We start from the raw sequence: 72089 nt of genomic DNA, 5'->3' as shown, positions 1-72089 counted from the left end.
CTAGTTCATTCAGAATCCACATTTCTTGTCTAAGATCTTTTCATTTTGATCTACTCTCAAAACCAAGTCAATTTCAGATAAACTCAGTAAAATCCCTTTCATTTGCTCCCTTCATTCATATTAACCTCTAATTTTACTATATAGCTCCCCTATTTTACCCCTTCCCCTAATAATACTAACACTAAGGTGTATAAAGCCCCAAATCTTATATATACTCCCTCCCCTTGGCATTATAGCCATATGGTCTTCAAAAGGGACCAAAGTGACATCTGGTCACTTTGGTGAACCTGTCCCATCCCATTCCCCCTTGCTGCAAGTCAAACTGCTCCTCAAACCACCATTTGCATTGGGAAACCCTTACAAAACCCTATTCCGCCTTCAAATCCTTTGAAAAAATTACCAAAGTTAAAAAACCCGCCTCTGGCGCATTTCCAAAGGGTTAGCGCATAATTGGTTAAATGAAAAAATCATTCGAAAAACCAACAAAAAACCCATAAAACCTAAAGTTCCCCGCCCGCATATAACCCGAGCACCTCCATACTCCGCCCACCGTCGGATCAAGGCCCGAAGATCTGACGATCCACGTCAATATCGGAGCGGCTCCCACTGCTGTCCTTTACCGCCCGAGATGCTGACGTTGCGTCACGTCAGGGCCTCTCCACGCGTCAATCACAGAGGTATCTCGGAGCCGGGCCTGACAACTTCTGCGCCGTACCCAAACCGCCCCGAGAAACTGTAGCGGTTAGCTTTAACCGTAACCGCTACGGTCCTAACTGCCACCTATTTTCCGTTAATTCATCGCCACGTCGCGTCCGCTCGTACTCACCCCTGCCATTCGTCCACCTGTCCGCTGACGTGGTTGCCACCTCATCGCCCCTTGGACCAATAATCTACTGCCACGTCACCCGACGACGTCAGCTGACGTCACCTCACCGTGACCCACCAATGACGTCATGCTGACGTCATCACGAAAAAGCGCCAAAATGGTAAAAAACCCATATTTACCCAAAAAGCCGTGTTTTTTCCCACTTTCACTCCTGTCGCTATTGTTCTCCCTGCATGGCTGTTTACGTTCGAATTTCCGCCAACCTGTTGATTTAACCCGGGCGACCTCCTCAGCAGCAAACGTGCACACCTGCTCGACCTCTGCTCGCCAATTTACAGGTATTTACAGTTGTCTTGCCCTCCATACCACTGTTATCGAACTTTAATTTGTTCAGAAGGATAAAGGCACCTCAAAAACTATATTTACACCGCCCATTTCCCTCTGCAAGTCCACATTTGCCACTGTGAAGTCGAAAAACACCAGCCGAGCCATAATTCCGGTAAATTTACCCAAAAACAATACTCACTGTGTATTCTCGGAAAATTCCTTGTTGGTCTCAATTTACCCGCAAAAAGAGGACATAGTCAGACCTTAAGAGAAGCTCTGCTCCTAAAAAAACAAACAGTATTTCAATTGCTGTTGAGTAAATTCCCCTCTGGTGTCCAAAATACAAACTGTCTTTACAGAGAATCACCTCTATTCTGTGTTGCTTCCATTTTGACTATTCACCTACAATTGTTGCACTTTGAAGAACTATGGAGACTCCTATTGCTCTAAATATCAAGCCCCTCAATGCTCCTCACCAGGAATTAGCATGGAAACCCCTGGGAGACATGGATTACCAAATGCTGGACTGGTTCCCTATGGGAACCAAATACAATATCCAGATGATGAATGAGTTAAAAGCCCAGCACCTGAGTGGGGCAGACATCTTGGGAATTTGGGACTCAAATTTACCCATCTACAACCTTCCCCAAGTAAATCCTATGCCAGAACTCATCTACAGCTGCCAGGAATGTTATGACCCAAGCCAAAGAGCTGTCATCAGCCCCACAGGCTCAATCCTGTTCCAGATTACCCCAGAAAGTATAAATGGAATGCTGCACTTCCAAACTGCCAAGCAATTGACTCCCCTCTTTATGCAGAATTTGATAAACAAAGGGACCAAGCTGTCAAATGACCAAATCATTAAAATCAATCAGTTGTTTGTAAGACCAGGCTCTGAATCAGTCAGAACCCCTCCTATTGGGTATCACTACTTGAATGATTTGGGCAGGATGTTAGTGGATTTAATCAGTTATGTCCTAGGATTCAGGGGGATAGAGGATGTGGATGATAGCCTAATGGCAATGCTGTCTATATTCTCTCCTGGTAAACCCCCAGCTGTACATTATGACTATGCAACCTACATTGCAGATAAAATCCATGAGCAGTTTATGAACTTGAAGAGGGAAAGACTATTCAGGTATACTTCATATATATACCATCTATTCTTGTTCTATCAGCCAGCCACCTTCTCTGTTCCTTTGAAACCACTCAATGCCCAGGGAATTCCAAGGTCAGTTGTGTTCTGGACTTCTATTTTTCATCATATCTCTGTATCACCTTACACATACACTGAGTTCATTGACTTATTCATCTATCCAGTCATGACAGTATTGCATGGTACTCCTCCTCCTAGACTAACTGATGACATGAGGAGAATTCTCCATTTGAATAAGTCCTACAGCATTGGTAATTGGTACTTCTACCAAAACCACACAGTCATCAGGATATATGGCTGTGAGTTGAACCCATTTAGGTTGCCAAGGTATGTCCCCATGAGGCTTTTTGCCTTGGAATATTTCAGACAGTTTGGGAACTCAGACTATCTTCATTTTCAGAGCAACAACAAGAAGTCACAGTTGAAGGTAAGGAACCAGCTGGGTCCTTTCCTATATAACAAGAAAGAAGAGGGATGGAAAGAGGCAAACACTATCCTGGAAGGCCTCAGACTGCAAACCAGCTTTGAATGGATACCCTATGACCCCAATCATGCTATCTCCCTCAGGAGGATTAGATACAAATTGGGTAGCTATGCACACAAGAGACAACCCGAGATTGAACAGTATGCCAATGCATCAAATTGGGAGGAGGGTACCCTAGAGGAGGAAATTACTAATGAAGAGTTACTTGAGAGAGAGGCTAGAAATATGCAAAAGGAAGCTGACTTGGAAACTTGTGGACAGGTGCCCCTCTCCTACAAAAAGCAACTTGGAGCAGCTGCTACATCATCAACAGCACAGTAGCAAACTGCCGAGAAAGCACCACAGACAGCAAGCAGAGATAAAGGGAAGCAGGTGGAACAGCCACCTCCATTGACAGAAGAACAAGTGGACACATTGCTACAGCAGCAAGAAGAGATGGAGCAGCAGGAATTCGGGCAGCAACAGGAAGAGGAACAGTGTAGTGAACAGCAGCCCTTGCAGCAAGAAAAAGTGACTGATCCTCCAAGCTCCACTGAGCAACAGGCTCAGACAGTGGTGCCACCTAGAGCAGAAACCACTGTTGATACCTCGGTCCTCCAAACCCCACAAAAGGAGGACTTCACCAGGAAAAGGGATAGAGAGACTCCCCTGACTTCATCCGTTAATCGGGGAGAGAAAAGACAAAGACTAAATGACTCCCAAGAGGATGACATAGCAGTGAGGCAAGCAATGGGCATGGGCCCACCCAGTGGAGAAGTTTCAGCCAGTTCATCTCAGCATGAACATGATAGAACTATAAGAGGAGAGGTCAGCTCCTCCAGCCAGCACAGAGAGGGACAGTCAAGCATCAAGCAGCAATTTATTGACATTAAGAGGAGGAGTGATCCTATTAAAATACGGCTGTACGATCATCTGCTGAACCTGGCTCCTACAAATCAGCAAAGACTCATGTCTGCCTTTGATGTAAGTGAAGGCAAGATGATCATGAGTCACTTCATGCCCACAACACTGCATCCTCAATCTACCTCGGATTACCTAAGAACCAACATGGAGGTGCTGGCCAAAGACATACACCCTATGGATAAGATTGAATTACATAAACAAACTGGTGAAATGCTGTATGCCTCCTTGGCAGGTGAGACATTGGAGAGCTACAAATTGAAAAGCAGCCTTGATAATACAGCCTCTCAGCTGGAATTGGAGAGAGCATCATCACAAGCCAAGGACAACCGGATCAAGTCCTTGGAAGAGGTAATTATCGAAATAGGACATGATCCTAAAGATGTTAAGGGTATCCAAGAACTCCTGAAGATAAGGGATGCAAACATGGCGGCTTTAAGAAAGAAAATCAAGCTCCCAGCTACCATCCATCCACAAACAGATGAGGTTGCCCAGCAAAGGCAGGAAAAGGATGCTACAGACCTGCTGGTATCCCTGTACAAGGAGCTGGTTCGAACTCAAGACCAGCTAGGAGAATCAGAAGCTGCAAAGGCAGCACTACAAACAGCAATAAAGCAAAGAGAAGAGGGCCAACCCTCCCAGCCTCCTCCTGTGATAATTAATCTTGAGGAAGTCCCTCCAACAACTGCTCCTCCTCCTCAGCAAACGGGAACTACAGCACCATCTACAGCAGCGACTACACCAACACCAGGACAGACTCCCAGTCTGGATATGCAGAAGCTACAAGCTGAGATCCAAATTCTTGAATCCCAAATGAAAGAGCTTGATGAAGTCAAGAAGACTTTGGCCAAGGTAAATGAAAAATTTGACAAAAGCAAGCAGAATGAAGCAACAAAGGAGAGAGAGATAAAAGCTCTAAAAAAGAGAATAGCTGAACTAGAAAAAGAGCTTGCACTAGAGAAGGTAACAGCAGAACTAAAGGCAGTCCTCTGGAGTAACATCGGTCGATCCATCACCAATCAGTGGCAGTACATTGAGACTATGGATGAGCAAATAGCACTCATCACCAAGGCAAACAAGGAAATACACAGAGCAAGAGCAAGCCTTGGCCACATGCCAGATGCTGCCAACAGAATGGTCAATGTTTTAAATAACAAAACTAGCTCTCAACTAGCTGCCATGGGAATTACTAACAGGACTGAAACAATCTCAGTAGTTAAACGAGTCCTGACACTAAGAAGCCTAGTTGGAACACTGGAGAGGAGAACACAGGACATGCAGACTGAAATCAACAAATTCCTGGACAGATTCCTGGCATTACAGAACAGAGGCCTCCCCAGCATTTTAAGCAGTGTAGGAAGACTGCTCACCCTAGAAAATTACAACAAAAGGATTGATGCCTATGCGGTAGCACAAATTGCAAAACAGCCCAGTACCTCAGCAGATACAGGGCCAGCGTCGGGGCAGAATCTGTATGATAGGGTGGATAGTCTGTTTTTTATTATGAATGAAATTGATCATCTGTTTGATACACCACCGAATTTCTTTAAGTATACTGAGGCAGATGAGACTATGGGGGCAATCATAAGACACCAATTGCCCACACAGGAAGAGTGGAGGAATCTGACACAGGTAATCTTATCAGGTCCGAACCCGTGAGGTTGGTTTTTCTCCAGCACATGAGCAGTCATACGCAGGCACAATTTTGATGAATAAAATCTACAAGGAAGAGGCAGAAGCTGAGCCAACTCAGCAGAGCTATTCTCTCACCACTGCAGCAGTCACAATCACAGGTGACAAACACAGCATACAGCGCACAAGCCATAAAGTCGGGTTCTCCAACATTTAATCAAAATATCTCAACCGACTCAGCAGATCCCAAAGGCCAAAATATCTTCTGACAGAACATTAAAGCGCCTTTATTTTGTATTCAATGCTGTAATAAATTTTTGATAATAATATCTCAAAGTTGGTAAGAACATTAAGTCTGAGATAACTAAGGACTCAGATATTTTTGTAAACAATCGCAAGTATATATTGGCCCCTCACAGAAGCTTAAGGGGTTGTTGTAATTTTCCTTTGAAGAGCTCTCGCTTGCTGTAAGATTCTCAGAAAATAATACAAAGGGAGAATGGAATTTCCAAAGCTTGGTGTATTTGGTGCGTTGTGATGAATGGTGAATGTTGCAGGATTCCAGAGTGTTTCATAAAACAATAAGTTTTCTCAAATCTCTGTATTACATGTTTTCGAGTCTTTTGTTCTCTTTTATTGTTCAGATGTTTTACACTTAATAGCAAAGTAGAAGAATGGTTCCAGGACTTAATCCATGATTACCCTGAACTCAAACTGAGCTATTATCCATGTTTTCCTCAGATACAGTAACAGAAGTGTAATTCTTAGTTGCTGCACTTTGAAACTATATCTTTCGCTGTGATAGACATTCCCAGGGATTCAAGTTTGCCCCTGTGACATCTGTCTTTTTCTCATAACCAGTTTGGTGGAAACAGTTAACAACGAGTGAAAATTCTTGAATGCTTTCATTGTTTGTCTTACCTGTTTCCTGTTATTAATCAAAATTTGTTCTATGAAGCATCCAAATGGCCCTGTAAGTTTCACCGGTTCATCTCAAAGTTTCTAGACACCTACTGCTACAGACTCCATTGCCCAATGATACTTGACTCTCTGAATATCACATCACAAGAGATCTGAAGGAAATTCTTCAACCAAAACATAAACAAAACCTGTGCATAATAGCTAGCCTAAAACCCTATCATAAACAGTTACAAATCACAAAGAGAGAGCCCTCTCTGATCACAGTTTGGCTAGAAACAGTGATCCAAAGATTGGTTAGTGGTTACCCCGGCCGTATTCCCTTGGGAGTCATAGGGAACAACCTGGGTGTTAACATAATTGGCGACTCCACTGGGGATTCTTAAAAGTTTTTCAGATACTATCTACCTTCCAAAGCTACCATCAAGCCTGAAACTAGCCAAGAGGCCTTAGGACTGTTTCTGTAAACACAGGAACAGCTTTAGGGAAGAGCTAACTAGGGAATCTTCATCCTAGCTTTGAAACATATATAGTCATTCCAGAATTCTTACCTAGTCCTTGTACATATAAACCCTCCTGTATAAAGTTCTAAAAGAATACGTAGAAGCTGGCTCCCAAAAGAAACCCAAGGCACACTAGGGCAAACCCTGACCCTAATCAACCCATCATTGTTGATAACCCAAATATCATTCCAAAGAACATAAGGAGACAGCAAAAGCAGGAGAAGCCTGCTGATTCAGATATAAGTTCAGACCAACCTATCCTCATTCCTACTCCTTGCAAAGTCCTTTTTCGGTCCACCCCTAGTTCCCCTAGTTCATCATCAACACCTCAAAGCCCTCCTCTCCCATCTTCACCATCTGCACATACTCTTTCAACCAGTTTCCCGCTTGTTACCCATCCTATTAACCCTGTTACACCTGTAATCCCAGCTGTCCCAGTTGTTCCTATTAACCCTATAAACCCCATAAACATGGCTAACAGATATGCACCTCTGCAGATACCAGCCAATGCACCGGCTCTACCTCAAGACTACCAAACCAAAATCTCATTTTTTGACTCCCATGGCCCTTTGACAGCTGCCCAGCATGCTAAGAAGATGCAAGACCACTTTGAGACCTATGAAATAGATGATGACAGTGTCAGGATGAGAATTTTTGTTCAAAGCTTAACCGGGATGTCAGAACTTGGTTTAGATCCCTGAACGCAAATTCCATTGCAACCCCTGAGGTCCTGTACCAAGAGTTTACCAACAGATGGGAGAAGAAGAAAGATCCTCTACACATACTCGGTGAATATAACACTATCAAAAGAGGTCCCCAAGAAACAGTCTTGGAATATTGTGCTAGGTTTAACAATGTATATAATGCTATCCCCCAGAACTTAAGGCCCCTCCTGATTTGGCCCTGTATAACTTCCCTGACGGTTTTGACTCTGATATGGCCTATCAGCTGAAAGAAAGAGATCCTCCAACCCTTGCAGAAGCTCAAAGAGTTGCAGTCACTGTAGAGGCCAACCTAATTGCCAAGAGAAACAGGGCAAAGCTGGAAAAGAAGGCTGGTTTGAGAGAAGAGCCCTCAGGCTTTGATCAAAAGTTGGATGCAATACTAAACAGCATGAAGAGACTGGGTGAAAGAGTGGAATCAGTTGAAAGAAAGTCATCATGGGAGGCATCACAAAGCAATCCTCCTAGAAACCCAAATTTTAGGAGAACGCAGAACCCAAACATAGGAAAAACAAGTGCTGACCAAGACATCAGACCCCCTTTTCAAGAAAACTATGCTGAAACTTCCTCGGCCAATCAGCTCAATGAAGATCCTGAAATCAACTTAATGGGTCTGGATGGTAAAAGCCATGTTTTCTTAACACAAGAAGACCATGAGGAGGATGAAAGCAAAACATTCCAAACAAAATCAGGAGAATCCTTTGACTTTAAACAAGGGTATGACACTGCTGTCTATGAAGTCCATAAACAATACAAACTAAGGAGTCGGACTGTAAATGTAAATCAGCCTGAAAAGGTAAAGGAGAAACAGCAATCTAAAGAAACCTTAGTCCCTGAACCTAATGACAAAACAAACTTGCCTACAAAAGAAGTAGTGGTTGAGGAAGTCACTGAATTACTGTCCCCACTACAACAGCCCACGGCAACCTCATCCTCCCACCCAAATCCGAACATTACCCCTCAAGACATGGGTATGAGGGGCAGGTTCCAAAATCAAGATGAAATCCAACAAGAAGATTTAATCAACAGAGAAAGGACTGCTATCCGTGACTCTAAAATCCAAGTTGACAAACCCTTTGACCTAGGAGCAGAGATTGGCAAGTTAAAGATAGCAATTCCCCTTTCAGAGCTAGCCAAGCATGACATATATAAGCAACAGATCAAAAAATCCCTTCAGCTCACCAACAGCAAAGATGATGTAAATGTGCTAGATGACACTCCAGAATTATTGTTTGGCCCAGAGGTAGATGGAAAAACAGTAGTCACAGGGGTTTTACCTTTTTATGTCAGCCTGCATGTTCATGATAAAATACTGCATAATGCAATGTTTGACTCAGGTGCCTCTCACAACCTTATGCCAAAAGCTGTCATGGAAAGATTAAACTTGGATATAACAAGACCATACAAAGACCTGTTTTCTTTTGATTCTAGTCAAGTCAAATGTTTGGGCCTAATAAAAGATTTATGTGTGTCCCTGGTTCAATTTCCCAACAAAACCATACTAATGGATGTTGTAGTTGCTGATATCCCACCCAAATACGGGATGCTCTTATCAAGATCATGGGGAGCCAAACTCCAAGGCTCCCTGCAATTAGATATGTCATATGCAACCATCTCTGTATTTGGGCAACCAAAAAGACTTTATAGGGAAACACTCATGAAGTATATGGTCAGCAGTGAAGAAAAGCCTCAAAATTTTCCAATATATGCTGTCCATTCGGACATAGACTCCTTCATCCTCTTCAATGACAGCGCAAGCCTCTCAAACAATGACATTAAGACCGAAACACTCATACAAGAACAAAACATTGATCAAACAAGTAGCACCTGCCAAACTTCAATCAGCCCAACAATACACATAAACCCTCCTCTAGTTGTCAAAGATTGTCAAACAAGTGATGAAATTATCCCAGAAAACAAATGGGAAAAGAAACCCCAACTCATGCTCACATTGCCATCCCATGAACAGAATGCTAAATCTCCTATTCAGCAAGACATTCTGTGGGCCCTAGAATTTGATGGCTCAGTTAACAAGTTAGGGGCAGGAGCTGGAGTATGGATACATAACAAAGAGAAAGGCTATGTAGAAGGCAGGGCTTACAGATTGAAGTTTAGATGCACTAACAACATAGCAGAATATGAAGCTCTGCTGTTGGGCTTAAAGCTAGCAAAATCACTACAGGCTCCTAAACTCTCCATCATGGGAGACTCTGATCTAGTGATTCAACAAGTGAAAGGAAATTTTGTTACCAATGACAAAAGATTGAGGTCCTATAGGTCGGCTGTAATTGAAATACTAGAGACCTTCTCCGAGTTTGTTATCACAAAAATTCCAAGGGGCCACAATCTCCATGCACACAGCTTGGCAACATTTGCCAGCACCTTCAAATTCCCATTAGAACCCAACAATTGTTTCACGGCAGAGGTCAAATATAGGCCTTCTATTCCAAACAATGTCAAAGAGTGGCAAGTATTTGAGAATGACATGCAAATAAACAACTTTTTAACCTTGCAACAAGAGTTTACAGGATTAAATATTGACCTTGAGACAGCAAGTCAATCACAAATGCTTGATGGAGCAAGTCCATCACAATTACAGTTTCAACAGTCTGCCCACCCAATGTCACCTAGAACAGCCAAACAATTACTCAGTCCAACCATTTTCAACAAAGAAAACATTCATCAAATTCACCAAATTGACTGTGAAGAGGTGAGCAACGCTGAAGATGAAATCATACAACTCAAAGACAATCTCCTTCCAGCAGGCCTTACCCCACTAGAGGACATTTTTGACTCAAATGATGTCCCCAGGAAACCAAAGATGCAGCCATTAGATGCAACAATTGAAGAATGTAACATTGGTACCACTGACAAGCCTAAAATAATAAAGCTATCTGCTGCTTTGCCCCCTGATCAAAAACCCAAATATATTGATCTCTTTAAAGAGTTCCAAGATGTCTTTGCTTGGGGTTATTAGGATCTAAAGTCATACGATACCTCTGTTATCCAGCATACCATTCCCCTCAAGCCTAATCAAAAACCATTCAAACAGAAATTGAGAAGAATCAATCCTGTGCTCCTTCCTTCCATTGAAAAAGAATTACAGAAAATGTTCAAAGCTGGTATCATAGCACCAATCAGGTTTTCTGAGTGGATTTCAAATTTGGTCCCTACAAGAAAGAAAACTGGTGAGATTAGACTTTGTGTAGACTTAAGGAATTTGAACCAAGTGTCACTTAAAGACAACTACCCCTTACCCAAAATGGATCACATTCTTCAAAGAGTAGTAGGAGCTTCAAGGATATCATTGCTGGATGGTTTCTCAGGTTTCAATCAAATCCTGGTACACCCTGATGATCAAGACAAAACTGCATTTACTACCCCATGGGGCACTTTCAAGTATGTGAAAATGCCCTTTGGATTGAAAAATGCAGGGGCAACATTTCAGAGAGCAATGGACATTGCTTTTGCAAAAGAGATTCATGACTTCTTGGTCATTTACTTAGATGATCTAACACCATTTTCAAAATCTGACCAAGAACACTTGAAACATTTAAAACAGATCTTCATAACATGCAGGAAATATGGTATTTCCTTAAACCCCAAGAAGTCATTATTTGGCTTGGAAGAAGGGAAACTTCTAGGGCATATTATTTCAAAAAATGGCATAAGAATTGATCCAGATAGGATACAAGCTATCCTACAAATGCCTCACCCAAGGAATGTCAAGGAGCTGCAAGGATTCTTAGGAAAAATCAACTTTTTAAGAAGGTTTATCCCAAATTTAGCAGAATTAATCAGATTACTAAACAATATGCTAAAGAAAGATTCAAAGGTCAAATGGACTGTTGAAGCAAAACAAGCTTTCGAAAGTATAAAATTGGCCTTGACTCAAACCCCAGTGTTAACTAATCCTCAGTTTGACAGAGACTATTATTTTCTCATTTGCCTCCCAGCATACTATTGCTGCTGTATTATTGCAGAAAGATGACCAAGGGAATGAAAAGCCCATCGCCTTTTTCAGCAGAGCTCTTAGAGATGCCCCCCTAAAGTATCAAATAATGGAAAAACAAGCCTATGCTTTGATCAAGGCTATTAAAGACTTTAGGATTTACATCCTTTACTCCCATGTTGTGGCTTATGTACCAAGTCCTATTGTCAAAGACATTCTCACCCAAGAAAACTTAGAGGGCAGGAGAGGAAAATGGATTGCCAATATACTAGAATTTGACATTGAAATAAAGCCTACAAAGCTGATAAAAGGACAAGGTTTGGCCAAGTTAATGACAGAAGCAAATTTCCAAGCCTTAGACATTAACCAACTGGACAGTGAAACAGAGCTGGCGACTCCAAAGATCAATGTAGCCTTTGAACAATCTCCTTGGTACTCTGATATCTGTTATGTGTTACAAAACCTGTGTGCTCCCCCAGGACTGTCCAGAACTAAGTGTAGGTTCCTAAAAATGAAAACATCTAGATTTTGTGTGATGGATGAAAATCTACTCTGGAAAAACCATGAAGGTATTTTGCTCCACTGTCTAATAGAGAATGAAACTAACAATATCATGCAAGACTTCCATGCTGGAGACTGTGGTGGACATTTGTACTGGAAGTCCACTGTGGACAAGATATTGAGGGCTGGTTATTACTGGCCTACTATGTTCTCTGATGTTAAGAAATTTACAGCCTCATGCCACAAATGCCAACTGTTTGAAGGCAAAAGACAGTTGCTGCCACTTCCTTTGAAGCCTATTGCAACAGAGAGACCTTTCCAACAATGGGGCTTGGATTTCATTGGGGAAATTCATCCCTCATCTTCAGGGCAACACAGATGGATTCTAACAGCAACAGACTACTTCACCAAGTGGATTGAAGCTGCCCCATGCAGACAAGCAAATGATTCAGTAATCATTCAGTTTTTGGAAAACAATATACTGGCTAGATTTGGCTGCCCAGACAAGATAATAACAGACAATGCTGCTGCCTTCAGATCCAAGAAGATGGTGAACTTCTGCCATAAATTTCACATTACTTTGGGCCATTCTACAGCTTACTATCCTCAAGGAAATGGCCTTGCTGAATCATCAAACAAAAGTTTGATAAATATCATAAAGAAAGTGCTGGAAGAGAACAAAAAGAACTGGCATAAGAAACTAGTAAATGCCTTATGGGCAGACAGACTAACAACTAAAAGATCAATTGGGACCAGCCCATATGAGTTAGTCTATGGATTAGAGGCCAGATTTCCTTCATCACTAGGAGTGCCGGTTATGAAACTTTTGCAAGAAAGCCAAGCAGAGCCAAATGACATGCAAAGAAGGATTAACCAGATAATTTGTTTACAGCAGACCAGAGAACAAGTTTTCAGCAGAGTGCAGATACTACAAGAGAAACTGAAAAGGGCTTTTGATAGAAGAACCAAAGCAGAAGATTTCAATGTGGGGGACAAAGTTTTAAAGTGGGATGCAAGAAGAGAAGAGAAAGGGAAACATGGAAAGTTTGACTCTTTATGGAAAGGACCATTTGCCGTCCAAGCAGTACAAGGTAACAACACTTATTTCCTCAAAAGTCTTACTGAAACTGACTTGGATGAAGGTCCTGTTAATGGCAGGATGCTCAAGCACTACTTTGACTATTCCCCATGAGTAGAACCTAAGGATTCTTTGTATATATGCAGATGTACATATTGTTTTCTGTTCTAGATTGTAAAAAGCAGTTTTCCCAAGTGATTTACCAAGCAGTAAAAGGCAAATAGAATCAGAGGTCTTCCAAAAGAGAAACACACTATTTTGACACATTCGTGCAGCAGATTTCAAAGACAAAGATGGGCAGTCAAGCAACAAGGCAATCTGACCTGCTGTTCTTGGTCTTTCAAAAGAAAAACCATCCCCATGTGGAGCCACTGTTGGATACCTATACCAATAGGTTTCATATTTCATGATTGGCAAGAGAAAGGCCAAATATGCTCTGCTTTGGTATCCCAAAGATCCCATATTTCCTAGAAAGCAAGAGGTGGGTAAAGTGTTTCAAGTATTGAGGACCTTATTTCAATTTTGTGGATGATTCAACAGTCTAATCTGGATCATGCCATGTGTTCAATTTTGAGTTGTAGAATAGAGAAAGAAGTCTGTCCAAACTGTTTAATCTTGGCAGACAAGTAGTTTAGGTAGAGAAGCAAAGATTCCCAACAGCTTAATCTGGGACCTTGGAAGAGATAAGGGTAGAAGTAGATAGAAAAGAAAAAAGAAAAAGCCAAAGAAAAGAAAAGGCAAGTAAGGGTTTGCAAGTCCAAATGCACCCTCTATGGAGAAACAAAAAATGCTAGGGAAATAGCTGGGTAGGCAGTTGTGGTTGCAGAAAGGGTATTTTCACCATTACACATATGTCAACAGGTGTTTTGCCAAGGCAAAATCTATCAATAGAAAAAGTGGTTAATTCCATCATATTATAGCAAGGAGCATGACTAACTTCCCTCTTCCCCTTTATTCCATTACTAACACTCTCTTTCTTTCAGCTGAGATTTATGAAGAGAGATCATGGTTTTATGGTGGTTCTAGTTCATTCAGAATCCACATTTCTTGTCTAAGATCTTTTCATTTTGATCTACTCTCAAAACCAAGTCAATTTCAGATAAACTCAGTAAAATCCCTTTCATTTGCTCCCTTCATTCATATTAACCTCTAATTTTACTATATAGCTCCCCTATTTTACCCCTTCCCCTAATAATACTAACACTAAGGTGTATAAAGCCCCAAATCTTATATATACTCCCTCCCCTTGGCATTATAGCCATATGGTCTTCAAAAGGGACCAAAGTGACATCTGGTCACTTTGGTGAACCTGTCCCATCCCATTCCCCCTTGCTGCAAGTCAAACTGCTCCTCAAACCACCATTTGCATTGGGAAACCCTTACAAAACCCTATTCCGCCTTCAAATCCTTTGAAAAAATTACCAAATTTAAAAAACCCGCCTCTGGCGCATTTCCAAAGGGTTAGCGCATAAATTGGTTAAATGAAAAAATCATTCGAAAAACCAACAAAAAACCCATAAAACCTAAAGTTCCCCGCCCGCATATAACCCGAGCACCTCCATACTCCGCCCACCGTCGGATCAAGGCCCGAAGATCTGACGATCCACGTCAATATCGGAGCGGCTCCCACTGCTGTCCTTTACCGCCCGAGATGCTGACGTTGCGTCACGTCAGGGCCTCTCCACGCGTCAATCACTGAGGTATCTCGGAGCCGGGCCTGACAACTTCTGCGCCGTACCCAAACCGCCCCGAGAAACTGTAGCGGTTAGCTTTAACCGTAACCGCTACGGTCCTAACTGCCACCTATTTTCCGTTAATTCATCGCCACGTCGCGTCCGCTCGTACTCACCCCTGCCATTCGTCCACCTGTCCGCTGACGTGGTTGCCACCTCATCGCCCCTTGGACCAATAATCTACTGCCACGTCACCCGACGACGTCAGCTGACGTCACCTCACCGTGACCCACCAATGACGTCATGCTGACGTCATCACGAAAAAGCGCCAAAATGGTAAAAAACCCATATTTACCCAAAAAGCCGTGTTTTTTCCCACTTTCACTCCTGTCGCTATTGTTCTCCCTGCATGGCTGTTTACGTTCGAATTTCCGCCAACCTGTTGATTTAACCCGGGCGACCTCCTCAGCAGCAAACGTGCACACCTGCTCGACCTCTGCTCGCCAATTTACAGGTATTTACAGTTGTCTTGCCCTCCATACCACTGTTATCGAACTTTAATTTGTTCAGAAGGATAAAGGCACCTCAAAAACTATATTTACACCGCCCATTTCCCTCTGCAAGTCCACATTTGCCACTGTGAAGTCGAAAAACACCAGCCGAGCCATAATTCCGGTAAATTTACCCAAAAACAATACTCACTGTGTATTCTCGGAAAATTCCTTGTTGGTCTCAATTTACCCGCAAAAAGAGGACATAGTCAGACCTTAAGAGAAGCTCTGCTCCTAAAAAAACAAACAGTATTTCAATTGCTGTTGAGTAAATTCCCCTCTGGTGTCCAAAATACAAACTGTCTTTACAGAGAATCACCTCTATTCTGTGTTGCTTCCATTTTGACTATTCACCTACAATTGTTGCACTTTGAAGAACTATGGAGACTCCTATTGCTCTAAATATAAAGCCCCTCAATGCTCCTCACCAGGAATTAGCATGGAAACCCCTGGGAGACATGGATTACCAAATGCTGGACTGGTTCCCTATGGGAACCAAATACAATATCCAGATGATGAATGAGTTAAAAGCCCAGCACCTGAGTGGGGCAGACATCTTGGGAATTTGGGACTCAAATTTACCCATCTACAACCTTCCCCAAGTAAATCCTATGCCAGAACTCATCTACAGCTGCCAGGAATGTTATGACCCAAGCCAAAGAGCTGTCATCAGCCCCACAGGCTCAATCCTGTTCCAGATTACCCCAGAAAGTATAAATGGAATGCTGCACTTCCAAACTGCCAAGCAATTGACTCCCCTCTTTATGCAGAATTTGATAAACAAAGGGACCAAGCTGTCAAATGACCAAATCATTAAAATCAATCAGTTGTTTGTAAGACCAGGCTCTGAATCAGTCAGAACCCCTCCTATTGGGTATCACTACTTGAATGATTTGGGCAGGATGTTAGTGGATTTAATCAGTTATGTCCTAGGATTCAGGGGGATAGAGGATGTGGATGATAGCCTAATGGCAATGCTGTCTATATTCTCTCCTGGTAAACCCCCAGCTGTACATTATGACTATGCAACCTACATTGCAGATAAAATCCATGAGCAGTTTATGAACTTGAAGAGGGAAAGACTATTCAGGTATACTTCATATATATACCATCTATTCTTGTTCTATCAGCCAGCCACCTTCTCTGTTCCTTTGAAACCACTCAATGCCCAGGGAATTCCAATGTCAGTTGTGTTCTGGACTTCTATTTTTCATCATATCTCTGTATCACCTTACACATACACTGAGTTCATTGACTTATTCATCTATCCAGTCATGACAGTATTGCATGGTACTCCTCCTCCTAGACTAACTGATGACATGAGGAGAATTCTCCATTTGAATAAGTCCTACAGCATTGGTAATTGGTACTTCTACCAAAACCACACAGTCATCAGGATATATGGCTGTGAGTTGAACCCATTTAGGTTGCCAAGGTATGTCCCCATGAGGCTTTTTGCCTTGGAATATTTCAGACAGTTTGGGAACTCAGACTATCTTCATTTTCAGAGCAACAACAAGAAGTCACAGTTGAAGGTAAGGAACCAGCTGGGTCCTTTCCTATATAACAAGAAAGAAGAGGGATGGAAAGAGGCAAACACTATCCTGGAAGGCCTCAGACTGCAAACCAGCTTTGAATGGATACCCTATGACCCCAATCATGCTATCTCCCTCAGGAGGATTAGATACAAATTGGGTAGCTATGCACACAAGAGACAACCCGAGATTGAACAGTATGCCAATGCATCAAATTGGGAGGAGGGTACCCTAGAGGAGGAAATTACTAATGAAGAGTTACTTGAGAGAGAGGCTAGAAATATGCAAAAGGAAGCTGACTTGGAAACTTGTGGACAGGTGCCCCTCTCCTACAAAAAGCAACTTGGAGCAGTTGCTACATCATCAACAGCACAGCAGCAAACTGCCGAGAAAGCACCACAGACAGCAAGCAGAGATAAAGGGAAGCAGGTGGAACAGCCACCTCCATTGACAGAAGAACAAGTGGACACATTGCTACAGCAGCAAGAAGAGATGGAGCAGCAGGAATTCGGGCAGCAACAGGAAGAGGAACAGTGTAGTGAACAGCAGCCCTTGCAGCAAGAAAAAGTGACTGATCCTCCAAGCTCCACTGAGCAACAGGCTCAGACAGTGGTGCCACCTAGAGCAGAAACCACTGTTGATACCTCGGTCCTCCAAACCCCACAAAAGGAGGACTTCACCAGGAAAAGGGATAGAGAGACTCCCCTGACTTCATCCGTTAATCGGGGAGAGAAAAGACAAAGACTAAATGACTCCCAAGAGGATGACATAGCAGTGAGGCAAGCAATGGGCATGGGCCCACCCAGTGGAGAAGTTTCAGCCAGTTCATCTCAGCATGAACATGATAGAACTATAAGAGGAGAGGTCAGCTCCTCCAGCCAGCACAGAGAGGGACAGTCAAGCATCAAGCAGCAATTTATTGACATTAAGAGGAGGAGTGATCCTATTAAAATACGGCTGTACGATCATCTGCTGAACCTGGCTCCTACAAATCAGCAAAGACTCATGTCTGCCTTTGATGTAAGTGAAGGCAAGATGATCATGAGTCACTTCATGCCCACAACACTGCATCCTCAATCTACCTCGGATTACCTAAGAACCAACATGGAGGTGCTGGCCAAAGACATACACCCTATGGATAAGATTGAATTACATAAACAAACTGGTGAAATGGTGTATGCCTCCTTGGCAGGTGAGACATTGGAGAACTACAAATTGAAAAGCAGCCTTGATAATACAGCCTCTCAGCTGGAATTGGAGAGAGCATCATCACAAGCCAAGGACAACCGGATCAAGTCCTTGGAAGAGGTAATTATCGAAATAGGACATGATCCTAAAGATGTTAAGGGTATCCAAGAACTCCTGAAGATAAGGGATGCAGACATGGCGGCTTTAAGAAAGAAAATCAAGCTCCCAGCTACCATCCATCCACAAACAGATGAGGTTGCCCAGCAAAGGCAGGAAAAGGATGCTACAGACCTGCTGGTATCCCTGTACAAGGAGTTGGTTCGAACTCAAGACCAGCTAGGACAATCAGAAGCTGCAAAGGCAGCACTACAAACAGCAATAAAGCAAAGAGAAGAGGGCCAACCCTCCCAGCCTCCTCCTGTGATAATTAATCTTGAGGAAGTCCCTCCAATAACTGCTCCTCCTCCTCAGCAAACGGGAACTACAGCACCATCTACAGCAGCGACTACACCAACACCAGGACAGACTCCCAGTCTGGATATGCAGAAGCTACAAGCTGAGATCCAAATTCTTGAATCCCAAATGAAAGAGCTTGATGAAGTCAAGAAGACTTTGGCCAAGGTAAATGAAAAATTCGACAAAAGCAAGCAGAATGAAGCAACAAAGGAGAGAGAGATAAAAGCTCTAAAAAAGAGAATAGCTGAACTAGAAAAAGAGCTTGCACTAGAGAAGGTAACAGCAGAACTAAAGGCAGTCCTCTGGAGTAACATCGGTCGATCCATCACCAATCAGTGGCAGTACATTGAGACTATGGATGAGCAAATAGCACTCATCACCAAGGCAAACAAGGAAATACACAGAGCAAGAGCAAGCCTTGGCCACATGCCAGATGCTGCCAACAGAATGGTCAATGTTTTAAATAACAAAACTAGCTCTCAACTAGCTGCCATGGGAATTACTAACAGGACTGAAACAATCTCAGTAGTTAAACGAGTCCTGACACTAAGAAGCCTAGTTGGAACACTGGAGAGGAGAACACAGGACATGCAGACTGAAATCAACAAATTCCTGGACAGATTCCTGGCATTACAGAACAGAGGCCTCCCCAGCATTTTAAGCAGTGTAGGAAGACTGCTCACCCTAGAAAATTACAACAAAAGGATTGATGCCTATGCGGTAGCACAAATTGCAAAACAGCCCAGTACCTCAGCAGATACAGGGCCAGCGTCGGGGCAGAATCTGTATGATAGGGTGGATAGTCTGTTTTTTATTATGAATGAAATTGATCATCTGTTTGATACACCACCGAATTTCTTTAAGTATACTGAGGCAGATGAGACTATGGGGGCAATCATAAGACACCAATTGCCCACACAGGAAGAGTGGAGGAATCTGACACAGGTAATCTTATCAGGTCCGAACCCGTGAGGTTGGTTTTTCTCCAGCACATGAGCAGTCATATGCAGGCACAATTTTGATGAATAAAATCTACAAGGAAGAGGCAGAAGCTGAGCCAACTCAGCAGAGCTATTCTCTCACCACTGCAGTAGTCACAATCACAGGTGACAAACACAGCATACAGCGCACAAGCCATAAAGTCGGGTTCTCCAGCATTTAATCAAAATATCTCAACCGACTCAGCAGATCCCAAAGGCCAAAATATCTTCTGACAGAACATTAAAGCGCCTTTATTTTGTATTCAATGCTGTAATAAATTTTTGATAATAATATCTCAAAGTTGGTAAGAACATTAAGTCTGAGATAACTAAGGACTCAGATATTTTTGTAAACAATCGCAAGTATATATTGGCCCCTCACAGAAGCTTAAGGGGTTGTTGTAATTTTCCTTTGAAGAGCTCTCGCTTGCTGTAAGATTCTCAGAAAATAATACAAAGGGAGAATGGAATTTCCAAAGCTTGGTGTATTTGGTGCGTTGTGATGAATGGTGAATGTTGCAGGATTCCAGAGTGTTTCATAAAACAATAAGTTTTCTCAAATCTCTGTATTACATGTTTTCGAGTCTTTTGTTCTCTTTTATTGTTCAGATGTTTTACACTTAATAGCAAAGTAGAAGAATGGTTCCAGGACTTAATCCATGATTACCCTGAACTCAAACTGAGCTATTATCCATGTTTTCCTCAGATACAGTAACAGAAGTGTAATTCTTAGTTGCTGCACTTTGAAACTATATCTTTCGCTGTGATAGACATTCCCAGGGATTCAAGTTTGCCCCTGTGACATCTGTCTTTTTCTCATAACCAGTTTGGTGGAAACAGTTAACAACGAGTGAAAATTCTTGAATGCTTTCATTGTTTGTCTTACCTGTTTCCTGTTATTAATCAAAATTTGTTCTATGAAGCATCCAAATGGCCCTGTAAGTTTCACCGGTTCATCTCAAAGTTTCTAGACACCTACTGCTACAGACTCCATTGCCCAATGATACTTGACTCTCTGAATATCACATCACAAGAGATCTGAAGGAAATTCTTCAACCAAAACATAAACAAAACCTGTGCATAATAGCTAGCCTAAAACCCTATCATAAACAGTTACAAATCACAAAGAGAGAGCCCTCTCTGATCACAGTTTGGCTAGAAACAGTGATCCAAAGATTGGTTAGTGGTTACCCCGGCCGTATTCCCTTGGGAGTCATAGGGAACAACCTGGGTGTTAACAGAGCTGTATTTTTATGGGCTCATTTCTTTTTTTTATGTCTATGAACTGTTGTTTAATACTCAGTTCACCCTCTCTCTGCTGGCTGGAGGAGCTGACTTCTCCTCCCATAGTTCGATTATGTTCCTCTTGGAAGGAACTCGCAGATGCTTCCCTGCTAGGTGGGCCCATGCCCAGAGACTGCCCTGTTGGCATTTCCTCATCAGAGAAAGGGTTCAATCTCTGTCTTTTCTCACCATGACTTTTTGATGTGGTCAAAGGAGTCTCTCTGTCCCTTTTTCTGCTAGTATCCTCCTTTTGTGGAGTTTGGAGGATTGATGCATCAACTGATGTTTCTTGCCTAGGAGGCACCGTATTTTGTGCCTGCTGTTCTGTGGAAATTGGGGCCTCAACTGCCCCTTCTTGCTGTGGGGGCTGCTCTTTATTATGATGCCCTTCTTCTTGCTGCAATTCCTGTTGTTGTTGTTGTTGTACCTGTTGCTGCTGTTGCTGTACCTTCTCATGAGGTGGTTGTTCAGTCTCCATTTCCTTTTCCTTGCCCTTGCTAGATATATCTTCAGTGGCTTTGGGTGCTTGCTGATTTGTAGTTGAGGAGGATGCAACTGCGCCCACTTGTGTGCTTGGAAGGGAGAACACCTGTGAACAAAGTTCAAGGTCAGCCATCTTTTTTAGATTCCTCACCGCTCTTTGATTCAGCTCTTCTTGTGTAACCGGCTCTTCTAGGGTTCCTCTCCTCCATTTTGCTTGGTTTGCATGTTTTTCAATGTGAGGGATCTTTACATGATCATAGCCAGAGAGCTTATATTTGAGCCTTCTCAAAGTGATGAAGTGGTTGGGGTCATAAGGTTTCCAGAGGAAACTGGTTTGAAGGCCAAGGGACTCAAGCATCTTGTCCGCTTCTCTCCAACCTTCCTCCCTCTGGTTATAGACAAAGTGGCCAAGTTGGTTCCTGACTTTCAACTGTGCTTTCTTGCCTTTGCCTGAAAAGTGAAGCACATCAACATTGCCAAACTGCTTGAAGTATTCTAGGGAAAATAGCCTCATAGGCACATATTTGGGTAGTCTGTAGGGAGGCAATTCACACCCATATATCCTAATGACGGTGTGGTTCTGGTAAAAGTACCAGTCCCCAATGCTGCATGTTTTGGATAACTGTAGGATCCTTTGCATTTCATCAGTGAGCCTTGGAGGAGGTGAGCCCATCATCATTGACATAGCTGGGTGGATGAACTGATCTATGAACTCACAATAAGTATAAGGAGATTCAAATCTACAGTGGAAAACAGAAGACCAATAGACCACTGATCTTGGATTGCCTTGGGCATCCTCTCTTTTGATTGGAAAAGAGAATTTCTGATGTTGATGATATAAGATCAAGTGGTAAATGTAAGAGGTATATCTGAACACTCTTTCTCTTGCCAGGTTCATTAGTTTCTCATGTATTTTGTCTGCTATATAGGTGGCATAGTCATAGCAGATAGGAGACCTGCCAGGAGCAAACATGAGCATGATTACCAGCACAGCTTGATCAACAAACTCAATTGAGTTGTAGCCCAAAATGGGACTAATCATGTCTGTCAGATCTCTGCCCAGTTGGTTGAGGTATACTTGATTGATAGGAGGATACTTCACAGAGTCAGAGCCAATGTATAGCTGGTTTAGTTTGGTGACCTGAGCATCTGTCATTCTGGCTCCTTGATTTATCAGGTCTACAAGTGATAGAGGGACCAGTTTCTTCTCAGTCCTGAAGCATAGCATATCCTTGATAGCTTCTGGGGTGACATAAAACACAGCTGATCCTGAAGGGTCAAGAACTACCCTCTGACTGGGGTCATAGTTTTCAGCACACAGATGGATCAAATCAGGGAATTGTCTAACTTGAGGGAGCTTAAAAATAGGAAGGAATGAGTCCCATATGCCCAGCACATCTGTTCCAGCCTCATGCTTGGCCTTCAATTCATTGAGCAGGTGGATGTGGAACTTAGTCTTCATCAGCATTTCCTCTGAAATCTGATAGTCCATGTCTGCCAGGGACTGCCATTCCAATTGTCTCTGAGGGGCATTCAATGGAGCAACGTTCAAGGCTATTGGAGCTACTGGTGGATCCATGATTTCTGCTAGGATTATGGATAGAGTTGCTATGCAGAGCAACACAAAGAGTTTTTTTTTTAGGGAGAAATGTGAATTGTATGGAACAGAGGGTGAGTGAAACAGCTGCAGCAATTGAAATACTATTTAAAGTGCAGATAAGACCAATGTGTGGTCTCAATCTGTCTTTTTTTAACAGGTAGGTACAGTTTGAGTAAGCTGTTTCGCGATTGCGTGAACAAAGTACAGTTTTTTGTGAAAATATGGGCAAACAAGGCTCAGCTGGTGTTTTTCGAGCTCACAGTTGTAAATGGGGGCTAGGCACCAAGATTTCGCCGGTGAATTTGCGAGTTTTTTGTCGTTTAAGCTCTTTTGAGGAAATTCACAGACAAAGTAGGCATATGAAGGATTTATAATGGAAAATACCTGGTAAATAGTGAGCAATGGTCACGAATGACTGTAGAAATAGCGCGCCGGAGGTCTCCGAGTTGATTTCAACAAAGGTGGTGCAATTTTGGACGTAAAATCATGCAGGGAAAGCAACAGCTCTTGCGGCAAAAAGTATGAAAAAATGTGAAAATTGGCCTAAATATGGATTTTTGGCATATTGGCGCATTTTTTGGATGACATCATCAGGTGGGGTCAAGGTCGGATGACGTTAGCATGACGTCATTGGGTGAGGTGGCAGGCTCTGATTGGTCCACGGGGATGATGAGGTGGTGGACATATCAGCGCGGGGGCGGACGAAGGAGCTGACACGACGGCGGGGTGGCATTGACGTGGGTATGACGTGGTGGTGACGTTGGCTGGGCGGATCGACCGAAAACTGGGAGCGGTTAGCGGTTTCGCATCGCACCGCTTATGATACGGAAGAGGGATTTGTCAGGCGTACCTCCGATAAGCTGTGGGGATGACGCGTGGCGGAGGCCTGACGTCATCCTCTGACAGATATCGGAAGGTATCTGTCGGACGTCGGGGCCGGTCCGATATGGATTGAGGCCGTCCGATCAAAAGCGCTCGATCGGACGGTTGACGGGTCGCTGAGATGATCGGTGGATATGACAACGGGCGGGATTATTTTAATATTTATTTTCGGGATCAATGCTGGGCGGAAACTCTTGGGATATGGCAGGTTTACAAAGGTTTTTCAATGCCCATTTAATATAAAAAAAATTAAAAATAACCTGCCGCCCATACTTTGGAAAAACGAGAAAAGTGGGTTTTTTGTTTATTTTTGCAAATTGAAGCGGGTATAGGTAGAACAAGGTCTTTTATAAGGTTTTCTTTAGCAAATGAAGGTTTTAAGGGGCCAAATGAATTCAGAGGAGGGGAGGGGGTTAGACTTAGGTTCATCAAAGTGACCAGATGCCATTTTGATCCCTGACAGAGAACATATGGCTATAATGCCAAGGGGAGGGATATTTGTACAAAATTTGGGGTTTATACACCATGGTGTTATAATACTAGGGGAAAGGGAATCATAGGGGAATTATATAACAGAGTTAGGGTTAATATGGATGTAAGGAGTGGATGAGGGGAGATAACACTAAGCTTATTTGAAAATAACTTAGCTTAAGGATTAGATCAAAATGAAAAGAGTTTTAGACAAGAAATGTGGCTTCTAATAGGACTAAGAACCACTAAAAACCACCAATTCATTCATGACTATCAACTGATGAGGGGATGTTAGTAATGACTGGAGAGGGGAAACTTGGGAAGTTAGACATGCTCCTCTACTTGCTGCAACCTGATGGAGAAGAACACCTTCTCACTTCATTGATTTTGCTTTGTGAACAAGGCTAACATACCTTCAATTGTAGGGAGTGAAATTTCTGCAACCCCAACTGCCTACCCATCTACTTGCCTAGCATTTTTTATTTCTTCTTGGAGGGTGCACTTAGGCTTGCAGACCCTTACCTGCCTTTTCTTTTCTTTGGCTTTTTTCTTTTGATGGTCTATCTACTTCTACCCTTATTTCTTCCAAGGTCCCAGATTAAGCTGTTGGGAACCTTTCTTCTCTACCTAAACTACTTGTCTGCCAAGATTAAACAGTTTGGACATACCTCTTTCTCTATTCTACAACTGAAAATTCAAAACATGGCATGATCCAGATTAGGCTGTTGGACCATCCATCAAAATTTGAGTCCACATCAAGCTATAAGCACAGATTGTATTCTCTTGGAAATATGTGATCTTTGCATCATCAAAGCAGAGCATATTTGGACCTTTCCTTGCCAATCATGAAATATGAAACCTATTGGTATAGGTAGCTAACAGTGGCTCCACATGGGGATGGTTTTTCATTTGAAAGACCAAGAACAGCAGGTCAGATTGCCTTGCCCCTTGACTGCTCTTGCCAATCTTGAAGTTTGCTGCTTTGAAATGCCAAAATTGTGTGCTTCCCTTCTTGGCAGACCTCTGATCCTATTTACCTTTTGCTGGTAGTTAAGAAAACTTGAGAAATTGCATTTTTACATCTTAACAGAAAGTGATATATACATCTGGATATGTACAAGGGAGAACTCAGGCTGTACTTATGGGTGGTAGTCAAAATAGTGCTTGAGCATCCTGCCATTCACAGGGCCTTCATCCAAATCAGTTTCATTAAGACTTTTAAGGAAATAAGTGTTGTTTCCTTGTACAACTTGGACAACAAATGGTCCTCTCCAAAGGGAATCAAATTTTTCATGTTTTCCCTTATCCTCTCTTCTTGCATCCCACTTGAGGACTTTGTCACCAATGTTGAAATCTTCTTCCCTTTTCCTTCTGTCAAAGGCCTTCTTTAATTTCTCTTGTAGAACTTGAACTCTGCTGAAAACTTGATCTCTAGTTTGCTGTAAACATATTATTTGATTGATCCTTCTTTGCATATTATTTGGTTCAGCTTGGCTTTCTTGAAGAAGTTTCATAACAGGCACCCCTAGTGATGAAGGGAATTTGGCTTCTAAACCATAAACCAACTCATATGGGCTGGTCCCAATTGATCTCTTGGTTGTTAGTCTGTCTGCTCATAGAGCATTCACAAGCTTCTTATGCCAGTTCTTTTTGTTCTCTTCTAGCACTTTCTTTATAATGTTTACCAAGATTTTATTTGATGACTCAGCAAGGCCATTACCTTGGGGATAGTATGTTGTAGAATGGCCTAAGGTAATGTGAAATTTATGGCCGAAATTCACCATCTTCTTGGATCTGAAAGCAGCATCATTGTCTGTTATTATTTTGTCAGGGCAGCCAAATCTAGCCAATATGTTATTCTCCAAAAACTAAATGATTGTTGAATCATTTGCTTGTCTGCATGGAGCAGCTTCAATCCACTTGGTGAAGTAGTATGTGGCTGTTAAGATCCATCTATGTTGGCCTAAAGATGAGGGATGAATTTCCCCAATGAAATCCAAGCCCCATTGTTGAAAAGGTCTCTCTGTTGCAATAGGTCTTAAGGGAAGTGGCAGTAACTGTCTCTTTCCCTCAAATACTTGACATTTATGACATGAGGTGGTGAATTTCTTGACATCAGAGAACATGGTGGGCCAGTAGTAACCAGCCCTTAGTATTTTATCCACAGTGGACTTCCAGTACAAGTGTCCACCACAGTCACCTGCATGAAATTCTTTTATGATATTGTCAGTTTCATTCTCAATTAGGCAGTTTAGCAATATCCCTTCATGGTTTTTCCAAAATAAATTCCCATCCATAACACAGAATTTAGAAGCTTTCATTTTTAAGAACCTACATTTAGTTCTGGACAATCCTGGGGGAGCACACAGGTTTTGCAATACATAACATATATCAGAGTACCAAGGGGATTGTTCAAAGGCTACATTGATCTTTGGAGTCGCCAGCTCCGGTTCACTGTCCAGCTGGTTGATGTCTAAGGCTTGGAAATTTGCTTTTGTCATTAGTTTGGCCAATCCTTGCCCTTTTATTAGTTTTGTAGGTTTTATCTCAATATCAAATTCCAAAATGTTGGCAATCCACTTTCCTCTTCTACCCTCTAAATTCTCTTGGGTGAGAATGTCTTTAACAATAGGACTTGGTACATAGGCTATAACATGTGAATAAAGGATGTAAATCCTAAAGTCTTTGATAGCTTTGACCAAAGCATAAGCTTGTTTTTCCATGATTTGATATTTTAAAGGTGCATCTCTAAGAGCTCTGCTAAAGAAAGCAATTGGCTTCTCATTTCCTTGGTCATCTTTCTGTAACAAAACAGCAGCAATAGTGTGTTGGGAGGCAAAGGAGAAAATGATAAATTCTCTGTCAAATTGAGGATTAGTCAAAACTGGGGTTTGGGTAAGGGCCAGCTTTATGCCTTCAAAGGCTTGATTGGCTTCAACAGTCCATTTTACTTTTGAATCCTTCTTTAGCATGTTATTTAGCAATCTGATCAACTCTGCTAAGTTGGGGATAAACCTTCTCAAGAAATTTATCTTTCCCAAGAATCCTTGCAATTCTTTGATATTTCTTGGGTGGGGCATTTGTAGGATAGCTTGTATCCTATCTGGATCAATTCTAATGCCATCTTTAGAAATGATGTGGCCCAAGAGTTTACCTTCCTCTAAACCAAACAGGGATTTCTTGAGATTCAAGGAAATTCCATATTTCCTGCATGTTAGGAAAATCTGCCTTAAGTGTTTTAAATGTTCTTGGTCAGATTTTGAAAAAGGTGTGAGGTCATCTAAGTAAATAACTAAAAAGTCATGAATCTCCTTAGCAAAAGCAATATCCATTGCTCTTTGAAATGTTGCCCCTGCATTTTTCAATCCAAAAGGCATTTTTACATACTTGAAAGTTCCCCATGGGGTTGTAAATGTTGTTTTGTCTTGGTCATCAGGGTGCACCAGGATTTGATTGAAGCCTGAGAATCCATCAAGTAATGAGATCCTTGAGGTCCCTACCACTTGGTGGGCTCCAGTATTGTAGCAATAATGCTACAACTCCTGTAGCTCCCTATCTCTAATTTTATCAACCCGGGAGTTCGTACAAACTTGGAAGCGACGGTGTTGTATGCACAAGTACTAGCTCTTGTCACATCTATCACTTGGTCAGCTGGCACAAGTCCGCTAGGGCTCAAGCCAACTTCTATAGGCTCACAGAAGAAGCTTTATGATTGATGGATGAAAGCTATCTTGAAGGAAGCTAACCTACTTTGCAAAAAGGAAATGGAAAGCTAACAAAGCATAGAAACCCTAATAAACCCTAATTTAATTAGCTTGACACTTACAATGCAAAAACGTGAATGAACCTTCTACCAATGATGCTATTACATGCAGTGAGTTGAAATACATGAATCTAAGCTACTTGCACTTGAAAAGATATGTTTTTGTATTTTGTCATTAAGTGGTTGGATTTATTGTGATGATGCTTTTGATTAGGGTTTGGTGGTGCAGGAGCGGTTGGAATGGAATGAGAGCATGGGCAAGGTCAGGATGGCTAGGGGAGGTCCCAAGGGATCCTTAGCATCAGTCCACAGAGGTTCCTCACGTTCAGATGCTCAGCAACCGAGTGTGTGGGCTCCTACAGGATGTCTGCAGGGGATCCTACAGGAAACTCAGGAATTTCTACAGGAAGGTCTACAATTCTTCTACAGGATGTTCTGAAATGGGATGTTTGAGGATGGATGGTTGATGGAAGATGCATGGATGGTTATGGAGGTAGGATGGGGGTCCGAAGTGATCCAGGAGCTGATGGATGGAGTGGTGAGATGATTTGGAAGGCTGACTTGCATCAACGAAGGTTTAGGCAATGGAAGAGCAAGAAGGTAGGGTTACGTGGCAAAAGAGCAGATGGGAGATGAGGAAACAGACTTGGTGATGGGGAAGCTGATCTGGACGAGGCTTAGATGAATGAGGAGGTGATGAAGGTGCCCTGCATAGTGTTTACAACTGAACTAACAAAGTCATGCAAGAAAACAAAGATCTAGTTATAAAACCTATGACCTAGTTACTCCACTCTAATCTGACCTAACAGCAAAGGAAATGAACAGAAGTCTATTTGCAGTGAAACCATGTGAAACGATTATGAAACTAAGTGATTATAAACCTAAACATGCATCCAAACTAATATCGAGTTCTGCAAATGAGATTCAAACATTAATGATTGCATGGTGAAGCAAAGAAAGTGTTTTTGTTGGCAGCAAAGTCACATTGGTCCCAGCTCATGATTCCACAAAGGGGAAGGTGAGATCCAAGGTGTTTGGCAGCCTTTTTCTGAAGATCTTCCCTGTGATTAACCTATCAAGAAAATCTGAACATTAAAACCTTTTCTAATCATCAAAATCAACCTAAAGAACAACACAACATTTAAATCTAAATAGCAGATTTTATTATGAGAATGCAGCAAAGACACATCAAGATATACAAAGGAGGTACTGGGTGCTTGAGATGGGCCCAACCCCAAGAGCTACAGCCTCCCAAGAAAGATTTAGAACTGGTGCAAAGCTGGATTCATCTTTATTAATCATGAATGAAGAGTTACATCAAAACTGTCCACAAGGAGAGCTTGAGAATGAGCTGAAAGCAAAGCTAATATATGGCCTAAAAATCAAACTACAAAATGACTAACTACTGGTTGAGACAAGTGACTAACCACTAGCTATGAAATGACTACCCACTAGCTAACCAAAATGAGGCCCCAAGCCTTCTCATTTATACAATTTGAGGACCCAACAGTCCTCCTAAAAGTTAGGGACTTGGCTGCCCAACACTTGGAGTTAACAGCAGTCCTACTTGACTTGCTTGGCTGCCCTTGTGCTGATTGATTCGGTGGCCCTTGAACTCCGAGCTGATGGTGGAGAATTCGAGGTAAGGGCCCATAAATTAGGGGGACACCTTCCTACAAATCCTCTAGCTTGTTCTCCCACGAATTTGGCTGCCAAGTGCTCATTAAGACCTTCCATTCTGTCTCCAAGTTGACCAAAAAGGCTACACAATGCACCCATTAGACTTGTTGGCATAATTACTAACCAAATTCACTCTATTAACATAAAAATAATAAAAAACATGCAATAAACAAATGAGAATGGTGGATCAAGTCAAATTAGGAGGTTGTATGAGCCCAAATATTTGTCCATTTTTGGGGCTCATCATCACCCCCCTACTGAAAGTGTTGCTCATCCTCTGAGCAACCAAATCTCTCCCCTTGTCTTTGATGGCCCCAGTGGCTTCCTTGGCTAACATCTCAGCCGATTTCTCCTTTGGCTTCCTTCTTTTCAAACTTCCTATAGAACAGTTCACTGGCTTCCTGTAGAAACAGTCCTCTGTCTTCCTGTAGAAACAGTCCTCTGTCTTCCTGTAGAAACAGACAGCACCACTGTATCTTGCTTGGCTGTGGGCGATTTTCCTTTTAGCTGGGCTGTGGCAGCCTTCATCTCCTCCTCCTTCCTGCTCTTCTTCCTCACTGCCTGCTGCTTGTAACTCTGAACATGTAACCCGCTCATTGTTCATTGCCTGCTGCTTGTAACTCTGAGCTAGTGTGATTTGATGATTTGCTTCCATTAATTAGGGTCATAGCACAACATAAAATTGGAGCAATATGCCTGGTTGACCTCCATGGCCAAGCTAGGAATGTTTCCAAAGCAGAAGATCAACAAAATGCTATATGAATCACCTGCCATAATGTGGCAGCTTTCATGGATGCCCAAAGAACCCATGGGAATATGGAGCTAGGGAAACATGCGGCAGAATGCGTTTTATTTGGACTCGTTGTATCAGCAACTTATGTGCTGCTATAAAACATTTATGCTGCAGCTGGCAAGTAGACTTATGTAACAAATGTAAGAAATATGAGGAATGACAATGGGTGAACCTAATTGCAGTGAGGATTTGATGAAGCCAAAATGTGTGACCATTTTGCTTTTGCTGCAGAGGATGACATAAATTGCACAAGTTAACAACCAATTTACGAAATCAAGCCTTCACACCCATGTATAGGTTCACCATGCGTTGCTGACTTCTAAGTTTTCTGCATGCATTGCTAACTTCTAAGTTTCCAGCTAGCATCTCCTGAAGCAGCATAGAGGCTATTTGATGCGTCCTCATAGCCATTCCAATCTTCTCCTACTAGAATCCTATGAATATATTGATCCACATGCAAAACTTCAAGAGCTTCATTTTCAATTTGAAATCAGTGGCTTACAGTCTTAGCTAAATGTGACACACCATACTTCTGAACTCGTACAACGGGCATCTCCATGCTTTCTGGGCTGGTTGGCCATTTTAGAAGAGCTGTGAAAGCACCTGATTGGTCTTCTGATAGTGGTATTGCAAGAGGAATTATACCCCTGTCTAGCATAAGGAGAGACAAGTTTTTCACCCTTGGCCATATGATAATTGTCCATCTTTCTTCAAGCTCCAAACTTGATGAAAAACCTTAGGCTTCTCTACTCGGGAAGATTCTGCTGCACTTTCCTGTAGACGACATCCTGTAGGATGTCTCTGCGCCTTTGAATGATCTTTGCATGCGGGAGAATTGTTAACAAGCCCAAAACTTGATGAAGGATGTGAGTTTAACATTTGCAAGTGTAAATGAACAACAGTTAGCAAGTGTACCTGAACAACAATTACGTGAGTCTTCAACCGAGCGTTCCTTTATTCACTGCGTGATTTGTGGTGAGGTGGCAGAGACCTGCACTTAGCCCATGCAGACTGCTCGACCCCTGCAGTTCCATCTGCCTGTAATCCCTTACCAGTTGTTTCACTGGAGTTCAAACTATCCATAACTGGCTGTGTTTTTTCAGTTTCACGTGAATGACCATGCTGCGTGACTGCCGGCTAAGTTCTTAGGGACGACAATCAGCTGAACCTTACTAATTCGTGGCTTAATCCCACCATTCCATTAATTCATGCAGTTTTCGAATTAAATTTATGCAATAGAGGAATGAGTTTGTCACATACCTCGAAGTTGAATGGCTGCTGTGAGCTTTTTGCTGCTGCCTGCTCTGATTTTGCTGCTGCATGCTTAGTTTTCCTGATTGCATATGGCTTGGCTGCTAATCCTTGATTGCTTTTTTCATGTGCAGGTGTCCTCTGGCCGGATCTGAGTGCATGCAATCATTTCCACGTTCAACTCTGCTCGTTCAAGCTACTGCTGCTGCATGGTCACAAAACCAGACTTCTTTTTGCCATTTCTCCGAAATGGTAGATCGGTTTGATCTAAAACTTGGTGAGCATGTTACTACCATCATTATGCATCTCCCATATCAAATTCGTGATCAATGGATGCACGGATTTTGAGAAAAATGGAAAATGGCTGAAGATTTCAGAGGTCGATTTCTCGGAAACCGTGCATCGGAATCGGCTGAAACTGCTTGGGTAGGCTACTATCACCCACATGCATCTCCCCATGAAACAGGTTTTGCAACGGATGCACGGTTATGGATAAAATGCAAAAATGGCTGATGGTGATGGAGGCGGATTTCTTGGAAACCGTGCATCGGAATTGCATGAAACTGCTCAGGCATGTTGTCATCAACCTTGTACAATTCCCCATAAAGCGGTTTTTCAAATGGATGCATGGTTTTTAGGTTATGGCAAAAACAAATTCTGCTCTATGGATTTTTGCCTCAAAGCTTTTTGCATGTGCTTGCATAGGATGACAAAATGAATTTTGGCTGTGATGCAGGTATGGAGCTGATGGAGGAGGAGTTGGAAGATTGCATGAGGGCTTCTGGACCCTTGAGGAAGCTGCCATGCTTTCCAAACCACTTTTTGAAATGCATGCCTAGTTTCCCACAATTTCTACAGGAAGTTCCTGTAGAAGCACAACGAGAAGCACAAGGAGGCGAAAAAATGATGGAGAAAGGCGAGGGATGGACACATAAGTGCTTGTAGGCCTAATCAACATATTCCCACCATTAGATTCACTTTTGAAATTGGATTTGGCTCGTCCAAAGGTTCTACAGGATGTTTCCTGTAGAAATAGAGAGCTTCCTGTAGAAGACACAATTTTGAGGAAAGAAGCATAATGACATGAAAAAAATGATGGAAAAGGGTGAGCAATGGAAACATGGATGTGGGTAGGCCTCATGGACATATTCCAAGCCTTCAGGTCCTCCTCGGAGATCAATTTGGCTTTTTTGTAAGCTTCCTGTAGAAGATACGAAACTTCCTGTAGAAGGCACAAAAACTCCTTTGTCTTTGATTTGAGTGCTCCTCCTGTCATGAAACGTCCTTCTTTAACCTGCAATGTCATTTCTGCAACATGAACTTATTCAATGGAGATTATCTTCATTTTTCTTTTTCTTTTTTCTCTTTTTTTTTTTTGAAAAACAACTAGGGCGCCTCATGGAGGTTTTCACCCTAATTGCCTGCCTTGGGCGCCTCCAAGGGAGGTTTTCACCCAAAGATCTTATTCTCTTTTCTCTTTTTTTTTTCAACCCATTGACCGCCTCATGGAGGTTTTCAATCAATGAGCCAATCTAAGGCGCCTCAGAGGAGGTTTTCACCTTAGATTTCTATTTTCCTCTTTTTTCATTTTTTTTCTTTTTCTTTTTTCTCTTTTTTTTTTTTTCTACCCTACCCTACTTGAAAAACAAAATCATTTTCAAGTATAAGAATACTTCCAATGGAGCCATGTGCACATCGAGATTAAAGAAAAAATGATGTGAAGGCTCAAAATGCATGCTTTGATAGGTATCCAGATCTCAGAGACCAAATGATCTGGCGTTGAAGGGATCAAGCAAAGCTGAGGAAGAGAGTACCGCTACAACTTAGTGACTGTTTGGAACCATGTCTCAATATAGCTTTGATATCCTTGGTTCTTTGGCTGATCTGGATCATTCTTCATGTCACCTTCTAACATGACTTTCTCATCTTCCTCTTTTTGCTGATCTTTCTCTTGAATACATGGAAGATCTGATGGTAACCATGAAGGAACTCTCTCGATCTCTGATTCTGATCTCTTCTCTTCATTAAGTGCAGCCCATGGTTCTTTGATCTCCTCTTTGGAATCTTCTTTTGCTTTTGGTCCTTCAATGTTTTCAATAGATTCTCTCTTTTGCAACACTCTTCCTGAGCTTTGGTGAACATCATTGAGCTCAAAAGGAGTCATTTGCACATGTTGTGCCTCAGATTTACAATGGGGTTGAGCTGCTCCATTGTGTGGTTTTGGAAATGGTATGGGTAGTTGAGTGGAGGTGTGAAATTGAGATGGAGATGGATGGTATTATGGTTGGGTAGGCATTTGGGGTTGCCTTGGTGGAAGAGGAGGTGATGGTTGTGGATGAGTAGGTGGTGGAGGAAAATGAGCGGGATGAGAGTTGTACTGGGGCCTCCACTCCTGATAAGGTGCATTCCACTGCGGTTGAGGCTGAGCATAAGAGTGAAATGAATGAGCAACTGGTTGGGCATAATATGGATCTATGAAGGAAAAAGGAGAATATGACCAAGGAGGAGGTGTAGACCAGGAAGGATGAGCAGGGGGATCCCAAGAAGGCATGAAAGTGGCTTGATAAGGGTCATAATAGGTATCGGGTATCCTTTGCAGTTCCTGCTGGTAAGATCTAGGTCCATGTGGACTCCTTTGGTTCATATAATAGAGTGATTCAGTGGCTCCCTTGGCTCTCTGATATGCAGCTTTGATTCTGGGCAAGGAAGGGCACTGATCTGTAGGATGGTATTGTTCACATACAAAACACACTTCTAAGGAGTGCATTGGACATTCGTTCCTAGGATGCTTTTTAAGGCACCTAGGACAAAAATGACCAAAGCCCTCTTGGCTTCTTCTTGCTTCTTTTGGATCTGCAAGGTATCCAGTTGCATGGCAAGAAACTGCCTCATATCACTCTTGAAATCTTCGATCTGATTTGCAAATTCATCTTTGGACAAGGGACTGCTCCCAACATTTCTGCTTGTAGCCATTTGCTTCAGAGGAATGTTTCTTCTTCTTCTCCCCTAGAGGTTCTTCAGATATGTCTTGATGTCCACCCAGGGGTTCTTTCATCATAGCCATCGAAGAAGAACGTTGGCTGTGTGAAGCAGTGGGGGTGTTGTGCAATCATTTTTCTAACTTATCTCTACTCCTACAAAGCATGAAATCAAATCTTTTTGGTTGATTTTTGCTTTTTTTTCTACTTCTACTTGCAAAACTGAAATAAATTGAAATGCAACTAACTATCTCGCTAAACTGAACATGCGGAATTGAAATGAAAGCAAGAAAGGACTAATCTATTTTTGCTCAAATGAAATTGCAGGAATGAAATGCTCATCTATGCTTGCATAATTGAAATGCTAATCTACGCTTGCAGAAATGAAATTGCGGAATTCAAATGCTAATCTATGAAAGCGGGAAATGCTAATCTATGAAAGCAGGAAATGCTAATCTATGAAAGCGGGAAATGCTAATCTACTTTTGCATAAACGAAATTTCATAATGGAAATGAAATAAACTACTTAGAAGAAGTTTGTAGTGGAAGATAGAAGAAAAGCGACAATCACCAATACTCTGACGCTTCCCCGGCAACGGCGCCAAAAAGATGGTGGGCTCCAGTATTGTAGCAATAATGCTACAATTCCTGGAGCTCCCTATCTCTAATTTTATCAACCCGATAGTTCGTAAAAACTTGGAAGCGACGGTGTTGTATGCACAAGTACTAGCTCTTGTCACAGCTGTCACTTGGTCAGCTGGCACAAGTCCGCTAGGGCTCAAGCCAACTTCTATAGGCTCACAGAAGAAGCTTTATGAGTGATGGACGAAAGCTATCTTGAAGGAAGCTAACCTACTTTGCAAAAACGAAATGGAAAGCTAACAAAGCATAGAAACCCTAATTTAATTAGCTTGACCCTTACAATGCAAAAACGTGAATGAACCTTCTACCAATGATGCTATTACATGCAGTGAGTTGAAATACATGAATCTAAGCTACTTGCACTTGAAAAGACATGTTTTTGTATTTTGTCATTAAGTGGTTGGATTTATTGTGATGATGCTTTTGATTAGGGTTTGGTGGTGCAGGAGCGGTTGGAATGGAAGGAGAGCATGGGCAAGGTCAGGATGGCTAGGGGAGGTCCCAAGGGATCCTTAGCATCAGTCCACAGAGGTTCCTCACGTTCAGATGCTCAGCAACCGAGTGTGTGGGCTCCTACAGGATGTCTGCAAAGGATCCTACAGGAAACTCAGGAATTTCTACAGGAAGGTCTGCAATTCTTCTACAGGATGTTCTGAAATGGGATGTTTGAGGATGGATGGTTGATGGAAGATGCATGGATGGTTATGGAGGTAGGATGGGGGTCTGAAGTGATCCAGGAGCTGATGGATGGAGTGGTGAGATGATGTGGAAGGCTGACTTGCATCAACGAAGGTTTAGGCAATGGAAGAGCAAGAAGGTAGGGTTACGTGGCAAAAGAGCAGATGGGAGATGAGGAAACAAACTTGGTGATGGGGAAGCTGATCTGGACGAGGCTTAGATGAACGAGGAGGTGATGAAGGTGCCCTGCATAGTGTTTACAACTGAACCAACAAAGTCATGCAAGAAAACAAAGATCTAGTTATAAAACCTATGACCTAGTTACTCCACTCTAATCTGACCTAACAGCAAAGGAAATGAACAGAAGTCTATTTGCAGTGAAACCATGTGAAACGATTATGAAACTAAGTGATTATAAACCTAAACATGCATCCAAACTGATATCGAGTTCTGCAAATGAGATTCAAACACTAATGATTGCATGGTGAAGCAAAGAAAGTGTTTTTGTTGGCAGCAAAGTCACATTGGTCCCATCTCATGATTCCACAAAGGGGGAGGTGAGATCCAAGGTGTTTGGCAGCCTTTTTCTGAAGATCTTCCCTGTGATTAACCTATCAAGCAAATCTGAACATTAAAACCTTTTCTAATCATCAAAAGCAACCTAAACAACAACACAACATTTAAATCTAAATAGCAGATTTTATTATGAGAATGCAGCAAAGACACATCAAGATATACAAAGGAGGTACTGGGCGCTTGAGATGGGCCCAACCCCAAGAGCTACAGCCTCCCAAGAAAGATTTAGAGCTGGTGCAAAGCTGGATTCATCTTTATTAATCAAGAATGAAGAGTTACATCAAAACTGTCCACAAGGAGAGCTTGAGAATGAGCTGAAAGCAAAGCTAATCTATGGCCTAAAAATCGAACTACAAAATGACTAACTACTAGTTGAGACAAGTGACTAACCACTAGCTACGAAATGACTACCCACTAGCTAACCAAAATGAGGCCCCAAGCCTTCTCATTTATACAATTTGAGGACCCAACAATCCTCCTAAAAGTTAGGGACTTGGCTGCCCAAGACTTGGAGTTAACAGCAGTCCTACTTGACTTGCTTGGCTGCCCTTGTGCTGATTGATTCGGTGGCCCTTGAACTCCGAGCTGATGGTGGAGAATTCGAGGTAAGGGCCCATAAATGAGGGGCACACCTTCCTACAAATCCTCTAGCTTGTTCTCCCACGAATTTGGCTGCCAAGTGCTCATTAAGACCTTCCATTTTGTCTCCAAGTTGACCAAAAAGGCTACACAAAGCACCCATTAGACTTGTTGGAATAATGACTAACCAAATTCACTCTATTAACATAAAAATAATCAAAAACATGCAATAAACAAATGACAATGGTGGATCAAGTCAAATTAGGAGGGTGGATGAGCCCAAATATTTGTCCATTTTTGGGGCTCATCACCACTCTTTGGAGAATGTGATCCATCTTGGGTAAGGGATAGTTGTCTTTGAGGGATACTTGGTTCAAATTTCTTAGGTCCACACACAGCCTTATTTCACCAGTTTTCTTTCTTGTAGGGACTAAGTTTGAGATCCATTCAGAGAATCTGATTGGTGCTATGATGCGTGCCTTGAACATTTTCTGTACCTCTTGTTCCATTGCTGGGAGAAGCATTGGATTGATTCTCCTCAGTTTTTGTTTAAAGGGTTTTTGATCAGGCTTGAGAGGGATAGTATGCTAGATAACAGAGGTGTCATAGGACTTTAGGTCCTCATAACTCCATGCAAAAACATCCTGGAACTCTTTAAAGAGGTCAATGTATTTAGGCTTTTGATCAGGAGGTAGAGATGCAGATAATTTTATTATTTTGGGTTTGTCAATGGTACCAATGTTGCATTCTTCAATGGCTGCATTTAAGGGCTGCATTTTTGGTTTTCTGGGAATATCATTTGAATCAAAGATTTCCTCTAGTGGAGTTAGGCCTGTTGGTAGAAAGTTGTCTTTCAGCTCTATGATGTCAGTTTCAGCATTGGCCACTTCTTCACAACTGATTGGTTGAATTTGCTGAATGTTTTCCTTGCTGAAAATTGTTGGATTTAGCATTTGTTTTGCTGTTCTAGGTGATATTGGGTGAGTAATCTGTTGAAACTGTATTTGTGATGGACTTGCTCTTTCAGGTATTTGTGATTGACTTGCTGTATCAAGTATTTGTGATTGACTTGTTGTATCAGTGTCAATATTTAATCCTGCAAACTCTTTTTGCAGCGTTAAAAAATTGTTTATTTGCATATCATCCTCAAACACTTGCCAATCTTTAACATTGTTAGGAATGGAGGGTCTGTGTTTTATCTCAGCTGTGAAACAATTGTTAGGTTCCAATGGTAATTTGCAAGTACTAGCAAATGTGGCCAAACTATGAGCATGTAGATTATGGGTTCTAGGAATTTTAGTGATTTGGAATTCAGAGAAAAAATTTAGTACCTCAGCAACAGCAGACCTATAAGACCTTAGTCTTCTGTCATTTGTGACAAAATTTCCTTTCACTTGTTGGATAACTAAATCTGAATCACCCATGATTGAAACCCTGGCAGCTTGCAAGAACTTTACTAACTTGAGGCCTAGTAGAAGGGCTTCATATTCTGCCATGTTATTAGTACATCTGAAGTTTAATCTATAGGCTTTGCCTTCTGCATGACTGTTTTCTTTATTGTGTACCCAAACTCCAGCTCCTGCCCCTAATTTGTTGACTGAGCCATCAAATTCAAGGAACCATAGAATATCTTGTTGTGAAGGAGATTTAATGATCTGTTCATGGGCTGGCAATGTAAGTTGAAGTTGTGGTTTTTCATCTGGCTTGTCTTTTAGGACAGTCTCATCATTTGATTGGATATTCTTGACAACTGGGGTAGCAGCAGTATCTAGTGTTTGATTGACTGTTGTTTCATGGGTGGTAATTCTTTCATTGGAGTCTTCCTCCTGTATGAGTATCTTGGCTTCAACCTCATTTTTTGAGGGAGTTGTGCTGTTATTGAAGAGAATGTATGAGTCTATGTCTGAATGGACAGCATATATGGGAAAGTTTTGAGGCTTTTCTTCACTGCTGACCATGTATTTCATGAGTGTTTCTCTGTACAGTCTTTTTGGTTGCCCAAAAACAGAGATGGTGGCATATGACATGTCTAATTGTAGGGAACCTTGGAGTTTAGCTCCCCATGATCTTGATAATAGCATCCCATACTTAGGTGGGATATCAGCAACTACAACATCCATTAGAATGGTTTTGTTTGGGTATTGAACCAGAGACACACATAAATCTTTTATGAGGCCTAAACACTTGACTTGGCTGGAGTCAAAGGAAAACAGGTCCTTGTATGGTCTTGTTATATCTAGATTCAATCTCTCCATGACTGCCTTTGGCATGAGATTGTGAGAGGCACCTGAGTCAAACATTGCATTATGTAATATTTTATCATGAATATGTAAGCTGACATAAAAAGGTAATACCCCTGTGACTACTGTTTTTCCATCCACTTCTGGGCCAAACAGGAGTTCTGGGGTGTCATCCAACACATTGACATCATCTTTGTTGCTAGTGAGTTGAAGGGACTTCTTGATCTGTTGTTTATAGATATCATGCTTAGCCAGTTCTGAGAGAGGAATTGCTATCTTTAGTTTGCCAATTTCAGTTTCTAGGTCAAAGGGTTTTTCAGATTGGGTCTTAAGGTTATGGATAACAGTCCTTTCCTTGTTTATTAACTCTTCTTCTTGATTTTTATCTTGACTTTGGGACTTGGCTCTTTTACTCACCTCTTGAGGAGTAACTTTTAAAGTAGGGTGAGAGGATGAAGTAGCCACAGGCTGTTGTTTTAAGGACAGTGGTTCAGTGATCTCTTCAATAATTACCTCTTCTGCAGGTGAATTTGTTTTGTCATCAAGCTCTGTGACTGTGGTTCTTTTAGGCTGCTGATTATCCTTTATTTTTTCAGGCTGATTTACATTCACAGTTCGGCTCCTTAGCTTGTACTGTTTATGGACTTCATAAACAGCAGTGTCATAGCCTTGTTTAAAGTCAAAGGATTCACCTGATTTAGTTTGGAACAGTTTGATTTCATCATCCTCATGGTCTTCTTGTGTTAAAAAGACTTGACTTTCACCATCTAGACCCATTAAATTAATCTGAGAATCTTCATTGGGTTCAGTTGATGTGGAAGTCTCTGCATAATTTTCTTGGAAAGGGGGTCTTATGTCTTGGTCAGCACTGGGTTTGCCAATGCCTGGGTTTTGAGTTCTCCTAAAATTTGGATTCCTAGGAGGGTTGTTTTGTGGTGCTTCCCATGATGATTTTCTCTCAACCGATTCCACTCTATCACCCAATCTTTTCATTCCAGTGAGTATTGCATCCAGCTTTTGATCAAAAGCAGAGGGTTCTTCTTTGAAGGCTGTTCTCTTTTCCAACCTTGCTCTGTTTCTTTTGGCAATCAGGTTAGCTTCCACTGTGACAGCAACCCTTTGGGCCTCTGCAAGGGATTGAGGATCTCTTTCTTTTAACTGATAGGCCATGTCAGGGTCAAAACCATCAGGGAATTTGTACAAAGCTAAATCAGGAGGGGGTCTTAAATTTTGTGGGATTGCGTTATATACATTGTTAAATCTTGCACAGTACTCCAAAACAGTCTCTTGGGGACCTCTTTTGATAGTGTCATATTCACCAAGTATGTGCAGAGGATCTTTCTTCTTTTCCCATCTGCTAGTAAAGGCTTGATAAAGCTCATCAGGAGTTGTGATGGAGTTTGCATTCAGGGATCTAAACCAAGTTCTTACATCCCCAGTTAGGCTTTGAACAAACATCCTCATTCTCACACTGTCATCATCTATTTCATAGGTCTCAAAATGGTCTTGCATCCTTTTGGCATGCTGAACAGCTGTCAAAGGGCCATTGGAGTCAAAATATGAGATTTTGGTTTGGTAGTCCTGGGGTAGAGCTGCAGCATTAGCTGGTATTTGCAAGGGTGCATATCTGTTAGCCATATTTACAGGGTTTGAGGGATTTACAGGGGCAACTTGGATAAAAGGGACGGTGTGTACTACAGGGGTAACAGGTGTTGCAGCACCTAGAGTGTTGTTCAAGGGGATATGTGCAGTGGGTGAAGATGTGAAAGGAGGGCTTTGAGATGTGGATGGTGAACTGGGGGAGACAGGGGTAGAGCGAAATAGAACTTTGATAGGGGTAGGAATTAGTTCAGGGTGGGCTATCTCAGGACTCAAATCACTAGGATTTTCCTGCTTTTGTTGCTTCCTAATTATTCTAGGGATTATATTAGGATTCTCAAAAACGGCTGGATTTGGGTCAGGGTTAGACCTAGTGTGCCTGGTTTCCTTTTTAGGAGCCAGCTTCTGAATTTGTTTTTTGGTATTTTCTAAGATTTTTTAGGATTTGTTTAAGGGACTGTTTAAGTCTTTTAGAACCACTATCTATGGACAGACAACGGTTTGAAAGGTTTGCTTACTCCCCAGTGGAGTCGCCAATTATGTTAACACCCAGGTTGTTCCCTATGACTCCCAAGGGAATACGGCCGGGGTAACCACTAACCAATCTTTGGATCACAGTTTCTAGCCAAACTGTAATCATAGAGGACTCTCTCTTTATGGTTTGTCTCTGTTTTGATAGTGTTTTTAGGCTAGCTATTATGCTCGGGTTTTTGGTTTATGTTTTGGTTGAAGGATTTCTCTCAGAGCTTAAGATGTAGTGTTCAGAGAGTAGTATATCATTGGGCAATGGAGTCTAGAGCTGTGAAATGCTAGAGTGATGATGTTCAGACTGCATGGCCTATTGTGTATATCAAACAAACAAATTTAAACTTAAGTGGTGATGCATGGTCAGCCAACAGAAAGCAATTAAGAATTCTCTATTAAGCTGGTGATGTGAAAGTGAAACATGTTGCACATGAGCAAACTTGAATTCCTGAAGCAAAGGTCACTGTGAAATATATATTCTGAAAGTGCAGCAATTAAGAATTACACTTATCAAGATTATAGCTGAAGAAAAACATTCATTAACAACATAGATTGAACTCAGGGTATTGCATGAATAAGTCCTGAAGGTTATTCTTTTTCTTTGTTGTCAAACAATTAGAAATTAGAAACATATATGGATTTTAATAGATTGAAAATACATAACAAAGAGAGTTACAGAAACTTATTGTATTGTGAAATACACAGGAATCCTGCAGTTTTCAACAGACACCAGAACGCATTCAACACTTCAGAACTCTGAGAAATTCCATCACTTTCTTTATTAAACTCTGAAAGGATTACAACATAAGAACTTCTTCAAGGAGAATCAACAACAACCCCTACAAGCTTGTCCGAGGGGAAAATATATACAATCGGTTTACAAAATATCTGAGTGCTAAGTTATCTTAGAAATGAATGCGTTCACCAACTTTTCAAGATATTTTTAGATAAAAAAGTTATTACATCATTGAATACAAAGTAAATGCATCTTTATGCTTGTCAGAAGATATTTTGGCCTTTGGAGGCCACTGAGTCGATTGGAGTGATCTACATTAACGCTGAGAAATGCGCTTTTGGAGCTGCTCTGTTGTAGCTTCTTGGCCTGGACACCTGTAGCTTCCTACCTTGTTGTGTTGGCCGAAATTTCTGCTGAGTTGGCTCAGCTTTTATCTTTAACGCATGCTGATTCTTTCTAAACTGTCCTGTGTATGACAATTTGTATTTTTTGTGAACAAAATTTACTGAATGGCTTCCTGTTTATAAAATCATCTGTATGGCCTTAGTCACCATTCTAGTGTAGGTAGTTGATGCCTGAGAATTGAATCCATAGTCTCCTCTACGTCTGTATACTTATAAAAATTGGGAGGCACTTCAAACAGATGTTTGATTTCATTCATTATAAAAAATAAATTTTCTACTCTGTTGTAGAGAGTCTGTCCTGTGGCTGGCCCTGTTTCCTCTGAGGTGTTGGACTTCTCATTGATCTGATTTGTGGAAAATGTATTAACCCTTTTAGCATACTGCGCATGATTAAACAGTCTCCCTGCGCTGTTCAGTAAGCCAGGGAGCCCTCTGTTTTCTAATACCTGAAACTTCTCCAAAAACATGTTTACCTCAGTCTGCATGTCCTGGGTTCTTCTCTCTAATGTCTGTACCAAGTTTCTCAGTGTGAGAACCCTTTTGATTAACTGAATGTGCTCAGTTCTGTTTGATATCCCCATGGCAGCCAACTGAGTACTTGTCCTATTGTTAAGCACATTAATCATCCTGGTGGCAATTTCAGGCATGTTGCTTAGAGCAGCTCTTGATCTTTGAATATCAGTCTGTGCTTTTGGAATGAGCTCTAACTGCTCATGGATTGTTTCAATATATTGCCATTGCTCATTAATAGATTGGCCAATGTTAGCCCACAACACTATTTTAAGCTCAGCCACCACCTTATCTAATTTGAGCTCATTCTCTAGCTCTTTGATTATGTCTTTGAGGGCTTTTATCTCCCTACCCTTTTCTGCCACAGACTGCTTGGATTTGTCATATCTATCATTCACTTTGGCCAATTTATCCCTGGTCTCATTTAGCTCTGTCATTTGAGCTTCCAGGGCCTGGATCTCATTCCTCAGCTTTTGCATGTCCAGGCTTGGGGCCTGCTCTGTTGTTGGTGGTGCTGCTGAGGTGGATGTTGCTGCCTGTTCTATTTGTTGAGGAGGAGGAACAATAGTTGGAGCAGTCTCCTCAAGGTTTATTACTTCAGGAGGAGGCTGGGAGGTCTGACCTTCTTCTCTTTGCTTCAAAGCTGCCTGTAATGCTGCATGTGTAGCCTCTGATTCTCCCATCTTTTCTTGTGTCTGGATTAACTGCTTATATAGAGACACCAGCAAGGTTGAGGCCTCCTGATCATGCCTCTGTTGGGCAACCTCATCTGTTTGAGGGTGAATTGTGGCTGGCATTTTGATCTCTTTCTTCAAAGCAGCCATGTCTGCATCCCTTAACTTCAATATCTCCTGGATGCCCTTGATATCTTTGGGATCATGCCCAATCTCAATAATTATATCTTATAAGGACCTAATTTTGTTGTCCTTAGCCTGTGATGATGCCCTTTCCAGCTCAAGTTGGGCAGCTGTATTATTAAGGCTATTTTCTAGCCTATAATTGTCCAAGGTTTTGTCTGCCAAGGAGGCATAGACCATCTCACCTCTTTGTTTATGCAACTCAATTTTATCCATTGGGTGGATGTCTTTGGCAAGGACCTCAAGATTGGTCCTTATATAATCTGCATGAGACTGGGGCTGTGCTACAGCTGGCAAGAAATGACTCATGATCATTTTGCCTTCACTAACATCAAAAGCAGACATCAGTCTTTGCTGGTTAGTGGGAGCCATCTTAAGCAGATGGTTGTAGAGCTGTATTTTTATGGGCTCATTTCTTTTTTTTATGTCTATGAACTGTTGTTTAATACTCAGTTCACCCTCACTCTGTTGGCTGGAGGAGCTGACTTCTCCTCCCACAGTTCGGTTCTGTTCCTCTTGGAAGGAACTCGCAGATGGTTCCCTGCTAGGTGGGCCCATGCCCAGAGACTGCCCTGTTGGAATTTCCTCATCAGAGAAAGGGTTAAATCTCTGTCTTTTCTCACCATGACTTTCTGATGTGGTCAAGGGAGTCTCTCTATCCCTTTTTCTGCTAGTATCCTCCTTTTGTGGAGTTTGGAGGATTGATGCATCAACTGATGTTTCTTGCCTAGGAGGCACCGTATTTTGTGCCTGCTATTCTGTGGAAATTGGGGCCTCAACTGCCCCTTCTTGCTGTGGGGGCTACTCTTTATTATGCTGCCCTTCTTCTTGCTGCAATTCCTGTTGTTGTTGTTGTTGTACCTGTTGCTGCTGTTGCTGTACCTTCTCATGAGGTGGTTGTTCAGTCTCCATTTCCTTTTCCTTGCCCTTGCTAGATATATCTTCAGTGGCTTTGGGTGCTTGTTGATTTGTAGTTGAGGAGGATGCAACTGCACCCACTTGTGTGCTTGGAAGGGAGAACACCTGTGAACAAAGTTCAAGGTCAACCATCTTTTTTAGATTCCTCACCGCTCTTTGATTTAGCTATTCTTGTGTAACCGGCTCTTCTAGGGTTCCTCTCCTCCATTTTGCTTGGTTTGCATGTTTTTCGATGTGAGGGATCTTTACATGATCATAGCCAGAGAGCTTATATTTGAGCCTTCTCAAAGTGATGAAGTGGTTGGGGTCATAAGGTTTCCAGAGGAAACTGGTTTGAAGGCCAAGGGACTCAAGCATCCTGTCCGCTTCTCTCCAACCTTCCTCCCTCTGGTTATAGACAAAGTGGCCAAGTTGGTTCCTGACTTTCAACTGTGCTTTCTTGCCTTTGCCTGAAAAGTGAAGCACATCAACATTGCCAAACTGCCTGAAGTATTCTAGGGCAAATAGCCTCATAGGCACATATTTGGGTAGTCTGTAGGGAGGCAATTCACACCCATATATCCTGATGACGGTGTGGTTCTGGTAAAAGTACCAGTCCCCAATGTTGTATGTTTTGGATAACTGTAGGATCCTTTGCATTTCATCAGTGAGCCTTGGAGGAGGTGAGCCCATCATCATTGACATAGCTGGGTGGATGAACTGATCTATGAACTCACAATAAGTATAAGGAGATTCAAATCTACAGTGGAAAACAGAAGACCAATAGACCATTGATCTTGGATTGCCTTGGGCATCCTCTCTTTTGATTGGAAAAGAGAATTTCTGATGTTGATGATATAAGATCAAGTGGTAAATGTAAGAGGTATATCTGAACACTCTTTCTCTTGCCAGGTTCATTAGTTGCTCATGTATTTTGTCTGCTATATAGGTGGCATAGTCATAGCAGATAGGAGACCTGCCAGGAGCAAACATGAGCATGATTACGAGCACAGTTTGATCAACAAACTCAATTGAGTTGTAGCCCAAAATGGGACTAATCATGTCTGCCAGATCTCTGCCCAGTTGGTTGAGGTATACTTGATTGATAGGAGGATACTTCACAGAGTCAGAGCCAATGTATAGCTGGTTTAGTTTGGTGACCTGAGCATCTGTCATTTTGGCTCCTTGATTTATCAGGTCTACAAGTGATAGAGGGACCAGTTTCTTCTCAGTCCTGAAGCAGAGCATATCCTTGATAGCTTCTGGGGTGACATAAAACATAGCTGATCCTGAAGGGTCAAGAACTGCCCTCTGAGTGGGGTCATAGTTTTCAGCACACAGATGGATCAAATCAGGGAATTGTCTAACTTGAGGGAGCTTGAAAATAGGAAGGAATGAGTCCCATATGCCCAGCACATCTGTTCCAGGCTCATGCTTGGCCTTCAATTCATTGAGCAGGTGGATGTGGAACTTAGTCTTCATCAGCATTTCCTCTGAAATCTGATAGTCCATGTCTGCCAGGGACTGCCATTCCAATTGTATCTGAGGGGCATTCAATGGAGCAACGTTCAACGCTATTGGAGCTACTGGTGGATCCATGATTTCTCCTAGGATTATGGATAGAGTTGCTATGCAGAGCAACACAAAGAGTTTTTTTTTTAGGGAGAAATGTGAATTGTATGGAACAGAGGGTGAGTGAAACAGCTGCAGCAATTGAAATACTTTTTAAAGTGCAGATAAGACCAATGTGTGGTCTTAATCTGTCTTTTTTTAATAGGTAGGTACAGTTTGAGTAAGCTGTTTCGCGATTGCGCGAACAAAGTACAGTTTTTTGTGAAAATATGGGCAAACAAGGCTCAGCTGGTGTTTTTCAAGCTCACAGTTGTAAATGGGGGCTAGGCACCAAGATTTCACCGATGAATTTGCGAGTTTTTTGTCGTTTAAGCTCTTTTGAGGAAATTCACAGAAAAAGTAGGGATATGAAGGATTTATAATGGAAAATACCTGGTAAATAGTGAGCAATGGTCACGAATGACTGTAGAAATAGCGCGCCGGAGGTCTCCGAGTTGATTTCAACAAAGGTGGTGCAATTTTGGACGTAAAATCATGCAGGGAAAGCAACAGCTCTTGCGGCAAAAAGTATGAAAAAACGCGAAAATTGGCCTAAATATGGATTTTTGGCATATTGGCGCGTTTTTTGGATGACGTCAGCATGACGTCATCAGGTGGGGTCAAGGTCGGATGACATCAGCATGACGTCATCGGGTGAGGTGGCAGGCTCTGATTGGTCCACGGGGATGATGAGGTGGCGGACATATCAGCGCGGGGGTGGACGAAGGAGCTGACGCGACGGCAGGGTGGCATTGACGTGGGTATGACGTGGTGGTGACGTTGGCTGGGCGGACCGACCGAAAACCGGGAGCGGTTAGCGGTTTCTCATCGCACCGCTTATGATACGGAAGAGTGATTTGTCAGGCGTACCTCTGATAAGCTGTGGGGATGACGCGTGGCGGAGGCCTGACGTCATCCTCTGACATATATCGGAAGGTATCTGTCGGACGTCGGGGCCGGTCTGATATGGATTGAGGCCATCTGATCAAAAGCGCTCGATCGGACAGTTGACGGGTCGCTGAGATGATCGGTGGATATGACAAAGGGCGGGATTATTTTAATATTTATTTTTGGGATCAATGCTGGGCGGAAAATCTTGGGATATGGCGGGTTTACAAAGGTTTTTCAATGCCCATTTAATATAAAAAAAAAAAAAATAACCCGGCGCCCATACTTTGGAAAAACGAGAAAAGTGGGTTTTTTGTTTATTTTTGCAAATTAAAGCGGGTATAGGTAGAACAAGGTCTTTTATAAGGTTTTCTTTAGCAAATGAAGGTTTTAAGGGGCCAAATGAATTCAGAGGAGGGGAGGGGGTTAGACTTAGGTTCATCAAAGTGTCCAGATGCCATTTTGATCCCTGACAGAGAACATATGGCTATAATGCCAAGGGAAGGGATATTTATACAAAATTTGGGGTTTATACACCATGGTGTTATAATACTAAGGGAAAGGGAATCATAGGGGAATTATATAATAGAGTTAGGGTTAATATGGATGTAAGGAGTGGATGAGGGGAGATAACACTAAGCTTATTTGAAAATAACTTAGCTTAAGGAGTAGATCAAAATGAAAAGAGTTTTAGACAAGAAATGTGGCTTCTAATAGGACTAAGAACCACTAAAAACCACCAATTCATTCATGACTATCAACTGATGAGGGGATGTTAGTAATGAATGGAGAGGGGAAACTTGGGAAGTTAGACATGCTCCTCTGCTTACTGCAACCTGATGGAGAAGAACACCTTCTCACTTCATTGATTTTGCTTTGTGAACAAGGCTAACATACCTTCAATTGTAGGGAGTGAAATTTATGCAACCCCAACTGCCTACCCATCTACTTGCCTAGCATTTTTTATTTCTTCTTGGAGGGTGCACTTAGGCTTGCAGACCCTTACCTACCTTTTCTTTTCTTTGGTTTTTTTCTTTTGATGGTCTATCTACTTCTACCCTTATTTCTTCCAAGGTCCCGGATTAAGCTGTTGGGAACCTTTCTTCTCTACCTAAACTACTTGTCTGCCAAGATTAAACAGTTTGGACAGACCTCTTTCTCTATTCTACAACTGAAAATTCAAAACATGGCATGATCCAGATTAGGCTGTTGGACCATCCATAAAAATTTGAGTCCACATCAAGCTATAAGCACAGATTGTATTCTCTTGGAAATATGTGATCTTTGCATCATCAAAGCAAAGCATATTTGGCCCTTTCCTTGCCAATCATGAAATATGAAACCTATTGGTATAGGTAGCTAACAGTATCCAATAGGAGGATATGTTGGAGGGGTTGTCCAACTAGAGTCCATTGAAGGAAAGGATCAATTTGATCTTGCACATTAGCAAGATCTAGATTTTGATGAGAAAGATATCAAGAAGCCAAACGACCCTAAGGAGAGGAAATTATGGGATGAATTGGATGTGATGGTACGATTGGTCATGCTAAATGGTGTGAAGGATGCCCTAATATCTCATTTTTTAGGAAGAACACCACACATGAGATGTGGGTGTCTCTTCAGAATTTGTTCCAGAATAAGGATGAGAACCAGGTATTGGTATTGGAGGATAAGTTGAATTCCACCAAGATGTTAAAGGGTGAAAATGTGACCTCATATCTGATGCTATTGTCTCGGCTCAAAGATGAGCTTGCTTCCATCTGTGTGACTGTCTCATATGGAGATATGGTTAAGATCTCCTTGAAAAGGTTCATCAATGAATGGAAGCCCTTCATCAAAAGGATCATTTCCAAGGATACTGTGCCAGACTAGGATATGCTATGGGATGACTTCATTCGGGAAGAGTTGCGAGACAAGGATCTTCAGCTGAAGTAGAAATTTTTATATGATGATGTGGCACTTGCATCACGAATGAAGGGTAAGAAAAAGAAGGACTTGAGTAAATTCAAGTGTTTCAATTGTGGCGAGATGGGTAATTTTTTGTCAAGATGTATGAAGAAGAAGAAGGGAGATTATGAAATAAGAAAAGAGAAGTAGGCCGCCCTTATTTCCAATAAAGTAGAGATGGATGATCTCGCTAGAAGATTGGAAGACAAAGAGGAGATTTTTTCTATGATTTCACATTTCTCGTAGAGTACTATCAAAGAGGATGGATGGTACATGGACACTGGTGTGACGAAGCATATGACAACGTCACAGTATATTATTGAGACTCTAGCTAGATGGTACTCGAAGTTTCACATGGTGTTGGGAGACAAGAGTTACTTGGAGATCTGAGGATCGGGTGTGGTGCCATTCAGGATGGAGACAAGACATATGATGTGGGTCTAGGATGCACTAGATGTACCAGGACTCAAATATAATGTTCTCTCCATCTTGATGATGGAGAACAAGGGGTTTGAGGTGTTCTTCCGGGATGGAAAGGAAATACTCTGGCTCAGAGGATCTAAGTCTGATGGGATTGAACTCAGAGTTATAAAGCATTGTCTCTATAGGTTGATGGGTAAGCCTATGGGTCATGGAAAGAAATAGCAGAAGGTATCAGTTCCAGAGAAGAAAGAAAAAGTGCAGGTGTAGATGTAGGCTTCCGAGTGTTAGAAAATTATAAATTACGGAGCAATGGAACACATCGAATATAGTAGAAATATAAACATAGAAAACGCATAAAACAAGAGAGTCACAGATATACGTGGTTCACCCAGTTTGGGCTACATCCACCCGAAACAACCATTCCTTCCTTTTTATTATCCATCAAAATGAAGAGACACAACCTACAACACATCCGTTGTAATATCCTCTATTTTCTCTCATAGTCTAGCTTATCTGTTTCTCGCTCGGAGAATACACATCTATTACACAACCTCAATACAATGCCCTCATACAAAGACAGGGGTTGCCTTCTAGGGAAAAAACCCTAAACTAAACATAAGTTCTACCGTCAGATCATCCGCCGAATGAACGGCCAAGATTGACTAGAAATTTCTATACTTTTACAAGGCAATTTTACATCTGTTTTTCACTTCATGGGCGCGACCCCCGAAACCCCCGCCAGGGGACCACTGGCCCCTAGACCCCCCAACTGGGGGGATCAGTGCCCCTGAACCCCCGCAGGGGGGACAAGTTCCTCCCGCATCCCCCTGCGTGGAGGGGTGTACAAACTTCCTAGGGTATACATCTAGCGTAAACAAAGACCTTTAAATAATCATGCTCCACACCCAACAATCTCCCACTTGGAGAATGATTGTAGCAACTCCTCCACTGCTTCATTTGCTGGACAATGACTCCTCTTTGGACCCGGTTGTTTCTCATCTTCATTGTCATCCTTGAAGACCAATTGAAACTGAGCATATTCTCAGTTTCTCCTTGGTTACAACTTTTGTTAGCATATCTGCAGGATTCTGGCTAGTGTGTATCTGTTTCAGCTTCAACTCTCCATCTTCCAACACCGATCGTATGAAATGGTACTTGAGCTGTATGTGTTTAGTCCTGGAATGAAATGCTGAGTTCTTTGCAAGATGAATGGAACTTTGGCTATCACTGTATAATGTGATGATATCATGCTTCTTACCCAATTCACCCATAAACCTTTGTAACCAAATCATTTTTTTAGTAGCCTCTGTAGCAGTAACATACTATGTTTCTGTTGTTGAAAGTGCAACAACACTTTGGATTTTTGAAACCCAACTGACAGTTGTTCCACCTACAGTAAATACATATCATGTAGTGCTCCTCCTGTTATCTCTGTCACCTACCATATCTGCATCAACATATCCCTGTAGAGAAATGTTTGAACCACCAAAGCATAATGCTTGATTTGTGGTACCTTTCAAATATCTAAGAATCCATTTCACTACCATCTAATGTTCCCTTCCTGGATTGTTCATGTCCCTTCTTACAACTCCCACTGCATGTGCAATATCAGGCCTTGTGCAGACCATTGCATACATTAAGCTTCCAACTACTGATGCATATAGAACTTTAGAGATATAATCCATGTCTTCATGGGTCTTTGGGCACATTTCCTTACTATGTTTGAAATGGCTAGCAAAAGGTGTACTAACTGGTTTTGCATTGTTCATATTAAATCTTTTCAACACCTTTTGTATGTACTCATTCTGAGATAATGTTAATTTGCGATTTTTCCTGTCCCTAGTTATTCTCATACCAAGGATTTGTTTTGCAGCTCCCAAATCCTTCATTGCAAATGAATTTGCCAATTTTCTTTTGAACACATTTATTTCCTACATGTTAGACCCTACAACAAGCATGTCATCTACATAAAATAACAATATAATATAGCTACCATCATTTCGATTTTTTAGGTAAACACAATGATCAGAGTGACATCTAGTATAACCTTGTTCAGACATAAACTTGTCAAATTTTAGATACCACTGCCTTGGAGCCTATTTTAAGCCATACAAGCTCTTCTTCAACCTGCACACTAGTTTCTCCTTCTCTTTCACCTCATATTCTTGTGGCTACGGCATATATATCTCTTCCTCCAAATCCCCATGGAGAAAGGCTATCTTTACATCTAACCACTCAAGATGCAAATCTTCAACTGCTACTAGACTTAAAATAGTTCTAATTGAAGTCATTTTAAAAACAGGAGAACATATTTCATCAAAGTCAATACCTTTCTTTTGTGCAAACCCCTTCACCACAAGTCTACCTTTGTACCTTTGTTTTCCTCCATCTTCTTCCTTAAGCCTGTAAACCCATTTATTATGCAATGTAGTTTTACCTGCAGGCAACCTGACTAAGTCCCAACTCTGGTTATGCATTAAGGAGTCCATCTCTTCTTCCATGGCTAGCTCCCACTTCTTCCTGCTTTCAACCTGCATTTCTTCTTCATAACATTCTGGTTCACCAGAATCAGTCAACAATAAGTAATATAATGAAGGAAAGTATCATTCAGGGGGCATACTTATCTTGGTAGATCTTCTAACACCACTTTCAGGTGTTTGGGGTGCCTGATGCTATTGTGGTGGTTGTTTTTGTTGTGGCTATTGATTATTATTATTTTCAGGCACCTTTACTTTTTCAGTGATCTCATCAAGAACTGTATATTCCTTGTTTTCTTTTTCCTATTTCTTTTCCTGCAACTAATTCTTATACAAGACCTTTTCATTGAATATTACATCTCTACTCCGAATGATTTTATGATTTTCATAATCATATAAGCGATAACAAAAATCATTAAGACCATATCCAATAAAGGTACATTTCTTTTATTTTTCCTCAAGCTTTGTTCTATTTTCTTTATTAATATGGACAAAGGACTCACAACCAAAAGGATTTAAAAAAGAGTAGTTTACCTTTTTACTTTTCCATGGTTCCTCTAGAACACCACCATCAAAGGAACTTGAAGGCCCACTATTTATTAGATAAACAGCAGTATCTACAACATCTGCGCAAAATTGTAAAGGCAATCCTGCATGCAATCTCATGCACCTTGCATGCTCCATGATTGTTCTATTCATCTTTTCTAACACACCATTTTCTTATGGTGTTCTTGGAACTGTCTTCTCTCTGCGAATTCCATTCTCTGAACAATACCTATCAAACTCTTTGTTGCAATATTCACCTCCATTGTCTAATCTGAGACACTTCAATTTCTTTCCTGTCTCAATCTCAACCAAAGCTTTCCATTTCTTGAAAGTATCAAATACATCAGATTTATTCTTAATACAATAAATCCAAGTTTTTCTAGTTGCATCATCAATAAAAGTAACATAATAGCGAGAGCCACCGAGAGATGATACCTGAGCAGGTCCCCATACATCTATATGCACAAGCTCTATTTTTTCGCTCTTCTTTTCTTTCCCAACTCTGAGAAATTTGACTCTCTTCCGTTTTCCATAAATACAATTCTCACAGAAGTCCAAATCACCATTCTTCAAACTCGGCAACAAATTCCTTGAGTGAAGAATCTTCATCCCCTTCTCACTCATGTGTCCAAGCCTATGATGCCATAATGATGCATCTGCTCCTTTGGAAGTTAAAGCATTAACATAGTTTGAAATACCATTGCATAAATACAATGTACCAACCTTTTTACCTTTTGCTATTACCAGGGATCCTTTGGTGACATTCCAAGCTTTATCTATGAAATTTGTCACACAACCTTCACCGCCTAACTACCCTGTTGAAATCAGATTTTTCTTCAGATCTGGAGCATGCCTTACCTCCTTTAGCAGCCATTGCTTTCCATTATGCTATTTTACAAGAACCTTACCCATTCCAACAATTTTACAGGGTTTATCATCACCCAAATGGACTTGTCCAAAATCTCCTTGAACATAGTCATGAAAGTATTTCTTATCAGGTGTGGCATGGAATGAGGCCCATGAATCTACCACCCAAGAATCAGTAATATTTTCAAATGAAAGAATCAAATAATCTTGTAACACCTCACCTGTCACATTTTCTTCATGATTGTTTTCTTACTGTGCATCTCCTTCTTTTCCCTTCCGAGATCTATAGTCTTCCTTTAGGTATCCTTTCTTTCCGCATTTCCAACACACTATCCCCAATCTGGACTTGGATCTGCCTTTCCTTGATTTACTGCGATATCCTGAGCTCTTTCCTCTTTCCATTTTTCTTCCCCTAGACTCTACACTCAAAGCATTACCCGATGTCTCACCAGAGCTTTTCCATCGCATTTCCTTGCTAAGGATAGCACCGACAACATCATCAAACTTTAAAGTACTAGATCCAGAAACAGATTTACTAATAGCCATTACTAAACCATTTCAACTTCCTGGCAATGAGCACAAGAATGACAGGGCTCTAACTTCATCATCAAAGTTTAACCCTACAGAACATAACTGACATGTAACAATATTAAAATCATTTAAATGGTCTGTAACAGATCCACCTTCCAACATATTCATATTAAATAACCCTTTCATAAGAAATACCTTGTTTGAGGCCGAGGGTTTTTCATATAGTTTCTCCAATGCCTTAATCAAACCCTCTGTCATTGTTTCCTTCAAAATGTTGAAGGCGACCAACGCTGTGAGGTACAACCATACTATTCTTAGTGCCTTTATATCGAGAAGGTTCCATTCTTCATCTATCATACTCGTCGGCATCTTTGTTTTTCTACCCAGTAGTAGGTACAGATCTTTCTGATACATATAATCTTCCATCTGAATCTTCCACAACAAGAAATTTTGGCCGTTAAATTTCTCGACTCTAAACTTACCATCTTATGCCATTGCTCCCACTCGAACGAGGAACCCTTCTTTCTTGCGAGTTTATCAGCCAAATAGCCCTTCGGCTCTGATACAAGTTGTTAGAAAATTATATATTACGGAGCAATGGAACACATAGAATATAGCAGAAATATAAACACGGAAAACGCATAAAGCAAGAGGGACACAAATATACGTGGTTCACCCAGTTTGGGCTACGTCCACCCCTAACAGCTAGTCCTTCCTTTTTATTATACAGCAAAATGAAGAGACACAACCTACAACAGATCTACTATAATATCCTTTGTTTACTCTCACAGTCTCGCCTCTCTGTTTCTCACTCGGAGAATACACATCTATTACAAAACCTCAATACAATTCCCTCATACAAAGAGAGGGGTTTCCTTCTAGGGAAAAAAACCCTAAACTAAACATAATTTTTACCATCAGATCATCCACCTAATGAGCAACTCAGATTGACTAGAAATTACTATACTTTTACAAGGCAATTTTACATCTGTTTTTAGCTTCGGGGATGCTGCCCCCGAAACCCCTACTGCGAGACTTCTGGCCCTCGTACCCCCGCAGCCGGTGGGGATCAACCCCCCCGAGGGGGTCAAGTCCCCCCCCCCCGTACCCCCCCTGCATGGAGGGGTGTACAAACTTCCTGGGGTATACATCCTACTGAAACAAAGACCTCTAAATAATCATGCTCCACACCCAAAACAGAGGAGAAGGTATAGGTTCTCGAGAAGAAGGTACACTTTCCCGAGAATGTGTAGGTTCCAGATACTCAGAGGGAGTCTAGTTCAAGAGGGAGCTTGTAGATTCAAACAGAAACTCTCCAACCCAAGAAAAGTGTGTGGTCAGTGGTGAGTAAGGGTACTCCTACAACTTCCAAGAAGGAATCATGGAAGGAGTGGAAGATGTCACTCGATAAGAAGAAGAATCATGTTGATTCCAATACTGACATTGACACTTCCGAGAAGGGCATAGTTCACCATATAGGGATTGCTGTGATTGTGAGCTCCAGGATTTGGGAAAGTGTTGCAAGTAGTGATGATGATGACGAGATGCTACCTAGTCTTGTAAGTACCTCCCTCGCTAAGAGGGAGTGTAGATTTGTGTACCTTGGGAGTTTCTCCAAGCCCCAGGGTTCAGGATATGGAGGGAAAAGCACCACAAGGGTAGCTTGTGCGCTTAGAACCCAAGTGTGGGGTTTTGGCACCCATCGTGTTTTAGGGAAAAAACATGATGGATTCATGACATGTGATCAATGAGGATTATAGCGCTTGGAAAGATGATTCCAACACAGAAATCGTCCAAATCCAAGTTGTTGTTAGAGAGATGAATTTTTGACGTTGACATAATTATTATTGCATTTTTCAAGTAGGTCTACTTGAAGTAAAATCCAAATGACATGTATTTTCATGTGATTCATTGGAGGCCTTAAAGGCTATATATTGAGGACGAATTGGAGTCATTTGAAGTATCCAATAAGTTAAATACATGACTAGAACAAAACTCGTTGAGATCTGAAATAAGATGCATCTCGGGGGTTGAATTAGCAAGGACGAACATATCTATTTTAGGGTCTGAAATCTTCAGCAAGAGGTTGTGTTTTCTATGCATGGGTTCAGTTTCTTTTTTGGTGAAAAACATAGCCTAAAAGGTGGTTTGGAGGAGCCACAACCTTGTTTGAAGAAGTTGCAGACCTAGAGGGAGTAGCGAAGAGAGTTGGAATTTTTGTGAGGGTGGACAGTCCTCCCAATAGGCTGTCGCTCGCCTAGATTGGACTGGAAAGGAGTGTCATAGTCCTCTTAGGGAGTTTGTCCCCAGTTTGGGGCTAAATATACCCTAGGAGAGTATCACAAACAAGAAGAAAACCTTGAAGAGGAGCCACAACAACAAAAGGTAATTTATGGGTGTATTTATGGGTGGTTGGGGACTATGTTGTATGTCCGAACCAGTCCCAGAAATTGAAAAGTTGTAGGAGACACAACAACAACATTTGGCTTGTATTGGGTCATAGTTTGGTGACAAGAATTGGATCATACTTGTTGTATCACGTTGGATCCATTTATACCACATTCTGAGGTGAGGAGAAGTCAAATTAGGTGCATATCTGGCAATGACAAGATTGGGTGCCATAGGACTGTTGGAGGGCAGTGTGTTGGCTATGCAAGGTAGCCCTTGATTAAATATCTTGAAGGATGAAGAGAAACTAAAGGTTAGGTGAAGGATGGGTCCTAAGTGACACACGTTGATGGATGAATTTGTTGCTAGCCTGACAGACTGGAGCTCGGGAATTGGCCAACCCAGGGAGCAGTTGATGAGCTCACGTTCATTGTAGAAGATGTCACTTGCAGTAGTGATATGAGGCATCCATCCTAGAGTCTCAATGTTTGGTGGCCTTGATGGACTAAGGCACTACTAGTTAGCAGCACAGGTGTAGCAGACTGGTATGATAAGATACAACATAGAAGTGTTGCAGCCAAGTTTGTGATTGTATCTTGTAATCGTAGACTATTGCATTTATCATATTTAGATTAATATAACAAATATTTGTGATTGTACATTATTCTACAATTTTATTTAAAGTTGTGTACATTATGCATATGTGATTTACTGCTTAATATTTCCACTATGAAAAGTAGTTTATGGTTGAGATTCCTGGTTTGGTAGCATCAGTGATTTTAATACTCTAACATAGACCGAGGGTCGTTGAAATTCAACAACCTGTCCCTAGGTCCCTCTATTTTTATGGGTCTCTTAGGCCACAATCTCTCTCATGTTATGGGGAATGGTGCGACGAGAGACCCAAAGTCACTCTCACAAAATTTCCTCGCAGCGACTAGAGACCAAAGTTGCCAGTTTTGTGCCAACAAATCCATGATTTAAGCCACCTTTTCAGGCCCAGAGCCCAGGTCACTGCCTAGGATGGCATGGTAGCTTAGAATAAGTACAAGTTTAGGGAAAAAATGATGCAAAAGAACTAAGCTAAAAAAGACCATAACCAAACCCCTAGTAGCTATGACAGGAATTTCGTCAAACATATCATCAACATGTAACCTATAGGTGTAAACAATAGAATTAAGTTTATGGACCTCATACTTATCTGAGAATCGCTATGAACCATTTTTCCCTCATGTCAATTCTTGCATTATCATCTATTAGGTCATAGACACATTATCCATTCATATACAAGTAAAAACATGATAAGATCCATATATAGTTCTGTTGAAGCCCCGAAAATTAGGTCAAAAACAAGGGGGATACCTACCTGGTCCGGACCTTGGTTGGCAGCTCCTTATCTGTTTGGTATAGCGGGTCCGACTGGGGATAATGGGACCAGTTTCCCAATCTATGAGTGTGTGTGTGTAGAATTTGATGTTTTTGATCTAACAGTTCCTATTTAAGATATCCTAATTCAAATTTTAATTTAATTTTATGCTATTGTAATCTAATCAACAACACATCTAAATCTATACTAACCTAGGATGTAATTCTTCTATTATGCGATCTAAAGAGATTTCAAATAACAACTGGTAATAAAGATCATTCAGCGATTATAAGAAAGGAAATCAATCAAGATGAACCACTTCGCATAAAAAGTTAGATGAAACAGTTGTGAAAAGCATATCCCATAATGAGTTATTCATACATTAGGCATAAATAAATAGCTATCACCGTACAAAAGTTCCAAATGATAACTCAAGCATTCATGCAATAATACACAAACAACTAAAAATTGTATATCACTTTAACATATAAGCCGAAATGGTCAAGAGATAAAAGTACCATTTATGACTAGTACTACTCATAAGCTTCAAGCAACAATGATTTATCTCTCCTTGCTTAACATCCACTAAGAGTACAGAACTGCAACATCAGTAGCAGATATCAAATGCAAACATCAACAAATCTTGATCCATTTATTCACCAAAACCTCCTCTGAGGGTGCAAAAGTGCATGTTCTGAGGACAAGTTTTTGATAAATTTCTGGACCCTTCTCTAAATGCATGAGAAGGGTTTAAATACTACTAACTAAATAACTTAATTGCACAGATTCAGGATACGGTTTAAATGACTGCCCTTTTTCTAAGAAAACTATTTCTAAAATTTAAATCTAATATCTAACTATTTATGCATTTGCTCCTTAATGTTGCGAGCATTCAATATTAGCATGGGTAGAGTCGGCTGACTGTCTTCCGCTTTTGGTTGAGCCAAGAAAATAGAAATGGTAAGGTCTGGCACCATCTTTTCAGAAAAATCGATGATATACTCGAGAGTCATCCTCTGGCTATGTGGATTTACTGTGTATGCCCAGTAATAATCCAAGTTCCACTTGGTTAAACCTCGAATTGCTTCTGTCGTTTCTTTCAACTTTATGTTTCTAGTTTGTTCTTTACCATTGCTTTCTTGCGTTTTCCGGGCTTACAAGTGACTGAGCAGTTAGAGGCTTTGCTTTTTGAGCAATTTTCTCAGTGATGCCTAGCGCTAATCGCGCATCGGAAACTGCCTCTGTTCTTTGATCCGGGCCTCTCTGATGCATTTTTTTGCCTTTAGCACCTTTTCCTTCACCGGGTATAAGCTTCAAAATTTGTAAAAATAATACTTTCGTGACCTTCTGACCTTGAGGGTTAAACCACCTGTTGATATCAGCATTTTTCAACTACTCATTGAACCATGGCTGTGAATGAAAGATCTGTAACGGATAGATCAGCAGCTTTTGTGAATCTGTGGCTCTGTTGCATGCGGTATCTGTTTATGAGGGCATCTTTTCTCTGTCTCTGAGCATTAGAGCTTTACCCTTTTCCTTCATGGCTTCCTGCACATTGCTTTGTGTTACTTCTATTTTTCGTTCCTGCAGTTCACACATGAGGAGAGAGTAATGATAATAAAAATTGACAAGAAAGCTTTAAGCTCTACGGATGTACAAAAACATGCCACCTGACGTAACCTGACTCTTCGAAAAACACAAAAACCATCTTTCATTAACAACTGACGTATAATTCATTAATAATCATTAAAGTGCATATCCAGTTCTTGGTTTATGGAAAGCTTTTCTTGAATGTTGAGCCGGGGAAAATCTGTGATGGAATGTTTCTGCGATTCGCATCGCAGCATTGCAATATCGCATTACCTCAAATTTCATTAAGATGTGTTATCGCAAGGTTTCTTGATCGCGCTATCGCAAGATCGTGGATCGCAGTATCATGCTGTCGCAAAATCGCAGATCGTTACAATCGTTAAATGGTTATGTGGTTTTCATGCGACATTGCGATATGCGATATGCGATATCGCATAACGGATATCGGTGATTTTTTTAAGGTTTTCCAATGTGAGCATTTCTTAATGCATGCAATGTGATGTAATTCACATCGCACTCTCGCAGTTTATCTTTTTTTATTTTACTCATAAGGAAATGTCCTATCATTCTTCGCGCGATGCGATGTTTCTTAAGGAGTAAAATATATGAGCCTTAATTGAATTTTTTGAATTTTTTTACTAAGGGTCCCCACTTATCTAGTGTTATTGCTAATACTAAATAAGGAGGGGGGTTGTTGGTGTCCACAACAAGTTCCTATCACAAAATATATATATAACCAACATAATAGGAACAAAAGTACCATAAACATATCAGCCATCAAAATCCATATATACATCAATACATTTACAAATGAACATCAAGGGAATGAATTTCTCATAATGAATGCAATAAAACAACCAGAGATGGGACTACCATGTTCCACCTGACCATATATTCATTAGAAAATTATATATTACAGAGCAATGGAACACATAAAATATTGCAGAAACATAAACACAGAAAATGCATAAAACAAGAGAGACACAGATATATGTGGTTCACCCAGTTTGGGCTAGATCCACCCCAAACAGCCAGTCCTTCCTTTCTATTATCCCGCAAAATGAAGAGACACAACCTACAACAGATCCACTGTAATATCCTTTGTTTTCTCTCACAGTCTCACCTCTCTGTTTCTCACTCGGAGAATACACATCTATTACATAGCCTCAATACAATGCCCTCATATAAAGAGAGGGGTTGCCTTCTAGGGCAAATAACCCTAAACTAAACATAAATTCTATCATCAAATCATCTCCCATGGACCCCCGCAGGGCGGGCATGTCCCCCCAACACCCCCCTATGTCAAGGGGTGTACAATCTTCCTGGGGTATACATCCGGCTGAAACAAAGACCTCTAAATAATCATGCTCCACACCCAACAATCTCCCACTTGGAGAATGATTGTAGCAACTCCACCGCTGCTTCATTTGCTAGACAATGACTCCTCTTTGGACTTGGTTATTTCTCATCTTCATCATCATCCTTGAAGACCAATTGAAACTGAGCATATTCTCAGTTTCTCCCTGGTTACAACTTTTGTTAGCATATCTGTAGGACTTTGGTTAGTGTATATCTTTTCTAGCTTCAACTCTCCATCTTCCAACACTAATCGTATGAAATGGTACTTGAGCTATATGTGTTTAGTCCTTGAATGAAATGTTGAGTTCTTTGCAAGATGAATGGCACTTTGGCTATCATTGTTTAACATGCCCATATCATGCTTCTTACATGATTCATCCCTAAACCTTTGTAACCAAATCATTTCTTTACTAGCCTCTGTAGCAGCAACATACTCTTCTTCTCTTGTTGAAAGTGCAACAAAACTTTGGATTTTTGAAACCCAATTGACAGTTGTTCCACCTACAGTAAATAGATATCCTGTAGTGCTCCTCTTGTTATCTTTGTCACCTACCATATCTGCATCAACATATCCCTGTAGAGAAATGTTTGAACCACCAAAGCATAATGCTTGATTTGTGGTACCTTTCAAATATCTGAGAATCCATTTCACTGCCATCCAATGTTCTTTTCCTAGATTGTTCATGTACCTACTTCCAACTCCCACTACATGTGTAATATCACGCCTTGTGCAGACCATTGCATACATTAAGCTTCCAACTGCTGATGCATATGGAACTTTAGACATATAATCCATGTCTTCATGGGTCTTTGGGCACATCTCTGTACTAAGTTTGAAATGGCTAGCAAAAGGTGTACTAACTGGTTTTGCATTGTGCATATTAAATCTTTTCAACACCTTTTGTATCTACTCATTCTGAGACAATGTTAATTTGTGATTTTTCCTGTCTCTAGTTATTATCATACCAAGGATTTGTTTTGCAGCTCCCAAATCCTTCATTGCAAATGAATTTGCCAATTTTATTTTGAGCACATTTATATCCTGCATGTTAGACCCTACAACAAGCATGTCATCTACATAGAATAACAATATAATATAGCTGCCATCATTTTTCTTTTTTAGATAAACACAATGATCAGAGTGACATCTAGTATAACCTTGTTCAGACATAAACTTGTCAAATTTTAGATACCACTGCCTTGGAGCTTGTTTTAAGCCATACAAGCTCTTCTTCAACCTGCACACTAGTTTCTCCTTCCCTTTTACCTCATATCCTTGTGGTTGCTGCATATATATCTCCTCCTCCAAATCCCCATGGAGAAAGGTTGTCTTTACATATAACTGCTCAAGATCAAAATCTTCAACTGCTACTAGACATAAAATAGTTCTGATTGAAGTCATTTTAACAACAGGAGAAAATATTTCATCAAAATCAATACCTTTCTTCTGTGCAAACCCCTTCACCACAAGTCTAGCTTTGTACCTCCGTTTTCCTCCATCTTCTTCCTTCAGGCTGTAAACCTATTTATTCCACAATGTAGTTTTACTTGCAGGCAACCTGACTAAGTCCCAAGTCTGGTTATGCATTAAGGAGTCCATCTCTTCTTCCATGGCTAGCTCCCACTTCTTCATAACATTCGGGTTCACGAGAATCATTCACGGGGTATACTTATCCTAGTAGATATTCTAACACCACTTTCAGTTGTTTGGGGTGCCTGTTGCTGTTGTGGTGGTTGTTCTTGTTGTGATTGTTAATTATTATTATTTTCAGGCACCTTTACTTTTTTCAGTGATCTCATCAAGAACTGTGCATTCCTTGTTTTCTTTTTCCTGTTTCTATTTGTGCAACTGATTCTTATACAAGACCTTTTCATTGAATATTACATATATGCTCCTAATGATTTTGTGATTTTCAAATCATATAAGCGATAACGAAAATCATTAACACCATATCCAATAAAGGTACATTTCTTTGATTTTTCCTCAAGCTTTGTTCTATTTTCTTTATTAATATGGACAAAGGCCTCACAACCAAAAGGCTTTAAAAAAAAGTAGTTTACCTTTTTACCTGTCCATGCTTCCTCTGGAACACCACCATCCAAGGAACTTGAAGGCCCTCTGTTTATTAGATAAACATCAGTATCTATAGCATCTGCCCAAAATTGTAAAGGCAATCCTGCATGCAATCTCATGCACCTTGCATGCTCCATGATTGTTCTGTTCATCCTTTCTGACACACCATTTTCTTGTTGTTTTCTTGGAACTGTCTTCTCTTTGCAAATTCCATTCTTTGAACAGTACCTATCAAACTCTTTGCTGCAATATTCACCTCCATTGTCTGATCTAAGACACTTCAATTTCTTTCCTGTCTCAATCTCAACCAAAGCTTTCCATTTCTTGAAAGTATCAAATACATCAGATTTATTATGAATACAATAAATCCAAGTTTTTCTAGTTGCATCATCAATAAAATTAACATAATAACAAGAGCCACCGAGAGATGATACCTGAGCAGGTCCCCATACATCTATATGCACAAGCTCTAATTTTTCGCTCTTCTTTTCTTTCCCAATTCTGAGAAATCTAACTCTCTTCTATTTTCCATATATGCAATTCTCACAGAAGTCCAAATCAACATTCTACAAACCCGACAACAAATTCCCTGAGTGAAGAATCTTCATCCCCTTCTCACTCATGTGTCCGAGCCTATGATGCCATAATGATGCATCTGCTCCTTTGGAAGTTAAATAATTAACAGAGTTAGAAATACCATTGTGTAAATATAATGTACCAACCTTTTCACCTTTTGCTATTACCAGGGATCCTTTGGTGACCTTCCAAGATTTATCTATGAAAGTTGTCACACAACCTTCACTGCCTAACTGCCCTGTTGAAATCAGATTTTTCTTCAGATCTGGAACATGCCTTACCTCCTTTAGTAGCCATTGGTTTCCATTCTGCTATTTTACAAGAACCTTACCCATTCCAACAATTTTACAGGGTTTATCATCACCCAAATGGACTTGTCCAAAATCTCCTTAAACATAGTCATGAAAATATTTCTTATCATGTGTGGCATTGAATGAGGCCCCTGAATCTACCACCCAGGAATCAGTAATATTTTTTACAAAAAGAATCAAAGCATCTTGTAACACCTCACCTGTCACATTTGCTTCATGATTGTTTTCTTGTTGTGCATCTCCTTCTTTTCCCTTCTGAGATCTATAGTCCTTCTTTAGGTGTCCTTTCTTTCGCATTTCCATAACACTATCCCCGATCTGGACTTGGATCTACCTTTCCTTGATTTACTGTGACATCTTGAGCTCTTTCCTCTTTCCATTATTCTTCCCCTATACTCTGCACTCAAAGCATTACTTGATGTCTCACTGAAGCTTTTCTTTTGCATTTCCTCGCTAAGGATAGCACCGACAACATCATCAAACTTTAAAGTACTAGATCCAGAAACAAAGTTACTGATGGCCATTACTAAACCATTCCAACTTTCTAGCAATGAGCACAAGAATAATAGAGCTCTAACTTCATCATCAAAGTTTACCCCTATAGAACTTAACTAACTTGTAACTATATTAAAATCATTTAAATGGTCTGCAACAAATCCACTGTCTGACATCTTCATATTAAATAACCCTTTCATAAGAAATACCATGTTTGAGGCCGAGGGTTTTTCATATAGTTTCATCAACGCCTGAGTCAAACCCTCTCTCATTGTTTCCTTCGAAAAGTTGAAGGTGACCGATGTTGTGAGGCACAACCGTACTATTCTGAGTGACTTTCTATCGAGAATGTTCCATTCTGCATCTATCATAGTCGTCAGCTTCTTTATTTTTCTGCTCAATGGTAGGTACAAATCTTTCTGATACAGATAATCTTCCATCTGCATCTTCCACAACGGGAAGTTTTGGACGTTAAATTTCTCGACCCTAAACTTACCATCTTCCACCGTTGCTCGCCCTCGAACCAGGAGCCCTTCTCTCCTGCGAGTTTTTCAATGAAATTGATCTTTGGCTCTGATACCAGTTGTTAGAAAATTATATATTATAGAGCAATGGAACACATAAAATATTGTAGAAACATAAACACAGAAAACGCATAAAACAAGAGAGACACAGATATACGTGGTTCCCCCAGTTTGTGCTACGTCCACCCCGAAAAACCAGTCCTTCCTTTCTATTATCCAGCAAAATGAAGAGACACAACCTACAACAAATCCGCTGTAATATCCTCTATTTTCTCTCACAGTCTCACCTCTCTGTTTCTCGCTCGGAGAATACACATCTATTACATAGCCTCAATACAATGCCCTCATACAAAGAGAGGGATTGCCTTCTAGGGCAAAAAACCCTAAACTAAACATAAATTCTACCGTGAGATCATCTGCCTAATGAATGGCCCAGATTGACTAGAAATTACTATACTTTTACAAGGCAATTTTACATTTGTTTTTAGCTTCTCGGGCGCTGCCCCTGAAACCCCCCCCGAGGGACCACTGGCCCCCAGACCCCTCCGCACCCCCCCCCCAGCGTGGAGGGTTGTACAATCTTCCTGGGGTATACATCCGGTTGAAACAGAGACCTCTAAATAATGATGCCCCACACCCAACAAGATTGGTTGAGCCAAGTCTGTCTTCAGCCAATCATCCCTGTGTCATATTCCAGGCATGAATGTGGGACTCATAAAAAACATGAACAACACCAATAAACATGAATTCCACCAGAGTTCTCCACCCACACCATAAGGAATTTGAGTGCCTCCTAGTCTCTCATGCTTTACGGTGCATCTGCAGTTTGATTTAGGGATCACTAGGCCATACACTGAGACATACTCTCCAGGATTTACCATGCATCCCATCTTGGGACCACCCAAGAGAGAGAAAATACACCTCTTGGCTTTACCGTATATCCATCCATTCATCGTGAAGAATTCCTAGGCTCATAGAGGCACACAATTTAGATTTACCATAACCCTAAGTTTGGTTGAGGGCTTGCGAGGCCAATGGATTTGTGATCCACAATACAGTTCAGCGACCACTCAGACCATTTGTTTGTCAATTCAGAGATCCACCTCACTCAACTTCGAATCCAATCTATACATCCCACATAAACTGAATGACAAAACCCATCTCATCAAGGCTATTAAGAAATGACAAGGCTAGGTTGGAAATATTGTCACACCTGGAAAAACCCATGCTATGATAGAAAACAAACACATGCAATCCCATGCATGTCAAATCTAGAAATGAAAATACACATGCAAGTCGATACTTGCAATGAAGCGTGTTGTAGTTGCTTGATCCTACCTTTCCCTGCTTGATATTTGCTTCCTCTTGCCTTATTTGCCATTCTTGCTCCAATGCCAAAGTGCTCCATGAAAACTCAAAGCGTCCAAGCCTAAGACAAAGAGAGAATAATGAGAGAGCTCCAAAGCTAAACTCACAAAAGGTTACCGACTGATCCTCATAAGTCTTTTTATGAATGAGGCCTCTAATTTCTTCATTTTCCCTTATTTTCCTTCAATTTCCTCCTCACTTGCAACTTGTGACCTTTCACCTTCATTTTCTCCTAATTTCCATTATTTTCATAAATAAAATTCCAATTAATGCCTCATGCCTTTTAAAAACCTTAGCCATTTCATTTGCCAGTTTTCTTGGCCATAAAAAGCCAAATGAACACCCACTAGGATGTCTTTCCCACCATTTAGCTTGGAATACATGCCCCATCAATAGTGGTTATTATATATTTTTGCATGGAATTTTCACCAAGGTTGTTACAAAACCCTTCCCCTTGGGGGAACACCATCCTCGATGTTCAATGACACCTATAACTAGCAAGACCACTCTAAACATAACATAATTCCCATGGAACTTCATAACATAGCTCATTGCAATATTTACAATGACCACTACTGAAACATTACAATCATATCGTTTAGTGGAGATTTATAACATAATTCATTACGATATTTACAATAACCACATATACACATACACATTTTATTCAACCAAAAAATAACCATACTATCTATGGAGCATTACAAATCTAGCTCGATAAAGTATTAACAATAATATATAGTTATGCACATTTACTAAATGAGAAAATAAAAAGGATATGATGTCTACATCCACACCAAGGGAATCTAGAGGCTCACACCTCCACCCTCAATGTTATACGAACATTCACCTCCTTCCCAAGAAGTCGAGAATCCACAGAAAAGTAAAATTTGCATCGAATGTCTAACGTTATAATCCTGCGCCACTTATCCTCTCAGCGAACAGTTACCAGCTCATTTTTCTAGGGTGCACTCCCAATGTGCATTTGATTCCATCTGGAAATGCTTATGACCAAAAGAAATACATCCTTGACCTTCCCTTCTCTATCACACAGTCGCTCGGGCACTCTGGTCACCCCTTCAGTGCAGTAACTCACCTTAAAAGTTCCACTGGAATCCCCTATTATGGGTGATCCATCCCTTGTCAAGTCTTCCTCACATTAGAAGATACAAAACCAAAGCATATACCTACCTCAAAACCATCATACTAGTGATTGCATGCTTATAGAAATCAATGGACAATATTGGGTACCAGTATCCCACAATGGCCCTACTCATGAAGTGCTTTACCAGCATACTGCTACGTGTTTCAATTCCTTTTTTTATTTTCGCTAATACTTGCAATCAATCTTGGCCACTCAACTAGGCATGTTCATACATTCCTTTTCCAAGCACATGAATTCCATTAGATTTATAATAAATTGAAGTAACTTCAAAGTATAACTCATTGGTAGCTCGTCAAAAATGTACACTTGTAATATTGCTCTCTTCCTATCACAACGTCAAACTAATTGTTTGATCAAAACATCATGTATAAACATACCAAATCTGGTTAGCTTGAATAATACCATCATAAATCACATGTAACCATCATAAACCATAATCATAGATCATATATAATCATCATATACCATAGTTATAAATCACATGCATAATAAAACTAAAATGAAATACTGATACTTATGTTTTAATCAGTCCTTAGCTTCTACCTTTCTCCTTATTATGTACGCACTCTAGATCGGTTTCCACACCCAACAAACACCCAATGCCTTCTCCTCAACCATGCGCACATACACATATCATGCATCACACACATATAACCACACACATCATACAACACCATGCACCTATACCTAACATACAACACATACACCTACACCCAGTGTACAACACAACACAATACATACTCCTACGTTTGGTGTACAACACAACCCGATACGCATACATACACAATGTACATCATAATACATACATGGGCACATGACGTTAGAGACCAGAAAATGCATACACATTCACTCGATATACAACACAACACCAATATGTATATAGAGTGCAATGGAATGAATGCATATGTCCCGATACCATGACTACACAATGCACATACATAGTACTGCATGCCTACAACACAACATGTATGAAATGCACTCAATCGTACATGTACACGACACCACTTGCACAATGTCTACACAATGCCACATGTGCATTGCAGTGTTGTACAACGTGTACACAATACTGCATGTACACAGTACTACATGCACGATATGTACATGATACCACATGTACATCGCATCACACGCATGAGATGTACACAACACCACATTTACCACATGTACACGAAACCACATGCTCACAACACCACTTGTGCAATCATGCACACAACACCATATGTACAACATGCATAGAACACCATATGTAGATAGCACTGCATATCCAACATGTACACAACATCATCTGTAGACAACACTGCATATCCAACATGTACACAATATCATAGATGTAACATGTATAACATATACATATATGCTGAGTAATACTACCTCACATCCAAAATCATAATGTCTCTACCAAGAAACCTTGCTCACAGTGTGTTATCTATGCTTGTCCCAGCATGCTGCTTATCACACTACTTTAAATTTGTTCATGTATCCCTCGTTATAACCTATCCATAGCATAAGCATATGCATAATACAAGAATATAATACAAATTCATATCCACATGATACTAACTTCATATATTTGTCATGACTACTCTTCCCACTTGATTACTCATAGCCATGATTTTCTTCATGTCATTTTCCTGCATAAGAAATCATTTCCCCACAAGAATTATTCTTGATGATTTATCGAACAGTGAAATAGATACATGGATACATACATACATACATATATGTAAACATTAGCATAAACAATCATGATCCTGTCAGACAACGATATGCATACATACACATATATACGCATAAATGCTAGTGCTAATAGTCATGATCCATGATGACACTGTAAAACATTACCTATATAAACACCTACATGTATACATATATAAACATTAGCATAATCATGATCATAACATAATTACCAAATATCAAGGTCAAGGGTTAAGATAATTTCCTTTATTCATGCAACACACACACAACATTAAGAATAGTCGTTCCCAACATATCCAAGCCATATGATGCCTCATCTCCATTGAATTTACTTTTTTTATTACCTTTCTCATGACTTTACTGCCACCATCCATTTACTACAATGGACCCAACGAGTCCAACCGACTGTCATATTCTTACATTCAGTTGTGCTTACTCATGCACCGAGCTTCATCCATGTCTTACATTACTTGTTGGGTACCACACAATTTTCCCCAAGCTCCATTAAATTTCCTCTTTCTCAATCAATTCCCAAGGCTGAAAACGTAAAATGCAAGTACAAGAGACAAATAAGAACAAAACCATGAAAACCAATAACAACACGATTCCACACACAAAGTGGTATGACCATACAATAGACATAAACAAAGACAAAAGTCAAGCACAATGAATCACGAAATAACAAAAGAAAAATATTGATAGCTGATCTGAATTGGTCCCATGAAGATTATCACAGTACCATGACTGTATCAAATCAGGAAAAAACTTCGAATTTAAGAGCACAGAGCGATTAGGAAGACCTCTAGACAGTGGCAGTTTGTAGCTAGTGAGGAATGACGAGGACCTCGGTCAAAGTGTGCTGACCAAGGCCCATGGAGACCGTGCAAGAGGCAAAAATGGTCATTGGGAAGCTCGGATCGGGAAACAGAGGGCATTTTTGATGCGCAATTAGCGCTTAGCACTAATCGCACATCGTTGGGCAAAACCCCTCGAGAAGGAAAGGCCCAGAAGCACTCAGTTTCATGGAATCCGGGAAACCATGGGGAAAGCACTAAGGCAAAAGGCAGGTTCCACGCTCCAAAACCAGCAGTATATCGAGGGAATCCTTGGGCGATAAGCGAATTTGGAGAAAAACGAGCGATTCCATTCAGCACTCGATGCGTGTCAGGCGGATGAGAGAGAAAAGCACTGCTCATCACACGCTAACAGTTGAGCAAGTCAACCGCGCGAAATGAGCGAATGTCATAGGATCTATGGGCTCCAGATCTGATGGTGGAGATCGCACCCGATGGAGAAACCGGATTTGACAGGGGATTAAGCCACAGCACATAAAGTGTTTGAAGTCTCGTTTGACCACTAAGATGGTGGATGAGTCATTCCACAGTGTAACTGCAAAACTGAACCGATGAGGAAGAGCTGGAGCAGTTCGTGAAAGGACAAGTGGTCACTCCCTGTGATCTGAAAATCACCCTTGGGTGATCTCAGTTAATTAATTAATGAATGAAGGTATTACATACTCATGTGTTGGTGTGTGTCTATGTCATTTTAGGCAACGGATCGATTAGATTACAAAATACACTGACACTGGAAATATGGAAAACAACAGAGAAACACAGTAAGAAAATCCAAGAACACAACAATTAATAAGGACTTCACCCTAATCTCCAGGGCTACGTCTCCGGTCCAACTTTCAGTGGTGGCCTTCTTTTATTGTGTCTTTAAAGTAGAGATTTACAATGAGGAGCTCAATTTGAGTCTCCTAAAACAAAATTGCTTGGCAAGGTGGTTCTTGGATTCCACAAGCCACCAGAGTGCACAAACTTCTTTCCTTACCAACTCTTGACCTCTCTGGTCTCTAATGGGAGGAGCTCAATGTGGTGCTCCATTCTTGACAGATCCTCTCAGGGATTGATCGATGTTGCCTTATGTTGTAGGTCAGCTCATCTCTCTTTCTCATTTTCTCTTTACTTCAATGTCTCTTGCTTTCTCAGTCTTCATCTTCTTCTCTCTGGCTCTTCCTCTCGGTGTCCTCTATTCTCTATCTATGTTCATGGCTTTAAGGCCAATCGATCTCATGACTACTCACTTCATCTTCCTTCCCCGTCAGATCGCCTGCTACTACTCGCTTGGAGTTCCCTATCTCTGCGTCATCATCAATGGCTCACAAGAAGTGGCCACTTGTCCTATCGCGAACTGCACCAGCTCTTCCTCGTCGGTTCGGTATTTTTAGTTACATTGTGCAATGAGTCATCCGCCATCTCAGCGGTCAAATCGCACCTCAAATCCTTATATATCACGGCTTAATCCCCTGTCAAATCCAGTTCTTTCATCAGATGCATTCTCAGCCGTTAGATCTGGAGCCCCCAGATCCGATGTCATTCTCTCATTTCGCGTGGTTGACTTGCTCGACCGTTAGCGTGTGATAGGTGGTGGTTTTCTCTCTCCTCCACTTACTATGCATTGGGCATTGAATGGAATCACTAGGTTTTAGCCAAATCCTCTTACTGCCCAAGGGTGCCCTCGATATACCACTGATTTTGGAGCATGGGTCCCGTCTTTAGCCTTTAGCAGTTTCCCACGATTTTCCCGGCTTCCATGCGACCGAGTGCTCTAGGAATTTCCTTCTCGAGGGGTTTTGCCTAACGATGTGTGATTAGCACTAATCGCACATTAGAAATGGCCTCCTTTTCCCGATCAGTGCTTCCTAGGTGCCAGTTTCGCCTCCTGCGCAGTCTCCATGGGCTTTGGTCAACGCACTTTGTCTGAGGTCCTCGTAATTCTTCGCTGGCTGCCAATTGCCACTATTTAGAGGTCATCCTGATCACTTTGTGTTCCTAAATTCAAAGTTCTTGTCCTGATTTGATACAGTCATGGCATTTTGAAAATCTTCATTGATCCGATTCAGATCACGGCCTTCCCACTGAAAAAGCTTTTGGACCACCAAAAGTTGGTTTTCAAGCATCAACTAAGTGAGGGTACGATTGTCTCACTTGTCCAATCTATATCCACTTTGCACTGCTCAGCTTTGAACCCTTGACTCCAATTCTGAGGTACTCAACATCTCCCCTACACGTTGTC

This window comes from Pinus tabuliformis, chromosome 9 (genome assembly GCF_031772625.1).
Source record: "Pinus tabuliformis cultivar Carrire ecotype Pingquan chromosome 9, CPIR1, whole genome shotgun sequence".
NCBI lineage: Eukaryota > Viridiplantae > Streptophyta > Pinopsida > Pinales > Pinaceae > Pinus > Pinus tabuliformis.
Note: the sequence above shows the minus strand (reverse complement) of the source record.